General features: G+C 63.1%; 2 protein-coding genes across 6 annotated transcripts; both read right to left on the bottom strand.

Moving 5' to 3' along the window:
- Positions 1-8,998: 8,998 nt before the first annotated feature.
- Positions 8,999-22,108, bottom strand: CATIP (ciliogenesis associated TTC17 interacting protein). Of its 2 annotated transcripts, XM_075932985.2 has the most exons (10): positions 21,970-22,108; positions 21,431-21,584; positions 17,300-17,500; positions 16,179-16,234; positions 15,513-15,599; positions 14,810-14,980; positions 13,353-13,477; positions 11,559-11,635; positions 9,607-9,695; positions 8,999-9,252 (listed from the first exon to the last, which is right to left on the bottom strand). In XM_075932985.2, exons 2-10 carry the CDS (start codon positions 21,510-21,512, stop codon positions 9,016-9,018), a joined length of 1,125 nt encoding a protein of 374 aa, XP_075789100.2. In that variant the 5' UTR covers positions 21,513-21,584; positions 21,970-22,108; the 3' UTR covers positions 8,999-9,015. The 2 variants fall into 2 exon arrangements, with proteins under 2 accessions (XP_075789100.2, XP_075789101.2); XM_075932986.2 differs by lacking the exons at positions 8,999-9,252; positions 9,607-9,695 and adding an exon at positions 11,274-11,462.
- A 2,777-nt stretch (positions 22,109-24,885) lies between these two features.
- Positions 24,886-50,134, bottom strand: LOC102453562 (PNKD metallo-beta-lactamase domain containing). 4 transcript variants are annotated; one of them, XM_089779623.1, is made up of 10 exons: positions 49,644-50,134; positions 36,236-36,351; positions 35,692-35,804; positions 30,934-30,992; positions 30,357-30,449; positions 29,873-30,036; positions 29,154-29,240; positions 28,628-28,743; positions 27,592-27,729; positions 24,886-25,093 (listed from the first exon to the last, which is right to left on the bottom strand). In XM_089779623.1, the coding sequence occupies exons 1-10, from the start codon at positions 50,117-50,119 to the stop codon at positions 25,067-25,069; spliced, it is 1,389 nt and encodes a 462-aa protein (XP_089635749.1). In that variant the 5' UTR covers positions 50,120-50,134; the 3' UTR covers positions 24,886-25,066. The 4 variants fall into 4 exon arrangements, with proteins under 4 accessions (XP_089635749.1, XP_089635750.1, XP_089635747.1 ...); XM_089779624.1 differs by lacking the exon at positions 29,873-30,036; XM_089779622.1 differs by lacking the exon at positions 24,886-25,093 and having other exon boundaries at positions 27,508-27,729.
- Positions 50,135-59,515: the final 9,381 nt, after the last annotated feature.

The following is a 59,515-nucleotide window of genomic DNA, read 5'->3' on the forward strand; positions in this document are numbered from 1 at the left end:
TTTAAAACCTGCTGCCGGGGAATTTCATCGGGTGACCCCTGCTTTGTGTGGGGTGTGTCAGGCTACGAGTCTGTGTCCGTAGTGGACTGGTCATGGGCAGTAAATTCACAGACGCTGGTGTCTGTGGCTTGTACTACAATTAAGTGACAAAATGGGGTGGAGGACCCAGCACCCAGCACTGCTGTGACTCCAGGGTCCCCCAGGCACCCGGGAGCTGTGCCCCTCCCCCTCCCAGCAGTTGGGAATTGTGGGTCCCTCGGGGCAGAGATGGAGGGAATCTGAGTGCTGGGTCTGTGCAGGGTAAAAACTCCCCACGGGGCAGGATTTCACAGACCTCCACTCTCGCCCCCACCCCCTGCCTCTGTTCTAAGCAGGAGTCCCAGACTTGCCCATCTCCCCCATAGAGAACCTGTCCTGCCCCCTTGGCTGCCCTTCTCTGCACCCCCCCAGTTCCCATCCTAGGCCAGACTCCGTGGCTGCTTCGGGGCTGGAGCACCCGTGGGGAAATCACCCACTGGCCCCCAAGCATTTCCCTTTGCCCCCCTGCACCTCCCCCCCACTGATTGCCCCTGCCACCCAGTATGTCCCGCCCTTCACAAACAGCTGTTTTCCAGTGTGCAGGATGCTGGGGGGTACAGGGAGGAGCAGAAGGGGGCAGGGTGGGGGGCTTGGGGAAAGAGGTGGAGTGGGGGGAGTGGAGGTTGGGGAAGGGGTGGGGGTGGGGAATTGGGAGGCAGTGGAGGTTGGGGAAGGGGTGGGGGCGGGGAATTGGGAGGCAGTGGAGGGTGGGGAAGGGGTGGGGGCGGGGAATTGGGAGGCAGTGGAGGGTGGGGAAGGGGTGGGGGCGGGGAATTGGGAGGCAGTGGAGGTTGGGGGAGGGGTGGGGGCGGGGAATTGGGAGGCAGTGGAGGTTGGGGGGAGGGGTGGGGGCGGGGAATTGGGAGGCAGTGGAGGTTGGGGGGAGGGGTGGGGGCGGGGAATTGGGAGGCAGTGGAGGTTGGGGAAGGGGTGGGGGTGGGGAATTGGGAGGCAGTGGAGGGTGGGGGTGGGGAAGGGGGTGGGGGTGGGGAATTGGGAGGCAGTGGAGGTTGGGGAAGGGGTGGGGGCGGGGAATTGGGAGGCAGTGGAGGGTGGGGAAGGGGCGGGGGCGGGGAATTGGGAGGCAGTGGAGGGTGGGGAAGGGGTGGGGGCGGGGAATTGGGAGGCAGTGGAGGGTGGGGGTGGGGAAGGGGTGGGGGCAGGGAATTGGGAGGCAGTGGAGGGTGGGGAAGGGGTGGGGGCGGGGAATTGGGAGGCAGTGGAAGTTGGGGAAGGGGTGGGGGTGGGGGGAATTGGGAGGCAGTGGAGGTTGGGGGGAGGGGTGGGGGCGGGGAATTGGGAGGCAGTGGAGGGTGGGGGAGGGGTGGGGGCGGGGAATTGGGAGGCAGTGGAGGTTGGGGAAGGGGTGGGGGCGGGGAATTGGGAGGCAGTGGAGGGTGGGGGAGGGGTGGGGGCGGGGAATTGGGAGGCAGTGGAGGTTGGGGAAGGGGTGGGGGCAGGGAATTGGGAGGCAGTGGAGGTTGGGGGGAGGGGTGGGGGCGGGGAATTGGGAGGCAGTGGAGGTTGGGGAAGGGGTGGGGGCGGGGGTGGGGAGACAGTGGAGGTTGGGGAAGGGGTGGGGGCGGGGAATTGGGAGGCAGTGGAGGTTGGGGAAGGGGTGGGGGCGGGGAATTGGGAGGCAGTGGAGGTTGGGGAAGGGGTGGGGGCGGGGAATTGGGAGGCAGTGGAGGTTGGGGAAGGGGTGGGGGCGGGGAATTGGGAGGCAGTGGAGGGTGGGGAAGGGGTGGGGGGGAATTGGGAGGCAGTGGAGGTTGGGGAAGGGGTGGGGGCGGGGAATTGGGAGGCAGTGGAGGTTGGGGAAGGGGTGGGGGCGGGGAATTGGGAGGCAGTGGAGGGTGGGGAAGGGGTGGGGGGGAATTGGGAGGCAGTGGAGGTTGGGGAAGGGGTGGGGGCGGGGAATTGGGAGGCAGTGGAGGTTGGGGGAGGGGGGTGGGGGCGGGGAAGGGGTGGGGGCGGGGAATTGGGAGGCAGTGGAGGTTGGGGAAGGGGTGGGGGGGGAATTGGGAGGCAGTGGAGGTTGGGGAAGGGGTGGGGGTGGGGAATTGGGAGGCAGTGGAGGTTGGGGGAGGGGTGGGGGCGGGGAATTGGGAGGCAGTGGAGGGTGGGGAAGGGGTGGGGGGAATTGGGAGGCAGTGGAGGGTGGGGAAGGGGTGGGGGCGGGGAATTGGGAGGCAGTGGAGGTTGGGGGAGGGGTGGGGGCGGGGAATTGGGAGGCAGTGGAGGGTGGGGAAGGGGTGGGGGTGGGGAATTGGGAGGCAGTGGAGGGTGGGGAAGGGGTGGGGTGGGGGCAGGGAATTGGGAGGCAGTGGAGGGTGGGGAAGGGGTGGGGGCGGGGAATTGGGAGGCAGTGGAGGTTGGGGGAGGGGGGGGCGGGGAATTGGGAGGCAGTGGAGGTTGGGGAAGGGGTGGGGGCAGGGAATTGGGAGGCAGTGGAGGGTGGGGAAGGGGTGGGGGTGGGGAATTGGGAGGCAGTGGAGGTTGGGGGAAGGGGTGGGGCGGGGGTGGGGAATTGGGAGGCAGTGGAGGGTGGGGGAGGGGTGGGGGCGGGGAATTGGGAGGCAGTGGAGGTTGGGGGGAGGGGTGCGGTGTAAATGTGACCCACACACCAGCTGGCGGTGGGGCACTGCCCCATGGGGTAGCACTGCGCCCCACTTACGCATTCTCCAGTCCCTGCTACAACCAGCGTTCCCAGCCAGCTGGCTTTTAGTCCTGCCATCGAGCAGAGGGGGGGAACCTAAGGGCCAGATCCTGCCCCTGAGGCTCCCGGCTCCCCCCAGCATTGGGGAGCCCATGACAGTGCCCCATCCCCCCCCCACCCGTGGGGCTGGAGCACACAAAATCTACTAGCCTGGTCCCCCCCAGGCCCTGGGGTGGGAGGGGAATGTGGGGAGGCCTTTCTCTGTCTCAGTCGAGGGCTGTGGGGGGGCTGCGTGTCCCTTGGGCGCGGCCCCCGATGGATTGTTCTGGGGGTCGGTGGCCCCCCCGCGGGAGCGGCTCGTGCAGTCAGCTGCAGTGGGCGCAGGTTCGGTTCTGCGGGGGTCCATCCCCGTGACATCAAGTCTGGATCGGGATGAACTCTGAGCCAGCTAACCCCCCCCCCCAGCAGCCCTTGCTCCCCCCCCCCCGCCACCGACCCTGCATGCTGGCCCTGGAGAGTATGGGGGGGCTGAGTCCAGAGCCCATTTCGGGGCTGGGCTGCGTCCCGGCGTTGGTGCAAAGGGAGGGGCAGGCGGGGGCGGGCGCCGCGTGGGGTGTCTGGTTGCGGCGTGAGACCCGACACCCGAGCGGCCGAAGGAGACGCTGGGGCTGGCGGTGAGGGGAGGAGGCAGCGGTGGCGTGTGGCCAGCCAGGGCTGCTGGAGCAGGAGAGCCAGGGAGATGCCGAAAGCCGCCAGGCCAAGGGCCTTGTGGCCAAGCCCGAAGCCGACCAGGGGCAGTTTCAGGGCAGGAGAGCGGCAGGCCAGCCTCGCCCGGCTGTCTACACGCCACCAGCGTCAAGGCACCATACAGCCTACGCTGTCATTAAAGCAGGGTTCACGGGTGCCCCGCATGCCGTCTGTCAGCAGGGTGAGGCCTCCCCCGGAGCGCTTCCCCTCACTGGTGTGGGGCAGTGATCATCCCGGATCTGCAGATGGGGAAACTGAGGCACGTGGGCGGCTCGCCCGCTGTGCGCCCTGCATCAGGACAGCCCCAGGGCAGGGGGGGCCCTCCAGAGATCAAAGGCAGAGTCCAGTCAGCAGCCGTGCCTGGCTCTGAGACATGCCGACGCCCGGGGACACTGGGCACCTTTCCGCTCTGTGGGGGCACGGGGTGCTTGTGCAGACCGGTGGCTGCATGGTTGAGGCAGGGGACTGGGAGGCAGAAGATGAGGGGGCTGCTCCCAACTCTGTTGCGGACGCGCCGTGTGACCCCTGAGCGAGCGACAGCCCTGCCCTGTGCCTCAGTTTCCCCACCGGTAGGTCAGGCTAATCCCTCCGACCCGTGTGACTGGCGCAGAGCGGTTGGAGCCAGGCAGCCACCCCCAGCGCTGTCCCGTGACACCGACTTTTGCAGCCGCTCCTAGACCAGCCAGCGCAAGCAGGGGACCAGCTGTGCTGGGTTTCCTCTTGGCGGCTGGGAAGGGAACCCTGGTTCTGCTTTCCCAGGGGCAGCAAAAGGCTTTGGCTCCTCTGGCTCCCTTGCCCCTGGTTGGGGGGACCTGCCCTTTACACTGAAATCGGCTGGATCCCCTGGCAGCCAGGAGCAAAAAGTGCCGGGATTTGCCCAGGCAGAAACGCACGACCAGGCTGGGGCAAGACGATTTGGAGGCTCCTGGCCCCCCGACCCGCACCAGGCGGGGGCCGCAGGCCAGAGCCCTGAGGGCGCCAGGGAACGGGGAGCTCTGACCCCGTCGTGGGCCTGCCGGGGGCAGAGGAAGATAGCACAGACCGGTATGGGCGTTAGCCAGACCAGCTCTCCAGGCTGCCGCAGGCTGGTGGATGGGGATCCTGGTGCCGGGTGCGCCAGGCTGAGGGGGCAGGGGGTGGCGTATGCAGCAATGGGACAGGCCGACCTGGGGTTAGGGCTGGCATGATGCGCACCAGCTCCTGCCCCCATCACCGCGCCCTGGGGCGAGGCAGGGGACCCAGGGGCCGACATCCCCCCTCCCTCCCAGCCTCTCACAGCTCCAAATGGGGACAGGCCTAGAAAGGGGGTGCACCCCCCGCCCCGCGAGTACCTAGGCCCAGGAGGGTGTGACATGCTCGGGGGCTGTACACGCTAGTGGCCCTAGGCCCGCTCTATTGGGCATTCCTGGGGGGGGTCGCCCCTGGGGGCCTCATGTCAGGTAGATCATGGCCCCACCGGTTCTCACCTGGCCTGGGGGAGGGGTTTAGATGCAGGAAGGGGGGGAGGGGTGTTCCGTGGTTTGGGAGCTCTTGGCTGGGCAATCACAAAGAAAAGAGACTGAGCTGAGCACTGGGGGTTCAGGGCCGGTGGACCCCTCCCCCAAGGGGGCTGAGGCTGCCTGGCCCCTCACTTCGGTGCCCACGCGAACCCGGGCCGGGCTGGACCTCGCACAAGCGATAACCCGTCTCTGTTCTACTGGCTGGGGAGTCTCGTCTTGCTGCTACAGGGGTGCAGGGACGGGGGGTCCCCCATGTGCCGGCACAGAGGGTCAGTCAGGATATGCTGGGGGAGGGGATTCCCTTAGCTAGGGGCCCTCCTGGGCTCCCTCTGCGGGGTCAGGCTGTGGGGGGGGGGTGCTGGAGTAGGGGCTACTGTCCATGGCAGCTGGGCTGAAGTCAGAGCCCCTTAAGCAGGGTTTGGGGGGCTCTCTGGGAGGCGGGGCCCATGACTAGCTGGGGGGTGGGGATTGGTGTCCCATGGCCGATCGCGGGACGGTCAGACTGATGGATTTAGGGCCAGATTTTGGCTGCCTCTACGCAGGGACAGAACTGGGGGGGTGGATTGTAGAGACGCCCTCCCCCAGCGGCTGCCTGGTGCAGTGTCCCTCCCCACACGTCACCTGGCAGCATCTCCCCCCTCTCCCCCCACGAGGGCAGGGATCTGGGACGCCAGGCCTGGGCTAATCCTGCAGGGGCATTGGAAAGGCCTTGCCCGGAGCAAGCGCTCACGGGGGAGGGGGGTGGATCTCCTGCTGGGAGTCACCGGCCCAGCCCGACCCCAGCCACGTCAGCGCTGCCGAAAAGTCTGGGATTGCGACATTTTGCAGGCACTGGAAGGGGGCCATGTGCCCGGCCCTTCTGAGTCACCCTCTGAAAGCCAGGGCCAGGCCGGGCCAGTGGGACTGCAGCCCCTCCTAGGCTAGCAGGCACGATGCTCTGTCCTCCCAGCGCCAGCCCCCCCAACCCCACTCGTGCAGGGGCCTCCTGCCTTTCTAAGCACAAGATCACTTTTTGAATGTCAGTGCAAGCCAGGATCCACCTCAAACCCAAACCCCCTGGCCCCGCCTCCTTCCCCAAGGCCCCGCCCCTGCTCGCGCCATCCTCCCTCACTGCTATAGGCTGGGGCAGAGGGTTGGGGTGCAGGGGACGAGGACTCTGCTCTTGGGCTCAGGGATGTGGGTGCAGGAGGGGCTCTGAGCTGAGCCTGGGGCGGGAGTTGGGCTAGGACAGGGGTGTGGGGGGCAGGAGGGGATCAGGGTGCAGGCTCTGGGAGGGGGTTTGGGTGCAGGGGGACTCAGGGCTAGGACAGGGGTTTGGGGGGCAGGAGGAGATCAGGGTGCAGGCTCTGGGAGGGAGTTTGGGTGCAGGGGGACTCAGGGCTAGGACAGGGGTTTGGGGGGCAGGAGGAGATCAGGGTGCAGGCTCTGGGAGGGAGTTTGGGTGCAGGGGGACTCAGGGCTAGGACAGGGGTTTGGGGGGCAGGAGGAGATCAGGGTGCAGGGTCTGGGAGGGGGTTTGGGTGCAGGGGGACTCAGGGCTAGGACAGGGGTTTGGGGGGCAGGAGGGGATCAGGGTGCAGGTCCTGGGAGGGGGTTTGGGTGCAGGGGGACTCAGGGCTAGGACACGGGTGTGGGGGGCAGGAGGAGATCAGGGTGCAGGTCCTGGGAGGGGGTTTGGGTGCAGGGGGACTCAGGACTAGGACGGGGTTTGGGGGACAGGAGGGGATCAGGGCACAGGTCCTGGGAGGGAGTTTGGGTGCAGGGGGACTCAGGGCTAGGACGGGGTTTGGGGGCAGGAGGGGATCAGGGTGCAGGTCCTGGGAGGGGGTTTGGGTGCAGGGGGACTCAGGGCTAGGACAGGGTTTGGGGTGCAGGAGGAGATCAGGGTGCAGGTTCTGGGAGGGAGTTTGGGTGCGGGGGGACTCAGGGCTAGGACAGGGTTTGGGGGGCAGGAGGGGATCAGGGCACAGGTCCTGGCAGGGAGTTTGGGTGCAGGGGGACTCAGGGCTAGGACAGGGTTTGGGGGGCAGGAGGGGATCAGGGTGCAGGCTCTGGGAGGGAGTTTGGGTGCAGGGGGACTCAGGGCTAGGACAGGGGTTTGGGGGGCAGGAGGGGATCAGGGTGCAGGCTCTGGGAGGGAGTTTGGGTGCAGGGGGACTCAGGGCTAGGACAGGGGTTTGGGGGGCAGGAGGGGATCAGGGTGCAGGCTCTGGGAGGGAGTTTGGGTGCAGGGGGACTCAGGGCTAGGACAGGGTTTGGGGTGCAGGAGGGGATCAGGGTGCAGGCTCTGGGAGGGAGTTTGGGTGCAGGGGGACTCAGGGCTAGGACAGGGGTTTGGGGGGCAGGAGGGGATCAGGGTGCAGGCTCTGGGAGGGAGTTTGGGTGCAGGGGGACTCAGGGCTAGGACAGGGTTTGGGGTGCAGGAGGGGATCAGGGTGCAGGCTCTGGGAGGGAGTTTGGGTGCAGGGGGATTCAGGGCTAGGACAGGGGTTTGGGGGGCAGGAGGGGATCAGGGTGCAGGCTCTGGGAGGGAGTTTGGGTGCAGGGGGACTCAGGGCTAGGACAGGGTTTGGGGTGCAGGAGGGGATCAGGGTGCAGGCTCTGGGAGGGAGTTTGGGTGCAGGGGGACTCAGGGCTAGGACAGCGGTTTGGGGGGCAGGAGGGGTTCGGAATGCAGGCTCCAGCTGGGCACCACTTACCACAGGTGGCTCCTGGGTGGTGGCGCAGGGGACTCAGGCAGGCTCCCCCCTACCCTGGCCCTGCACCACTCCCCAAAGCAGCCAGCAAACTCTCCATCCCTGTCCCGTCCCCCCCAGCTCTGTAGAGACAGGGTAGAAGGTGGGGGGAGGGGCACCCTGACATCAGCACCCCGGCGTTGGGGGGGGGCAGCTCCGAGGCGGAGGGCAGGAGCAGCGCGGCAGTGCTGAGAGGGGCAGATAAAGTGCTGGCCCTTGACAGCCTCCTGGCCAAACCTGCCAGGATCCCCCGTCAAAGGCTCCAAGATCCCCTTCTACTGGTTGGTGACCACTGGCCTAGTGGTCAGAGCAGAGGGCTCTGTGCCTAGCTCTGCAGGGGTGGGGTGTGGGAGTCACGCTGCCTGGGTTCTATTGCACCCTCCGCTGCAGACATGCAGGGTGACCTGGGGCAGGTCAGAGCCAGGCTGTGCCTCAGTTTCCCCCATGCCACAGGGAGACTAAAGCTTACCCCCACTCCAGGGGCTTGAGAGCTGGGCTGGAAGGGATGGACATCATGGGAACGGCTCTTGGCTTCCATCGGATTGGCCAGGGGTGGGGGTGAGAGCAGGGGACGGACACAACCTCGCAGCCCCCTTGCCCTCCTATCTCAAGCCATTCTCTGCTGTGGGTAGGGAGGGGAGTTGGGGACCGGCCCAGGGAGACCCTGCGCCCTGCGAAGCCCCTGGGGGCAGAGGGCTGGGAGGCCCGAGACCACACCAAGGAGGCAGCCGCTTTTGCATGGAGAGCAAAGGTCAATTTCCGGGCCCTTCTGGGCTGAGTGGGCACCGTTCTCCTGCCACGCCCACGCCGCCAGGGCCCTCCAGCTGACGGGCGGCCGGCCAAGCCATCTGCTCCCGCCTCAAGCCATAACTGACGCGTGGTCTTCCCTCCCGGCCCGCCCGGGGGTTGAGAGGGGCAGGCTGATCTCAGTGCCCGTCGGGGGCCAAGGCCCGGGCACCGGACGCAGCCGCCGGGCGTTTCATGGCACCCACGCTTGGACCCGGGACCTAAATCGCCTCCTTCGGCCAGCTCGCAGCCTGGGCTGAGCACTGCCCGGTGGGCCCGGCCCCGAGAGTCCGGGGGCGGCTGCCCACCCGCGAGGCATCGGTGCTGCAGTGAACGGTGCCCCGGTTGCATTACGCTCCGTGGGCTTCTGCCGGCCAAGGGGCCAGGCGGGAGCGCTCCCCAACGCGGCAGCTTGACCCCAGCCCCACTGGGAGTGACCCCCCCAGACCTGCTGCCTCCTTTTCCGCCGGGGGAAATGAAGAGACCCCGCCGGGCGCTGCTCCCTGCCGGTTTAATGGCCAGAGGCGGCCGGCCCCTCAGACCGGCTGCGGAAGGGGCTGGGCTTGCCGGAGGCCTGGAAGGTGCGGCCTGGCGGGCGCTGGACGGCGAAGGGGGCGAAGAACTGGGCGGCGAAGGTGACCGGGTCGCCCGGCTTGTGCAGCAGCAGGAGCTGCAGGAAGTCGGCCAGCAGGGCGCTCAGCTCCGGGTGGCGCCGGGCGTAGGAGGCGTGGCTGGCCTGGAGCTCCTCCTGCAACGGGAAACAGGCCCCGCCTCCGTCAGCCCCATGGGGTGTCGCACTGGGGGGAGGGGGGAACCACACTCTCTGGGCCCCTGCTCCAGAGCGGGGAGACCGCCCCCCACGCCGTGAGCCAATGGTAGGGCCAAGGGAGACGGACGATCCAGCCTCCCGGAGTCCCTCCATGGCACCCAGCGGCCGCCCCATCCCGGTTCGGCTTGGCCCCCTGCTGAGTCCCGCTCTGGGCATGGGGCTCTCAGGTCCCACCGCGCCGCACGTCCGCCTGAGCCACGGACAGCCCCTCGCCTGCCCCACGTGCCGGGAGCCGCAGCCTGGGCGTGGCGGCTCGGAGCGCCCCGGACCCACCTTCCTGTCCAAGAACTGGGAATACAGCTGCACGTCTTCCTCCCAGTCCAGGGGCTTCTTCTGGAAGACGGGCCGCGGCTCCACCTCCTCTGCAGAGCACAGGCGGGATGGGGGGTGAGTGGGCCTCACGGGTGGAGGGAGGGGGGCCTGCACATCTCTCTTGCCCCACAGCATCTGGCAGGGCTAGGCCAGTTCTCCTCGTTGTGCCAATCCCCTGCCCCCCCAGCTTTGCCATTATTCCCCATGCCCCCCCATCATTTCAGGGCGGCACGGGGGAGAGACGCGGCCCCACGGTCCCGGTGATATTTAGGTGCCTAACTCCCATTGGAATCAGTGGGAGTAAGCAGCCAATCTGCCTCTGAGAGTCTGGGCCTCAGCCCCTCCGGCTCCACGGTGTGAGCACAGAGAGTCCCCACTAGCTGTTAGCAGTACGGGGCCTCTGACACACAACAGGGTGGCTCCAATTCCAGCCCACACGGGGCAGTGGGAACACACACTGGCCAGCTCTCTGAGGTTAACTTAATTCAAAATAGTTAATTTGAATTAAGCTAATTCGAATTAACGCATCTACACACAAAACCTATTTCGAAATAGCACAGTCACACTGGTGGACCCTGAACCGAAGTTCAGGCTGGCCGGAACCAGTGCTGGCAGGGCATCAGGTTAGGACTTAGTGCGGGGGGCTGCTGCCTGAGGCTAACTGAGCTCCGTGCTTAAAGGGACCCGACCCCCACCCCGGACAGACAGTTCTCAGGGTTTCCCACTTGCTTGTCTACCTCGATGAGGGACAGCAAAGCAGTCCTGTCTTGGAGTGCCCTGAGCGCCCCCACTTGGGACACCACAGCACTCAGCCCCATGGAGCCAGAGCTGCCCCTGGGCAGGCCGGTGCGTCTCGTGGGGTCGTTGCCATCAGCCCGGCTGCACTTGCCGCAGGCTGCCATCCGGGGGGTCCATCGAGGGGCTGTCAGGATCCAGGAGGCCCTGCAGGAGAGCGTCCACCCCGAGGAGCCCTCAGAGCCTCCCTGGTCCACCCCACCGGGGGCTTGTGCCCCATTCCTCCCTCATGTCCTTCCTGTTACCCCTCCCTAGCCCCCCTTCCTGATGTCAAATAAAACTGGGGGGGGGGAATGAACCTCTGGGGAGACTGGGAAAAGGAGGTGGGAGAGGGGAAGAGAGAGGGTGGGAGAGGGGAGGGGGAAACCTGGGAGGAGGGAGCTGGAAGGGGGAAGCCAGGGGAAAAAGGGGGAGGGGAAGCTCAGGGCTCAGGGTCGGGGGTCTCGCTGGACCAACTTGATTTTCATGCAAACCTGCTCCTGGGTTCGCATGTGGCCTTCGGTGGCCAGGCTGGCAGCTACCCTGCCATAGACGGCCGCATTCCTGTGCCTAGTGCGGAGGTCATGGACGTTGGGGGCTTCCCCCCCAAACCTGAATAAGGTCCATGATCGCCCCTGGACCAGGAAGGCGCCCGCCTTCTCCAGGCCCTGGCAGGCTCCGGGGAGCTGGCAGGCTGCTCCTGGGGAGCGCTGGCTGCCAGTGGCTTGCTGGCTCCTGTTTTGGGGCCACTGGGTCGGGGCAGTGACTGCTGGCTCTGGGCTGGCAGGCTAGGAGCTGGCCCAGGCCCTGTGGCCAGGGTCTACCCTTTAATGGCTCCGGGGCTGGGGGAGAGGAGAGGAAGTTTTCCTGGTTGTGCCCAGAGTGGCCCCCAGGGCTCCCTGGGAAGGGCGGGGGGCCCCGTTTCGAACGAAGCGTCTACACGGCACTAAACTCGAAACAGCTCTTTGGATTTGGCGCGACTCCTCGTGGAGTGAGGGCTCCCGTCGGAAGGCGGCGCTCCGCTATTCGGACCAGCGCTCTGCCTGCGGAGGGAATTCGGAGTAAGGGCTGTTCTATCGACGTCCCTTGGCAGCGCAGCCCTGCCCTCGGCGCCCACGACTCCTCCGCAGGCTCCTTACCTGGCTCCACGAGAACAGGCATCTGCCGCAGCAGCACAGTGGCCGGGGACCCCACCTGGACACGACGGGCCAAATGTCTGGGTGATGGAGAGGAGGGGTGAAGGGCCAGGTCACCCACCGTTACTGGCGACCTCCCTATGCCTGGCGCTGGGGCCCAGGCAGCCCCCACGCCGGGCACAGAAGTGGTGCAGCGGGTTCGTCATCCCCCCGTTCGTACAGGGGGCGGGCAGGGCCGGATAATGAAAGGGGCTTTAGAGGCAGCAGCCCAAGACTCCGGGCTCAGGGCCCCGCCTTGGAGGGACACAGGCAGCTGTCCCCAGGCGCAGGGTGGGCAGAGGCTGCCAACGGAGAGCGAAGGAGGGGCCGGGGGTGTGGGAGCCAGGGCGGGCGGGGGTGGGCGGAGGCTGCCAGCGGAGAGCGAAGGAGGGGCCGGGGGTGCGGCAGCCGGGGGCGGGCGGAGGTTGGCAGCGGAGAGAGAAGGAGGGGCCGGGGACACGGGGGCGGGCGGAGGCTGGCAGCGGAGAGCGAAGGAGGGGCCGGGGGCGCGGCAGCCGGGGGTGGGAGGAGGCTGGCAACAGAGAGAGAAGGAGGGGCCAGGGGTGCGGGAGCCGGGGCGAGCGGGAGCGGGCGGAGGCTGGCAGTGGAGAGCAAAGGAGGGGCCGGGGACACAGGGGCGGGCGGAGGCTGGCAGCGGAGAGGGAAGGAGGGGCCGGGGGCGCGGGAGCTAGGGCGGGCGGGGGGGGGGCGGGGGCTGGCAGCGGAGAGCGAAGGAGGGGCCGGGGGCATGGGAGCCAAGGTTGGCGGGGGTGGGCGGAAGCTGGCAGCGGAGAGCGAAGGAGGGGCCGGGGGCGCGGGAGCCAGGGCGGGAGCCAGGGCGGGTGGGGGCGGGCGGAGGCCAGCAGCGGAGAGGGAAGGAGGGGCCGGGGGTGCGGGAGCCGGTGCGGGAGCCAGGGCGGGTGGGGGTGGGCGGAGGCCGGCAGCGGAGAGCGAAGGAGGGGCCGGGGGCGGGAGCCAGGGCGGGGGGGGGGGCGGAGGCCGGCAGCGGAGAGCGAAGGAGGGGCCGGGGGTGCGGGAGCCGGGGCGGGTGGGGGCGGGCGGAGGCCGGCAGCGGAGAGCGAAGGAGGGGCCGGGGGTGCGGGAGCCGGGGCGGGTGGGGGCGGGCGGAGGCCGGCAGCGGAGAGCGAAGGAGGGGCCGGGGGTGCGGGAGCCGGGGCGGGTGGGGGCGGGCGGAGGCCGGCAGCGGAGAGCGAAGGAGGGGCCGGGGGGGTGGAGGCCGGCAGCGGAGAGCGCAGGAGGGGCCAGGGCGCGGGAGGGGGCGGGTGGGGGCGGGCGGAGGCCGGCAGCGGAGAGCGAAGGAGGGGCCGGGGGTGTGGGAGCCAGGGCGGGCAGGGGTGGGTGGAGGCCGGCAGCAGAGAGCAAAGGAGGGGCCGGGGGTGTGGGAGCCAGGGCGGGCGGGGGCGGGCGGAGGCCGGCAGCGGAGAGCGAAGGAGGGGCCGGGGGTGCGGGAGCCGGGGCGGGTGGGGGCGGGCGGAGGCTGGCAGCGGAGAGCGAAGGAGGGGCCGGGGGTGCGGGAGCCGGGGTGGGCGGGGGCGGGCGGAGGCCGGCAGCGGAGAGCGCAGGAGGGGCAGGGCGCGGGAGCCGGGGTGGGCGGGGGCGGGCGGAGGCCGGCAGCGGAGAGCGAAGGAGGGGCCAGGGCGCGGAAGCCGGTGCGGGAGCCGGGGTGGGCCGGGGCGGGTGGAGGCCGGCAGCGGAGAGCGCAGGAGGGGCCAGGGCGCGGGAGCCGGGTTCTCCTACCCGTCGGAGAGGAAGTAGAACTGCCAGCTCATGGGGAGCCCCTCGTCCGGCCACACGACCCTCTCGATCACAAACACCTCCGCCTCCGTGGAGCCCACCAGCTGCCTCTGGAAGCCCAGGGCGGTCTGCAGAGCAAGAGCCGGGTGGGCGAGAGAAGCGGGTGCAGGGCGAGCCCTCGGGCAGGGCCCCGGCTGCCACAGGCCATTGGGAGTGTGGCACGGGGGAGGGCAGGTTCATAGATCCCCAGCTACGTGATCGGGACCTAGGCAGGGGAACGCAGGGTCATGCCCCCCCCCAGTCGGGTGCCAGGGCAGAACACAGGGGCAAGAGGAGCCCGCGGGGGGCACAGGAAGTGCCCCTCCGAAAGCAGCCCCCCGTTTATCCCGGGCCATGCCCCGACGGTCCGGGCGGAGAATCCCTGCCGCGCGGGGACAGACTCCCGGCCGTAGGCGCGCTTGCTCTCCAGCGGCGCGTCTCTGGCGCCAAACGCCAGGCACCGGACACGCTGGGCCTGTCTGTGCTAGCCCGAAATGCACACGCCTGAGTGCAGCGCGCCCCGCGTCGACGCTCACGCTACGTCGCTCCTCGGCCGGGCACAAGGCCGGAAAGTCACGTGCATTTCTTACAGGTACTGTCCCATCCCCGGGGGGGGGGGGGGGGTGAGTGTGATACCACAGTACCTGTGTTGGGGGGGCCCTCTGGGCAAGAGGCTGGGAAGTGTGGGGGGTACAGAAGTCAGGGCTGGGAGTGGGGGAGCTCAGGGTAAGGGGTGGAGATTTGGGGTGCAGGTGTCAGGACAAGGTGGGGGGAAGATCAGGGCAGGGGTAGGGATGTGGGGGGGCAGGGGTCAGGTCAGGAGGTTGTGGGGGGGCTCAGGTCAGTGGATTTGAATGTCTGAGGGATTAAGGCAGGGAGATGGGGGTGCGTGAGAGGGTGGGGGAGCTCTGAGTGCAGCTGCAGCATTGTCCGGGCCCCCAGGGCTGTGGGTACTGGCTCGGGCCCACCCTGGGGAGTGGGTGCTGGTGGTTTAGCTCCTGTGGGGAGGAGGGGAGGAGAGGGGTGGGCCGCCCATGCCAGCATGGGGCCTTGCTCACGTCCAGGGCCCACCAGCACCTAGACCCCCCGGCTGGTCTCACCCTTCCCGGGGCGCCCGACTTCCATCCTCCTCTAACCCTTCCCGGAGCCCCCTTTCCCTGCTCCCTCCCCGGCTGTGGCACAGGAGGGGCGCAGGGTCCCGGCACCGGGACCAGACACAGAGGTACAATAGCGCCCCCGTCCCACCCCTCCTTGTGCTTCCTGCCTCCACGGCCCAGCACCTCCTAGCCTCTTTGGGCCCAGCGCCACACTGGGAGCGGAGCTCCATCACCCCCCTCGCGTTCTCCTCCCACCGCCCGGCACCCCGCTCCCCCGGAGCCCCTCAGCCCCTGCCCGCCGGGCGGGCGGCGCCAGCCACTCACGTAGGTGGAGGTGCAGACGCAGGCCTCCGTGTCGAAGGCCAGGAAGACGGCGCCTTGGGGCACGGCCCTGCGCCTGGCCAGCACCCGCAGCACCAGCAAGTTGGCAGCCTCCGAGACGAGGCCGGGCAGGGAGGCGCAGTGGTAGGAGAAGCTCTGGGTCTGGGGCTCTTGCTGCAGAGAGATGCCGGGGGGCGGGGGGGTGACCCAGCCTGCCACGTGGGATCCTCAGGTCCCAGCACCCCAGCTGGCTCTGCCACCCTCGCCCCCGCAAGGACAGGAGGGAGGAAGCAATTCACTTGGCTGAGCCATGGCTGGGAGGTGGGGGCCCCCTTCTAGGGGACTCTGGGCAGGGAGCCCCAAGATAGTCGGGGCCCTGTGCTTGGAGGTTTGTCCCCCCCCCCAAAAAAACCTGCACCCTAAGTGAGACTGGCCAGCTCCGCTCCGAGGCTGGGGCCCATGAACCTGGCCCCGGCGGCTGACTCAGAGCCCCCCATCCCCCAAGCCTGCCTCTTTAGGGCAGCCGGACCTGCCCCCCATCTCTGCCCCAGCAATGGGAGCCAAGGCTCCAGCCAGGCCAAGGCGCCCCCTGCTGCTTGGCCACGGGACAGCCGCAGGCCGGCAAGGGGAGGGAAGCCCCACCTGGAGTCCCAAACACTAGTGGGGGGGGCAGGCTTGCAGATCCCCGCGGACGCCACCCCCTCACCTCTCCTTCCACGATGACTTTCTTGACAAGCAGCCGCCCGCCGCGCTTGGCCACGTGGGTCTTTCTGTCCAGGGGGTGGGCTCGGAACTGCGAGAGGCGAGCAGAGCAAAGCGATGGGCACAGGGCGGGGGCGTCTGGGGGGCGCCCCCTCTGGGGACCGCCCCGCCCGGGGGCTCGTGGCATGGGCTCTGTGACATCCGGCTCCAGAGCTGCTCCCCTGCCCGTTCCCCACTCACACCAGAGGGGGACCCAGCGTCAGGCTTCAGGGCCGCAGGGGTCAGGAGGGAGGTTTCCAGGGGCAGGACCGGCCGGGTGCATCGTGGGAGGTTCCACCTTCCGAAGCCGCAGGAGCCAGGCCATGAAGACCAGGGGTCCGATCCTGCAGGTTGCTGGCAGGTGCGGGGTGTCCGGGGGCAGGATGGGCCAGCAGGGGCCGGGATGCCCGAGGCCATGGAGCAGGGAGACAAACACACCTGCCCACAGTGCTGCCCACAAACAGGAGGCGGCTGTGCTGTGCAGTGGTTGGAGCAGGGAGGACGGGGTTCTAATCCCAGCTCCTTCCAGCCCAGAGCGGACAGCGGAGGGGCCAGGGAAGCGCCTCTTCCCCGCGACGGAGCCAGCTCCTGGCCGGGATGCCTGGCCCTCTGCCAGCGCCGCCGGAGTTACCTTCACGTATTCATGCTGGTGCTGCTCCAGGGTTTCCAGGCGCTTCGAGATGTACGCTGATGGGGAGGAAAGCCCCGTCCTCAGCCACAGCTCCGGGCAGGCCAGCTCGGCTCGCCAGAGTTCCCCTCCGGCCCCCACTCCAGGCACCTCGGTCAGGGTCTCGCTGGCCCGGCTGCCCAGCCCCTGTGCCCTAGGGCAGGGCAGCACCTGGCAGGTGTAGGCTGCTGGGGCGTTTGGGGAGGGCGGGTCCCCTCCTGGCCTGGGGACTCGTGTCATTTGCTCAGTGACGTCCGGCTCCAGAGCCTGCTTGTTCCCCACTCAGACCCTGGCCAGAGGGGGACCCGGCCTCAGGCTGCAGGGGTCAGGAGGGAGGCGCTCCAGGGCCCGTCCCTGCTAGAGTAACAGGATCGCCTGGAGGGACTGTGTCCATGCGCTGCAACTGGCGGGGAACCCCCGGGACCTGTTGGTGCCGTCTCCCCACGCCGGACTGTCCCATTTTCACTGCTGGCGTTGGGTGGACACGCCCCGGCAGCGCTGCTCAATGGCCAGTGCAGAGAGCTGCCAGGGGTCATGGGGGCTGCATGACCCTGGGGTGTCTCTGTACCAGAGGGGATGGGCTCCAGTGTCCCCTCTAAGCCGAGTATTGGACGGCCACCCAGGAGAGATTCAAATGCCTCCTGGCTGATTAGCACAGCCGGCAGCGTGTGTTTTTCCTGGTGGTGCCCATTCGCACATGCCTTGGTGCACAAAACAAAATTTATTCCACACAAGGATGGACAAAATTAGAGGGAACATTGGTGGGCTCCCGGTCCCAGGCAGGGGCTGGTATCATCTTGCTTGGGAGGGGCAGCTGCCGCGGGGTCTCTAGCCATACCTTCCCCCCGAGGCAATACGGCCACTCTGCCTCTTGCCTGAGGCACATCACAGGCCATGGGCTACCACCGACCCCACTGCAGGCGCCTGGGCTAAGAGGATGGGACGGATCAAGTTAAGGAGGGACCACACGAGAGAAAGGGGATGGGGGGAGAAAGCGGGGCTCGTCTGGCAGCTCCTTAGCACGTGTCTTCCTGCCCTGCCACCTCCCCCACCGACGCCAGCCCCACGGCCCCTGGGCGGCCTACCTGTGATGGAGGAGCTGCAGGGCACGTCGCTGACGGTGCCCTGGCTGGTGGCGCAGACCAGGTAGCAATCCTCTTCCTGCCCGCCCGGCTCCTCGTAGCAGGCTGGCTGCACCGAGACGGAGAACTGCCCCAGCGGCTGCCCGTGCTCCGAGACCATGACCAGCGACTCCGCGAAGAGGCAGGGGCGCAGCTCCTCCGCACCTGGGAGCCCAGGTCACCATCACTGCCACGCCCACACCTACTGGGGGCTCCTGCCATTCCCCCCAGAGCCCCAGGACTGCCGGGCAACCCCTTCCAGACACGTAACTCAGCTCCGCTCCTCCCTCGTGCTGCCTGACCATGGGTCTCAAACAGCCAGAGACCCACAGGGCAGGGGCAGTGCTACCGGCCCATGCAACACATGGGGAAACTGAGGCACGGCAGGAGGCAGAAACTTGCCACAAAGTCTCACAAGAAGGCTGCAGTAGAGCAGAGAGTCTGAATCCCAGGAGCTGCTCTGACCACTAGACCCTGCTCCCGTGGAGAACCAGGGCTCCTGACTCCCAATCCCATCCTTTGGCCACAAGGCAGCCTGTCTCCTCAGTACACCCGAGATGGAAATCTTCCCGGTGCACCACAGGGAACACACTGTGGGTATGTCTAGACTACATGCCTCCGGCGACACAGGCATGGAGATTAGGCTACCTGGCATAGGAAAATGAAGCAGTGATTTAAATAATCACCGCTTCATTTAAATTAAAATGGCTGCCACGCTGCGCCGATCAGCTGTTTGTCGGCTCAGCGCGCTAGTCTGGACGCTCTGCGGTCGACATCGAAGGCATTTGTCGACTGCCCCGGTAAACCTCCTCACACGAGGCATAACGGGGCGGTCGACAAGTGCCTTCGATGTCGACCGCGGAGCGTCCAGACTAGCGCGCTGAGCCGACAAACAGCTGATCGGCGCAGTAGCCATTTTAATTTAAATGAAGCGGCGATTATTTAAATCGCTGCTTCGTTTTCCTATGCCAGGTAGCCTAATCTCCATGCCTCTGTCGCCACAGGCATGTAGTCTAGACACACCGGCTGTGTCTACATTGGCACCCCTTTCCGGAAAAGGGATGCTAATGTAGACTTTGGAATAGGCAAATCCGCGGGGGATTTAAATATCCCCCGCAGCATTTGCATTAACATGGCTGCCGCTTTTTTCCGGCTTGGGGAAATGCCGGAGAAAAGCGCCAGTCTAGACGTGATTCTCCGGAAAATAAAGCCTTTTCCGGAGGATTTCTTATTCCTACTTTCAAGTAGGAATAAGAAATCCTCCGGAAAAGGCTTTATTTTCCGGAGAATAACGGAGATTTGCCTATTCCAATGTGCTACATTAGCATCCCTTTTCCGGAAGGGATGCCAGTGTAGACGTAGCCACCCTGTGTGGCAGGCTCCTCTGTGAACACATGGAAGGGAGGTCAGAGAAGAGTAAGGAGGCTAAATCTGTCTTGCTGGGCCAAGGAGTTGTAGGGAGGGGCTGGCAAATGTCTCAGGGGTGTAAACGCCAAGGAGGGGGAAGGATCTTCTGAAGACATTACCCCATGCGAGAGTAAGGATGGTAAGTATCCACTGACTGACGATGCATTTTGCATTGACTATTCAATTAGTCGACAGGGGTCCTCGGTCTTTGGAGCCCTAGGGTTCAGTATCAGCGGGGTAGCCGTGTTAGTCTGCATCCGCAAAAGCCCTAGGGTTGTCGCTACACTTCAAAGGTGAAAGCCTCATGTGGAGCCTGGGATCAGCTGACCCTGGGCTCCGTGTGGCGCTGCCACTTTGAAACTCCACATGCAGCCTGGGGACACCCCAGCTGACCTTGGGCTCCGCGCGGCATTTCAAAGCGGCAGCACCACACGGAGCCCGGCATCTGGCCCCAGGCTTCAAGAAGTGCTGTCGCTTTGAAATACCCCCTCTTCTCCCCCCCCCCCCCCGCTGCCTCTGTCTGGTAGTGGCAGCAAGGGGGGGAAGTGACTAGTTGATTATCCTGTCGACTAGTCCTTCACATCCCTAGTGGTTAGATATGGCTGGATGTTTGGTGCGTGTGTGTTCCCTCTGTGTGCCACCGCAGCCTTGCCCTGACAGCTGGCACAGCAGACCTCGAGCGAGCTGCCCAGTGACCACAAGATCCATTAAGGGACAAAGGCAGCCAGGCAGAGCATCCTGCAGACTCTACCAGGCCACTAATACGTGCATCCTGTAACAATGGACCAACTCAGAGAACGCAGGACTTCCTGTCCCTCCCTAGGCCAAAGACACTGCCTCTGAGATATGTCCTTAGACCCTGATTCATACAGGTTAGTACTGCCCCCAGCGTGGCTAGTTATCACCCAAAGCTTGTACGTGTAGGTTCAATTAAAGCATCTCTACTACGTACTGTCGCCCTGACCTCTTTTCGGAGGTGCTGGTGTGTTCCTGGGGGATGATTTTGTACCATGCAGCAAGATGCTGTGGTACCCCTTGACATCAGGATGTGTTTGTGCGAGCGCTCTGGGACTAGCAGCTCCACCTAGGCTGTATTTCCCTACGTTGTTTATGAGAAGGCCAGGTGAGACAGTACCAAAAGGCCTACTAAAGTCAGGGGTATACCACATCTACCGCTTCCCAGCATCTACAGGGCTTCTTACGGGGTCAAAGAACACTGGTAGATTGACTTAAAAAACAACAAATAGACTAGTAGCACTTTAAAGACTAACCACACATGTGGATAGGTTTATGAGCTTTCCTGGTTTGATTTGTTCTTGACAAATCCATGCTGATAGTTCCTGAACACCTTGTTATCTTCAAGGTGGCTGTGAATTGATTGGGATGGGGTGGGGCAAAGGGACAGGTAGGCCTGCAGAAACGATTTGCTAACAGGGAGGTGTTTCTGAAGGCCAATTCTGCCCTGACCTCCGGGGGTGGTCCCCACCCAGCCTGTGCCTATCTTTGATGGCTACCAAACACGCAGGTAAACGTGGGCATCCCTCGCTGCCACCGGAGGGAAGTCGGCAGCTAGCGAAAGCCACAACACATGTGCCCTTGAAACCAAAACCACAGCATCCTCAAGAGCTGGGGTATCCGCCACAACAGGAGGTGTGAAACCAGAAGACTGAACGGTGGGATGCAGAACCATGGGATGGTGAGGTGGGGGGCGGGGGGCTCGGAGAGCTAGGAGTCCTGGGATCTGTTCTCACTTCTACCACGGTCTTGCCATCTGACCCTTCGCTGCCTCAGTTTACCCCGCCATAAAACAGGATGACAGTCTCTTATTGCTAACAGAATAGCAATAAAATAATAATCGGAGTTTACGCAGCAGCTCCCATGCAAGGATCCCAGACAGGACATGGCTGAGCCGCACAGCTAGGGCAAGTTGGATTTTTTTCCACGGAAACCGACAGGTCAGCATTCGACTTTTCAAGGTCTCTGTCAAAAACCTGAATTCCTGAGACCTGAAATCCTTCCTTTCCTGCAGTGCCGCCTGGGAGTTGTCGTTTGGGAACCTCCGGCCCCCGTTTCTCTCGGTGGGTCTAGCTCCCAGCGGAACGTCATCTCGTCTGGTGCACCCGGCCCAGAGAAAGGAGACTCTGGTGCATCATGGGAGATGTAGTTTGACCAGAGAGCTGAGCCAAAGGAGACTGGGAGTGCAGGAAACCTGAACTACAACTCCCAGGAGGCTCCGGCAAAGTGCAAAGTTGTAATTCTGCAGAGCATGGTGAGAGGAGCCCCAGGGAGTCGGGGAGCCCAGTACAGGTCCCGTACGGCACGTTACATGTAACCCACACGCCCGCTGGGAGGGGGGTGTCACTGGCCCGTGGAGTGGCACCGAGACCCCTTACAGAGAGAATGAGCTTGCTCTGCAGCCATCGCTGGGAGCCAGCTGGCCTTTTGCTCATGCTCATGGACTAAGCTCCACAGGCCCCAGGTTTGAGCCCATCTGTGGGTGCCTTACGCACCCGCCTGCACCCAGTGACGAGGGGCTCCCTGGGGCAGGGCATGCTGCTCCCTCCTGCACACCAGCCCTGCCAGGGAACACCAGCCGCTGGAAACGCAGCGCCCTGGCTGCCCTTCACACGCCCCCTCCCTCTGGGGGGCTGAGCAGGGAACCCCCAACGGAAAGTGGGCGGCACCCACCGAGGAGCGAGAGGAATTCTGTGGCCCCCTCGCTGGCTGCTGGGACCCTCTGCACCGGTGCTGGCGGGCCCCCCTCGTCCATCCCGGGCCGAACGAGGAGGCGAGGCGTTCAGTCACGCAGGAGGGTCGGAGGCCGCGCACCTGGAGATCCTGCCTGGGAGACCCAGAGCCCAGAGCAAGGCAGCCAGGAATCGCCCCCCCCACCCCTGTGCACGGTCCAGGGGGGCCATACAGGTCTCCACCCCCAGCCCTGCAAACCCCGGATCGGGCCCTTCCCCCAACCGCCCAGCCCCCCACGGAGCCGCCCCCCTCCCCCGTGCACGGTCCAGGGGGGCCATACAGGTCTCCACCCCCAGCCCTGCAAACCCCGGATCGGGCCCTTCCCCCAACCGCCCAGCCCCCCACGGAGCCGCCCCCCCCCGTGCACGGTCCAGGGGGGCCATACAGGTCTCCACCCCCAGCCCTGCAAACCCCGGATCGGGCCCTTCCCCCAACCGCCCTGCCCCCCACCCCCCCCCCCCATGCACGGCGCCACCCACCTCAGCCCTGCGATCGGGGCTCGCCGGGAGCGACCCCGAGCCGCCGGCCAAGGGGGAGCCCCACGTGGCTTTAGGGGCTCGCGGCGCACCCCGCAATGTATCCAACCGTCCCCGCGGTAACCGGGCTCGCCCCGCCCCTTAAAGGGACAGGACGCCGGGAGCGGGCGGAGCAGCCTGGAGGGGGGGGGACAGTCCGAGGTCACGGTCCCCCCCCCCGGTCTTCGCGGGCTGGGGTGGGAGGGGGCTCCGCAGTGGGGGGAGGGGGCAGCGGTTTGCAGGGCCGGGGGGGCAGAGGGGCTCAGGTCCCCCCGGGGGCTGAGGCTGCGGTGAGGGGCGCTGCCGAGAGCCGGGGGGGGGGGGGCAGAACCTGCCCGGCCCCAGGATCGACCCCCGCGGCTACCGGGTCCCCTGGCCAGCAGCAGCCCCCCCCCCCCCGGCGGGGCAGGGGCTTAGCCCGGCGGCACGGGCCGGAGCGGCGGGGAAAGTCCTGGCCCGGTCCGGCCTGAGCCCCCGGGAGAGGGGCCGCGCCCACGGGCGGTCCTGCGAGCTGCCCGGCCCAAGCGGCTGCAGCGAGAGGGACGCGTCGGCAGGGGGAAGCCGCCGCCCGGGAACCGCACGGAGCCCCCCCGCGGGATCCCGGAGCCCGGCCCGGCTGCCAAACCCGGAGCGAACCCCTCGCCGCTCGTGCAGCCGGGGCCGCGTTGCACCAGGACCCCCCCCCCGCCTTTTTCACCAGGACAGACCCCCCCCCCAGGACTGGCCCGCAGCCCCCCCCCCCCGCTTTGTTCCACTGTCCCCTGGGCTAGCTGCTTCGGCCCCCTTATGCCCCGCAGGCTCTAGGGGCCCGCAAGGGGCTTCCCCTTTGGGGGTCTCCACCCTGAGACCCAGCCTGCAGCCCGGCCCTCGGGACAAGGCCCCTCCCTGCAAGAGAGATCCCAGTGGGAGGGGAGGGGGGGGGCTGGAAATCAGATGGGGGGGGCTTAACACAGGGCAGTTGCTTCTTCAGCCCCCTTCAGTACAAAGCCACATTGCTCCCCTCCCGCCTCTGCTCTGCCCACCCCGAGTCCCCCCCCCCCCCCGTCCTCTAACACCGCCCACCTCCCACGCCGCCCCGTGCCTGGCACGAGCCTCCGGCCGCCCGTCAGCCCGTCAGGGCCTTCTCTGCCCTGAGCCTCGCCCCGCCACGGTCCCCCAGCGCCTCGGCAGTGGCAGGGCAAGGCGGGGAACCGGGGGTCTCCGCGTGCCAGTCTATTGCCCCCTGGCCACACCCCACTTCCTCATTTGCTTCCCCCCAATTCATGGGCAGCCAGTGTTGCAGGCAAGGGAAAGCGCAGCCTTCCCACATCTGCCCACACACCCGCCACCAGGGCAGGCTGGGGCCATGGTGCAGCAGCCTGGCTCCCCCGGCATCTGGGGACAGGGCAGGCTGGGGTGGGCAGCGCTTGGCTCCAGGGGTGGGGCTTGGTCTTGCCTTCCCCAGCTGCCTGCGCCCCCCTCTTCTCAGCTGGCAGGTTGCTGTGTGGCAGGTCTCTCACCCCCCGAAGGCTGGATCCCCCATGCCTGGCTAGCCAGGAGAGGCAGCCTCCCTGCGGGGGGCCAGACCGCTGGGATCGACCCCCCCACACACACCTGGGGGTGGAGGTTCACGCACTACAGCGCGTGCAGGCAGCTACAGGACAAAGGGCAGGCCAGAGAGCATGCCTGGGTGTGAAGGGGCCGATAGCTCCCCACCCCCACCCCGGGCCACTGGGCAGCCTGGGAGGGAGGCCGCTGACCCAGCTGAGTGTCCCTGGACCTGGGGGGGGGGGGGGGCACAGCACAGATCCAGCAAGGGTGGCAGCAGGTCTGCCCGGCTCAGGCTGGGCCTGGCTCTCTCCCCCACATTGAGCCAAGCCCCCGCGGCCCAGCTCCCAACCCCCCCCCCCCCACTTCTGCCAACAGGCCCTGCAGTTACTCACCCCCCCCCAGGGGCACAGGTCACAGGGACCAGTGGGAGCTCCCCTCCCCCAACACCTTCCAGGCCCCCAAACCACTTCCCCCCCCCCCCTCCCCCAGCTGCCTTCTTTCTGCCCTGCAGGTACCTGGCCTAGCCGGGGGCTCCCCTCGGCTTTGTATCCTACCCCCCTTTGCTCTGCCCGCTGGAGGCCCGGCTCCCCCCCCGGCGTGGGACAGCTCCCCTGGCCTGGGGGGAGAACCCAAAGCCGCTTGCTGGGCAGTAGGGGGGCAGTCTGGCCTACTCCTGCACAGCACCCCTCACTCCGCCTGCTGCAGGGAAAGGCCCTTGGACCGGACCTCCCTCTCCCAGGCCATGCGCTGTACCCCTAAACCAGCCCCTCCCAAGGGCCAGGCATGGCCAAGCCGGTTCAGGGCCAGGCAAGGAGGGCAGGGGACAGCAGCCTTGGGCCTGTGGAAAGATACAGCCACACCCCGTTACAGGACCAGGGGCCTGGCGAAAGGCCCAGCCTCCTGCTCTCTCTCTCCAATCCACCAAGGCGTCTGGCACAGGAGGAGGGAGGAGGGCAGCCCGTGAAGGGTTAAACTCCCCTTTCCCCAGGGATCCATCCTGCTCCAAGGCCCAAGCGCAGCAAAGTTGCTGGTCTCCGCCCGGGCTTACGGGGAAACGTGCTGGGATTCAAGAGGGGGCGAGACGTTCCCAGGCTGGGGCAGTAACCTAGAAAGGGGGGATCCCCTCTCTCCAGTCCGATGGGATCCCCAACTGTGCCTATCCCCCCCCGTACCCTCGCCAGCTCCGTCTGATGGCACCTCCTGGCCGCAGAGAATAATGGGGTGCCCCCCGTCAGGGCTGCAAACAGCGCTGGGATGCATTGGCACGGGGAGGGTCCCAGTTCACGCCCACTCTGCACCCGCACCACTGCCCCCCTGCACGAGCGCAAAGGCCACTCGCACCAACACCGCTAAAACGAAGGGTTGATTTATTGGCATTTAAAATCCAAGGACAACACGGGACAGTGGCTACAGGAGGCTGCGTGCTCCCAGCCCAACTCCCAGCGCCGGGAACGAACACGGACAGCGGAAGCCTGCCTCCTGCCCCTCTCCACACCCACTGCCTCCAGTGCTGCCTGGCTCAGCTAAAGCCTCACAGTGCGAAATCGCTAGTAGTGATCTATTTCCAAGGGCAAGAGAAAGGGAAGGGGGGGGGGAAACAGACATGGAGTAAATCCTAACCTAACGTATCATCTCTAACGCTGCGTTCTGCCGCACTGCCCAGCCAGCAGCTTCCAGCCGCTTTACAGACCCCAGGGAGCCCCCCCAGCCGCTTTCAGGGCAGGTATGGGCCCTAGTTCACAGATAGGGAAACTGAGGCACAGAGCAGTGACACGACCTGTCCCAGGTCACCCAGCAGGAGCTGGGAATGGAACGCCCGTGTCCTGTACTCTCTGTTTTCCTCCCCCCAGGTTGCTGCATTTTTAAATCAAGGGAGTTTTGGTAACAATTTAAACCTGGAGAGCTCAGCTAGTCACCAGAAGCCCTCCCAAACCCAGCTCCGCTCCATAATGCTTTTACGTCTCCAGAGCCCTTCCCCCAGTGGCCCTCACTCACGACCTCCATGGGAGACTGGGAAGGAATATTGCTATTTCAGAATTGGGGAAACTGAGGTAGCAGTCTCTCCCAGGGGTTGTGTGTGGCTATACAGATTTTGCACACACACACCCCATTACACACACATACACACACACACCCCTTTTCCCCCTCCCACCACTCCCAGGAGCGTGGACATAGGAGCAGCTCCGCAAAGTAACCAGATCACTTCACCCCCCTACACCCACTTTTCCAGCCCCTCTCTAGAGAAACACCCCCCGCAACCACCCAACCTCTGCCCTACGCTGCACTCTGAAAAGTCCATGTCTCCAGTTAGCCTCTTCTGCAGCATTCACTGGGACAAAGATGCCTAACCAGGGCTCAGGCCTGGCTGTCCGGGGTATGCTCCTTGTTCCCTGGATGATGGGTGAATTCACAATCCCCCCTCCCCATTTGTTGACTCTCACTTTTCCCCCCACTACAGATCCCTTGTGCATCTGTGTACGTTGTGTTCACCGACTGCGAAGGGCAACAAACGTAGCCCAGTGCATGGTGACAGAGGATTCCCTTTGATTGCTGTAGCCGGTGGAACTCATTGCCACAAGAGAGCAGCGAGCCCAAGAGCTGAGTAGGACCCAACACAGGGTCAGACATTTATACTGCTAAGATTAGGGGTGGAGAAGATGCGGGTCAGCTTCGGCCCACGTCACTGGATCGGGCCTGCGGCTGACTCATCAGGACCCTCAGGCACAAAGCAGCTCACACCCCTCAAAACAGCTGGCTGCTTTCTGCTCTGGACGCTGGGGGAGGCTTCATGTGCTGCCCCCGCCCAGCGCAATCTCTCCACTCCCATTGGCCAGTTTCTGTGCTCTCACACCTGGTGCCGTAAGGGGAGGAAGCGGGCTGGGGGGGCCGACCAGAACCGGACCACAGTGCAAACCCCTCGGCGCCACAGCTGGTCCAAGCGGAAAGCCCCTCGGGCCCCCGCCACCTGGCCCCACTCTGGGTTCCCAGCAATCTGGCCCCGAGCTGGGGCTGCGCAGGAAGCAGGGGGCTCAGAGGCAGGGGGCTGCGTGGCTCTGAAGCGCCCCCCGCAGGCTCTGAAGAGAGCAGCAAGTCTCCCAGCCCCCAGCGCAAAGGGAGGGGCGTAGAACGGCCGCCGGGCTGGGGGTCTGCGATAGAAACGCCCGGGGACCGTGCGCTCGGAGCAGGGACCTGAAAACACACCCGGCCCCCCCCAAACACACCCCCAGTCAATGGAGCAGCTCTCACTTCAGGCAGGGAATTCCATCACCAAAGTTAACACGGCCCCTGGAGAGAAGCCCCCAGCCCGGCAGGGAGCAGCCCCACGGCCCGGTCCCATCCTTGCTCCCTGCTAGGGCTGCGCCTGCCTCCGTGGGCCAGGGAGGACGGGGCTGGCAGGAGCGCTCAGCGCCAGGTGGGTTTTTCCGTCCACTCCCCGAGCTGAGTCTGTGCAGCGGTGCCCCCCGCTGGAACATCTGGCCCAGCCCTGTCTCTCCCCGCCAGCAGCAGGCTGGGCAGGCACTCCCGCAGCAGGCAGCGGCTCTTCCCCACAGGGCGGCTGGGGCAGGATGCAGAGGAAGCGGCCGACAGACCAGTGGCCATGCCCCTCCCCACATGCTGGGGCGCCCTGGGGCCCGGCTTCCACGGGCCAGCCCCACAGAAAGAGGCACAGCCTGCTCCCCGGAAAAGCCTTTCCAGGCCCCCCCCGCCAGCACCCCAGCTGGGGGTGTTAACTCATCCCCCGTCGCAGTCAAAGGGCAGCTGGCACACGTCCAATCAGACTCCTCCTGGGGGGGTGTCAGCCTGGAGTTTGCCCCCCCTTCTTCTTTCCACTGGGGGGGGGGGGAGATGCCTGCTGAACCCGACTATCCACAGGGCCGAGGTGGGGGCGTTTCTGCTCACTAATCCGGCCCAGCATCACATGGGGGGGATCCTTTCCAAGCCAGCTGCTCCCCACCCCACGGGGAAGCTCCCTCTCCTTGGGGAGGCCAGCAGCAGGCCCCGCGCGGCCCCGCCGGGGGGCTAGTTGGCTCTGTAGACGTCCTTGCGCTGCCGCACCTCCTTCAGCACCCGCGCCCGGAAGCTCTCCCAGTCCTCGTCGCTCAGCGGCTGCAGGCCCAGGGCCCGGTGCAGCTCCCGGCAGTGGGTCCGCAGGAACGGGTTGTACTCCTTCTCCTCCCCGATGGTGGAGGGGCACTGGGGCAGGGAGAGAGGGGGGTGGGTCAGCCCAGAGCCATGTGCCCTGCACAGAGCTGCAGGCCCTGGAGACTACCCATCCCAGCATGCAATGCACGATCTACAGCAGAGAGGGGCGTGCTGGGATGGGTAGCCCCTAGGGGCTGCTCTGTGCTGAAGGCAGCAGGGCGCACTCCACGCTGTGCTCCCCAGGAGCGGCACCGCGGCCGCCCGTTTGCACCCAAGCTCCATGACGCCGCCACAATTTGCATGGCTCCTCCCGCTGCTTGTACCCAGAGACCGGCTCCTCTGCTCCCGTTTCAAAGCCATTTCCCTCACACCCGCATGCGCCACTGTAGAGCTACTGAAATGCAGCTGCCTCTGGGGAGGGGCGTGGCAGCCATACATAACAGCAGGCTGCTCCAACACGCCGAACAAGTCCCGCTTGAAACCCAGCGAGGTGAGTTTCGGGAGGAGGAATGGAATTACCCAGGCACCCACTGCCGACAGTGGGGGCCGAGACACCTTTGCGGGGTGCAGTGACACTGTTGGGGGGTGCAGGGGGAGCTAGCAGTGCTGTGGCATGTGTGGGAGGGATCGACACCTGCTTGCCGAACCCAGCCCTTGCAATGCCGGGGCTCCCAGCCTGCCGGCCACGTGGCGAGGGGTTAACACTGCAGCACACGGCTGACCCCAGATGGCCGCTCCCTGGCCTTGCCCGATGCCCTGGGTTCCGGTTCCGGCGGGCGGGCGGGGATTCAAACCACCCTGCTGCCGGGCAAGGAAGCAGCTGGATCCAAGCAGCAGCGGAAGCAGCATGTGCATCTGGCCAGGTGTTTCCCAGCCCTGGTGCAGGGAGAGGGGCAAGAGCCAGGAAGACGGGCCCCAGGCCCCGGGGCCGGTCGCCCCCGCTGCTCACCGTGCTCCTCTTCTCCAGCCGCTGCTGCGTCACCCACTGCAGCTTCTGCTCCAGCACCGGGTTCTCCGGCTCCAGCAGGCTGGCGAACATCAGGCACTCCTGGGCGTACTCGTGTCCTGGGGAGCAGGGGGCAGCAACCGGGGGAGAGGGGCTGGGGTGAGCTGAGCGCCCCTCGGAGCCCGCCCAGGGACATTCCCGACTCTCTGGGGACCTCGCACCAGCCTTCGGCCCCTTGGGTCCCCTGCAGCCAGCTGGGAAGTTTAGCTCTCAGGAGCCACGGCACCAGCGCTGGGGACGCCCCTCAATCCCAACCAGCCCCCCCCAGCCCAGCTGAGCTCCTGGCCTGCCCGGCAGGGACGCCATCTGGTGCAGGGACCCCCCTGTTTCCATGCGGGGCAGAGAGCCCCCCAAACTCATAGCACTGAAATCCAGGCTGGCTCCTGCCCCCGCAGCTCAGTGTGGCTGGGGAGAGCCCCCTGCCTCTGTACCCCCCCACCCCCAGCCAGCCACCCAGCCGGGCACTCACCTGGCCAGAGCAACGTGTCCTCTGCCAGCTCGGCAGCCGTGTCCAGCGAGGCCAGCATGGTTTCCGGTGTCCCCTCGAATATCCGCCCTGCAAGGCCGGGGGAGTGGGGGGGGCATAACTCAGAGGAAGGGATCGTGGTCCCCATGTGCCACAGACCACCAGGAACAGCATCCTGGGGTCTCAGCACCTAGGGCCTCTGGCATCACTGGGCCAGCAGGCAAAGGGCCCCCCAGCCGCACCTCACCTGGGGTGCGAGGGGGTGGTTCTGACCTGTGTGGGGTCTCGTGGCCCCCATTCATCCCCCACCAGCAGTGTCCAGACCGCCACAGGCCGCACAGGGCACCCATGAGCGGCCCCAACCCTGGAGGATAATGGACACGCTACTGCCGCCAAGGGGGGGGAGCGCCCCCGGGACAGAGAGGAGCCTCTGGAGCTGGAGGATCCGAGTTCTGACCGGATGCTGCCCACCGGGCGCAGACCCCGCCATCCCCAGAGTGGGGTGGGCCAGAGGGGCATCAGAGAAGGGACCCGAGGACACTCGGGGGCCTCTTGCTCACCGACAAACACCACGCCCCAGCCGCTCCCCCCCCCCCAGCGCTAAAATGCAGCCACCTCTGGGGAGGAACAGGGCAGCCTAGGGAAGCCCAGACACGTGGCAGAGTGAAGGGAGGGAGCAGGGGGGCCTGAGTCCCCCGACAGAGCCGAAGGGCCCAGCTCACCGCAGCCCGAGAGGAAGAGGAGGTCTCCAGAGAAGAGGCAGGCCGGCCCCGCGAAGGGCTTCCCGTCCAACACGTAGACCATGTGCCCCACGGTGTGGCCGGGGGTGAAGAGCGCCTTGAAGCACAGCTGTCCCACGGAGACGACCTCCTTATCCAAGAGGGGGCTGCGAGAGCGAAGGGGGGAGGCTCTTAGGGGGCGGGACGGCCACCGAGCCGTGGGCTGGGGGGCGGGGTCAGGCAGCGTGTCCCGGCCCCCTTGGGAACAGGCAAAGGCCGGCCCAGCAGTGACCATCCAAGCGGCTGCTGATTGGCCCACACGTGGCATGAGCGTGGCAGGGCTCAGCCCAGCTCCATCCGCACCCCTGGGGCAGGTGCAGCAGAGACGGGGGCCACAGAGCAGGGCTGCCCGCTCGTCCCGGAGGGCAGGAGGCCCAGCCCCTGCGGGCACATGACCCCCCCCCACCCCCGCCCCCGCCCCACTTACTTGGTGAGCTCAGAGATGGAGTCATAGGCGCTGCCGTACACCTTGCAGGAGCTGTGACGCCGCCGCAGCGCCGTGTTCCCCCCGCTGTGATCCCTGCACGAGAGACGCCGTCAGCCCCCCCGCCAGGCGCCCCCCGCGCCAGAGATGCCGTCAGCCCCCCGCCAGGCGCCCCCCGTGCCAGAGACGCCGTCAGCCCCCCCGCCAGGGAGCCCCTCCCAGTGGCTAGGACGGGGGGGGCAGATTTTAAGGGTACTGAGAGGAGAATCCAGGGGGATACCCCCAAGGAAGGGTGGGGCCTCGGCTGGAGACACCATCTCACGGGGGCTCCGGGGCTGCGTCCGTTCCTAAGGGGGCGAGGGCCGGCCCAGGGCCCCCCAGCAGTCACAGCCCAGGGCCTGGGCCAGGGAAGCAGAGCGAGGTCTGGAGTCCCCCTCCCCTGCTCACAAGGGGCTTGCACGACGGGCTCCCCTCAGCTCCACCAACCCCCCAGGTCTCCCTCTGCTCCGGCACCGCCCATCGCTTCCACACGCCAGCGCCGGGCCCTGCCCTTCCCCCACTCCCCACTCCCAGCCCTTACCAGTGTTTGTGGGTGCACAGGATGGCCTCCAGCGTCACCCCCTCCTGCTCGATGGCAGCCTGGGAGAGGAGAGAGCGTAACAGCAGCAGCCCCGCCACCCGCGGGCTCTGCCCCCAGCCTGGGGCAAGCTCCGCCCCCCCCCCAGCTAACGCACAGGCGGGGGGTGTTGGGAGCGACTGCATCAATGAACGGGGAGGCCCCTGGGTTCATTCCGTGCGAAGAAATGGCTCCCAGACCCCCCCACCGCTCCCCGTGGTTCATTCCGTGCGATGGAACGGCCCCCAGAACCCCCCACCGCTCCCCGTGGTTCATTTTGTGCGAAGGAACAGCCCCAGAGCCCGGCGCCCCCCAGGCCCCCCCCGCTGCCCACCGTGGTACACTCCGTGTGAAGGAATGGCCCCCAGAGCCCCCCACCGCTCCCCGTGGTTCATTCCGTGCGATGGAACGGCCCCCAGAACCCCCCACCGCTCCCCGTGGTTCATTTTGTGCGAAGGAACAGCCCCAGAGCCCGGCGCCCCCCAGGCCCCCGCCGCTGCCCACCGTGGTACACTCCGTGTGAAGGAACGGCCCCCAGAGCCCCCCACCGCTCCCCGTGGTTCATTCCGTGCGATGGAACAGCCCCCAGAGCCCGCCATGGTTCGCGCCGTGTAAACACCCCCTAGAGCCCGCTCCTGCCCCCAGAGATGATGGGGGAGGCTTGCCCCCCCCCCCCCAGGAGTGCCACAGGGCAGGCAGGAGCAGAACGCAAACCCAGGGCCCCCCACGCAGCACAGGGCCCTGGGGGGTCTGGACTCTCCTGGGGGCCCTGCCGGCCCCACCTCGCTGCTGGGGACCCCCAGGGCGGCTCTGGCTCTGCTGGGGCCGAGCAATGGGCCAGCTAACCCGGATCCTGCCTGACCACGGCGGTGCCAGGTGCTGCGGACGCAGAGAACGGACCAGGGCAAGGAGCAAGTGGCCCTCCCTTGGGGTGCATGGGCCAGGACCCTGCCCTCCCCCCTGCTGCCGGCACCAGGCCTCCTGATAACCCCACCGGCCACCCCGAGCCCCCCGAAGCGCAGAGTCCTGCACCAGGGCCCCAAGCCGTCCTACTGACAGGACAGCTCTGCGCTGGCTGGTCCCAGCCCCTGACAGCATGGCTAACAGGCACTGAGGGACCTGCCCTCCAGGAACTTCCCTAGGTCCTTTGGGAACCTAGGTCCCCAGCATCCCCTGGCAGGGAGTTCCACAGGTTGACTGCGTGCAGGAAAAACTCTTTTCAGTTTGTTTTAAACCTGCTGCCTGATACTTTCATCGGGAGACCCTGGGTCCTGCCTTGAGAGAAGAGGGATTAACACTTCCCTAGTCACGTCCGCCACCCCCTCTCTCGCATCCCCTTAATCACCTCTCCCCGAACCAGAGCGGCCCCAGACTTCACTCCCTGGACCGAAGCTATGTCCTGCCCCCTACCCAAGCATTTCCCTTGTCCTTCCCTGATCTCCTCCTCATGCTACTCACTCTCTTTTGGAGACGCGGGGCCCAGAGCTCCACGTGGCGTTCAAGGCAGGGGTGGGCAATAATTTTTGCCCAGGGCCACTTCAAAAATGTTTGAAGTAGCCCCGGGCCAGCCCGGAAGGGGCGGATTGGCCTGGGGGTGGGGGAGCCTCCTTGCCCCCCCTTCCCACTAGGCACCCATGCCCTGGAAGAGGCTTGGCACGCTCCCCCACCCCCAGGCCAATCAGGGCCTGTGGGCGAGCGAGTACGAGAAGCCTCCTCCCGCCCTGCCAGGAACACGTGGCACTTTGAAGTGCCGCATGCTCCTTGCAGGCCAGGGCTGGGCGAAGGAAGCTTCACGCAGCTCCCCCACCCCCAGGCCCTGACTGGCCTAGGCAGGGAAGCAGCAGGGCCTCCGGGCAGGATCCCACCTGCGGAGGCCCGTTAGCCCATCCCTGGTTCAAGGCGAAGGCATCACTGGCATGACGAGATCTTCTCTTATCCAGCCCTCTCCTCGTCGCTCCCAACACGCCGTGCGCCTTCCTGACGGCTGCGCACGCCAAGGGGCTTTCCGGGAGCCCTCCACGGGGCCGGCTGGTCTCTCTCCAGCGGGAACGGCTAGTTCCCACCCCGAGCTGGGGGAGTCAACCCCGCCCCGCCCCCATCGGCACTGCATTGCATCTGCCCGTGCACCGCTCGGCTCGCGAGCTCCCTTGGGCCTGCCCCCGCCGGCTCCTGGCTCCACTCGCTCCAGCCACTGTGTGTCCTCTGCAAATGTTGCTGCCTCACTTTCATCTGCAGCTCAGACAAGCCATTTCCTGCCCCGGGAGCTTTGTACTTCGCAAGCTGTTTAACCAGCAGCACAGAGCTTGGGAGCCCGCCAGGCAACCTCCCGGCCCGCTAGGCAACTTGGGGCCGCGAAGGAGGGGAGGCTGCTCCCACGCCTCCACGGCTGGCCGCGCGAGAGGTGCAGAGCCCGCCGCCGCCCCCCGTGGTTGGCGCCATGCGAAGGAACGGCGCCCAGAGCCCCCTGCCATCCCTCGTGGTTCGCTCCGTGCGAAGGCACAGCCCCCAGAGCCCCCTGCCATCCCTCGTGGTTCGCTCCGTGCGAAGGCACAGCCCCCAGAGCCCCCTGCCATCCCTCGTGGTTCGCTCCGTGCGAAGGCACAGCCCCCAGAGCCCCCTGCCATCCCTTGTGGTTCGCTCCGTGCGAAGGCACAGCCCCCAGAGCCCCCTGCCATCCCTTGTGGTTCGCTCCGTGCGAAGGCACAGCCCCCAGAGCCCCCTGCCATCCCTCGTGGTTCGCTCCGTGCGAAGGCACAGCCCCCAGAGCCCCCTGCCATCCCTTGTGGTTCGCTCCGTGCGAAGGCACAGCCCCCAGAGCCCCCTGCCATCCCTTGTGGTTCGCTCCGTGCGAAGGCACAGCCCCCAGAGCCCCCTGCCATCCCTCGTGGTTCGCTCCGTGCGAAGGCACAGCCCCCAGAGCCCCCTGCCATCCCTTGTGGTTCGCTCCGTGCGAAGGAACTGCCCCCAGAGCCCCCTGCCATCTCTCGTGGTTCGCTCCGTGCGAAGGAACAGCCCCCAGAGCCCGCCGGTGCCCCCCAGGGACGATGGAGGAGGCTCGCCCCCCCCAGGAGTGCCACAGGGAAGGCAGAGAGCAGAACGCAAACCCAGGGCCCCCCACGCAGCACAGGGCCCTGGGGGGGGTCTGGACTCTCCCGGGGGCCCGGCCGGCCCCACCTCGCTGCTGGGGACCCCCAGGGTGGCTCTGGCTCTGAGCGACGGGCCAGCTAACACAGATCCTGCCTGACCGTAGCTGGTGCTGCAGAAGCCCCCGGGCTGCTGTGCCAGACCCACTCTTCTCTTCATCGGGGGCCCCTCGTGCGAGCTCCGCGGGGGGCTCGGAGCCCCCCAGCTGTTCCCTAAGGCCCATGGCCCTGCCTGCTGCTTCCGCAGGGGTCCCGGGGGGCAAGGGAGGGTCTGTGAGAGTCAGCCCTGTCCTGCTGGGGACCGCCAGGAAAACTCCGCCCTGGGCAGCGGCTGCGTCTCTCCGGATCGGTTTGCGGGGACGTGCCAGTCCGGGATTCACGGGAGGCCCAGGCGCCGAGGGGTTAAACAGCAGCAGCGCCAGCGCAGTAGCACTTGGCATGCACTCGGGCTGGCCCGTCACTCAGCAAGCTGGGACAAGGCTCCAGAGAAGTCAGCCCAGGCCACGTGGGGCAGGGAGCCTGGCACGGCCTGGCCACGTACACGGGGCACCACAGTCACACTCGCCCGGGCACCAGAGCGGAGCTAGCGGCAGGTTTGGATCGACCCCCCCCCCGTGCGCCATCTTGCCGTGCCAGAGGCGCCAAGGAGCAGACACAGCTGCTGGCACTTTCTCCCGCCACTTGGCCTGGCCACGGCAGGGATACAACAGGCAGCCAAGCTCTCGGTCGAGCAGCAAGGCAGTGCATGGCCCCGTTGCCCTCTGCTGCTCCCCTGTGTCATGGCCCCTATACTGCTAAGACTCAAAGGGGATTCGCCTTTGTGCTGTGCAGCTGTCGGAGCAGAACCCAGCCCAGCTGTTATGACATGCAGCTCGGACACAAGCCCGGAGCCTGGGTCCTGCCCCGGCTCTGTGGCCCCCCGCTTCCTGCCTCCCCGCGAGCAGGGGGGTGCCAGAGGGGGTATTTCCCACCCCCAAGAAGGGACGGCTGCATTTCCTTTCTGCGCCCTCCCCGGCAGCCCTGCCTGGCTCCCTGTTCATCCTCCCCTCCCCCTTCCACAGTCCGCTCGCTCTCAGGGGTTCAGCCTTCCCCGTCACCATGGCATCTGGGCTCCTACCCTGCCAGATCAATAGCAGCTGCCCAGTCCCTGGGGGCTCCGTGGAGTCTCTGGCACCCCCGGACGCGGAACAAACAGGCGGCCGAACAAAGGGCTTGTGGCCTCCGGCAGCAGGAAGAGGGGGCTGGGCGGGTGGCCGTAGGAGCCTTTGAAGTGCGGGCGGAGGGGGGGGGCTGATCTTTGATGCCTGCCGGGGAGGGAGGGGCAGGCAGGGATTGGAGCTACTGGCAAAGGCATGCCCAGGCGGAAGTGAGCAACCCCCCCCCTCAGCCCCACAGCCACTCTAAAGTGTGGCCATCACATGGGGGTCCCCTCCCCCTACCCTGCTGCATCTCCCCCTGCACCAGGCTGTCTCAGGGCACGGCTCCTGGTCAGTTTCTCAGGCTGGCAGGTGCCGTTGGGGTGGCAGAGCGCCCCCGCCAGGGCAGGAGAGGAGCTGCCCCGGGGGGTGGGGGCTCTCACCTGGACGGCCAGCGGGTCGGAGGGGTCGACGGCGGCGGCAGCGTTGGAGCAGGTGTCGATGACCAGGTAGCTGTAGTTGTTGGATAACACTGGGATGGGCAGGATCTTGACCCCTGGGGGACCAGGGCAGACGGACAAGCAGCTGAGAGGGGGAATCTGAGCCGGAGCCCCCCGGGTCCGGGCCCAACCAGCTCAGAACGGGGGAGTCTGAGCAGACGAGGCCCCGGTTACGGCTGGAGCCGCTCAGGCGATTCGGGGGCTGCCAGGGAGACCCCCCCCAGTTGGCACCTGGAGCCACGTGTCAGCACGATGGAGCTCGGCGCCGCCAGCTCTCCAGCCCGGGGCTCTACTCCTGGAGCTAAGGGAGCAGCTCCCCTCGTGGGGAGCAGTAGTAGGCTCTTATCCTCTTGTGCACCAGCTGCTGGAGATGGCTAGCGACCCGCCCCCCCGCAGGGCGAGACCTTGGCACCCCGGCCTCATGGGGATGCCCGAGGACAGACGCCGGGAGTGGGGGAGGGGGCTGCCCCAGCAGTTCAGGACTCACCGCTGAACACCACGGGCTGGGGGATGGAGTGGCCATGCGGGAACCGGTCCCGGGCTCTCTTCATCTGGCGCTTGTAGAACAGGTAGCCCAGCTTGGTGCGGGTGTACAGGCTGTACCTGGGGAGACAAGCGAGGGTGAGACACACAGGGCCCGTCTCCCTCCTCCCCCACCCCCGCGGGGCCCTGTCATTCAGTCCCTCTGCCTGCCCCCTCGATGATGGGGGCGGATTGGCGGCAGGATCTGTGGGGCCCGCCCAGAGTGCAGGCAGGAAGGCCCCAGGGTCTGGATTTCCCCCCTTTCCAGGAGCGGGCAGCAAAAGCTTTTGGAGCAAACACTCCCAGCTGCCCCAGGTAGCCCGGGGCAGTGGCCAGGGGACAATGGGAGCCCAAGGAGCAGGGAGCCAGGACGCCTGGGGTCCACCACAGAGGGACGCCAGACACCCCTGCCAGCAGCCCCGCAAGGAGGGGGCTTTGGGGAGCCCTTGCCGGCCCCTCGCGGGGATCTCGCCCGACACACGCCAGTTCAGTCGCTGCCCCCGCGCCCGATAAGCCAGCAAAGCGCCCTGGTGCCTCACCACGAGCAGGGGTCACTGGCCCCCGCCTGTGCCCAGGGCACCCCCCTCCGCGGCCTGGGCCACACTTCCGAGGGGGTGCAGATCAGCATAGCCCCCTTGGCGTCAATGGGGCTCCGGCCATTCGCACCAGCTGGGACCCTGGCTCCAGGCCGCCAGCCCCGTGTTGCAGCGCAGGAAACGGGATCGAACACAGCTTCACGCACCCCTGCCTCTGCCCCCGGGGAGCCCGGCTCTGCCCCCAGCCCTCCAGCACCCGGGACTGGCACCGCCTGTCTGCCCAGCCCCCTCGCACCCGGGGAGCCCAGCTCTGCCCCCAGCCCTCCAGCGCCCGGGACTGGCACCGCCTGTCTGCCCAGCCCCCTCGCACCCGGGGAGCCCGGCTCTGCCCCCAGCCCTCCAGCGCCCGGGACTGGCACCGCCTGTCTGCCCAGCCCCCCTGCCCCCGGGGAGCCCAGCTCTGCCCCCAGCCCTCCAGCGCCTGGGACTGGCACCGCCTGTCTGCCCAGCCCTCCTGCTCCCGGGGAGCCCGGCTCTGCCCCCAGCCCTCCAGCGCCCGGGACTGGCACCGCCTGTCTGCCCAGCCCCCCTGCCCCCGGGGAGCCCGGCTCTGCCCCCAGCCCTCCAGCGCCCGGGACTGGCACCGCCTGTCTGCCCAGCCCCCCTGCTCCCGGGGAGCCTGGCTCTGCCCCCAGCCCTCCAGCGCCCAGGACTGGCACCGCCTGTCTGCCCAGCCCCCCTGCTCCCGGGGAGCCTGGCTCTGCCCCCAGCCCTCCAGCGCCTGGGACTGGCACCGCCTGTCTGCCCAGCCCCCTCGCACCCGGGGAGCCCGGCTCTGCCCCCAGCCCTCCAGCGCCTGGGACTGGCACCGCCTGTCTGTCCAGCCCCCTCGCACCCGGGGAGCACAGCTCTGCCCCCAGCCCTCCAGCGCCCGGGACTGGCACCGCCTGTCTGCCCAGCCCCCTCGCACCCGGGGAGCCTGGCTCTGCCCCCAGCCCTCCAGCGCCTGGGACTGGCACCGCCTGTCTGCCCAGCCCCCTCGCACCCGGGGAGCCCAGCTCTGCCCCCAGCCCTCCAGCGTCCAGGACTGGCACCGCCCATCTGCCCAGCCCCCTCGCACCTGGGGAGCCCGGCTCTGCCCCCAGCCCTCCAGCGCCCAGGACTGGCACCGCCTGTCTGCCCAGCCCCCCTGCTCCCGGGAAGCCCAGCTCTGCCCCCAGCCCTCCAGCGCCCGGGACTGGCACCGCCTGTCTGTCCACCTCTCCTGCCCCCGGGGAGCCCGGCTCTGCCCCCAGCCCTCCAGCACCTGGGACTGGCACCACCTGTCTGCCCAGCCCCCTCGCACCCGGGAAGCCCAGCTCTGCCCCTAGCCCTCCAGCGCCCGGGACTGGCACCGCCTGTCTGCCCACCTCCCCTGCCCCTGGGGAGCCTGGCTCTGCCCCCAGCCCTCCAGGACTGGCACAGTGGCCAAGCGCCATGCTGGCAGGATCTCCCCACAGGGCCAGCTCCCCCAGAGATGCACCGGGGCAGGGCCCGGGCCACACTCTGGCGGCTCTCCAAGTCAATGCAACCGCCAGAAGCAGGCAAACCCGGGAGCAAGCCACTGCCAGCTGGCGCCGGAGAGGGGCGGGGGTTACCAGGTGGCAGCGGGCGGGCAGGCCAGGCACGAGCAGGGGAGCCGAGGCAGGCTGGGGGTCACTGAACGCCTGGGCCCCCTGCAACGCGGGGAGGGAGCTGTGGGTCGGCCCGAGGGGCGCGGGAAGAGAGCACAGCGCCCAGCTGCCCGCAGCCAGCCTCAGGAGGGGGTTCCCAGGCGGCAGCCGACCACGCTGCGGGTCGCCATCCCAAAGCGGCCCTCTGGGCACGAGCCGCGGGCAGCCCCTGCACGGACCAAGGCTGGGCCCGGGGGCAGGCGGGCCAGGCTTGAGAGAGGCCCTTTGCCCTTCCCCCCACCCACAGTCAGCCTCCAGCTTATCAGGCGGCTCTGGAATCCCCCGGGCAGCAGGAAGTCCGGGCACCCCCGCGGGCCCAGCTGGGCTCGGAGCGAGGGCACAGCCCAGGGAGCCGCTGTCAGCCGGCCCCCCCAGCAGAGGGGTTGGGGGGGGGGGGGATCTGGCAGCTTGCCAAGGAGTCCACCCAGGAGACAACACGCGCGGGAAGCCAGGTGGGTGCCCCAGGGCGGTGGGTTTGGCTGGGGGGCCCCCCCTCCTCTGCGTGGATCCTAGGGCAGGAGGGTCCCAAGCCAGCTGCCTTGGGAAACGGGCCTGTTGGGAATTCGGGGCCTTGTGGGGCTGGGGGGCCAGTGAGCGGCTGCCTGGAGAAGGAAGGCAGCGGGGGGAGGGGGCGCCATTTCTATTGGTGTCTCTAGAAAGGGGCATGAGCAAGTCCCCACCCTCCAGCCAGAGGGGGGTCTGGAGGGGCCAGCGGGTCCGGACTCCTGGGTTCCCCCCCGAACTCGCCCGCCCTTGTGCCACAGACCAAGAGGCAAGGCCAGCAGCAGGGTGGTGCCAACCCCCAGCCGGGAGCTGGGCATCTGGCGGGGCTGTGTGCAGGCCGGGGGAGCTGGCAGCGCGTGAACCGAGGCTGCCAGTAATTTTCCAGCGGGCTTCCCCGCCCCCAGTTCCCTCCGCCAACGGCTCCGGCCAGCCCTGGGATCACACAGCCGCCCGGCCCCCAGCCCTGCGGTTTCTGAAAGGGGGAACTAGGCAGCAGCAGCCTCAACGGCTTCTCTTGGTTTTTGCTTAGCTCCGTCTGGCTGTCCCGGGCGGGAGGGGGAAGGCTCAAACCGTCCCACGAGGTCAAGTGCCCCCAGGCCTCCGCTCATTTCTCCGGTGCCTCCCCCGCTGCGGGTTAGGAAACTGAGGCACGGGGCAGCGACGCGACCCCGCAGGGCTGCATCCTGTTACCTACCAGCTCTGCGTTCTAGGGGAACAGGGAGCGACGCTCACGGGAAACCCCCTCCCCCCAGGCCTCAGCTTGAATCACAGACAAAGCAATGAAAAGGCGGGGGGAGACCCCCCCCCCCGGTCCCCTCCCGACCAGGGCGCTAGGGTTCAGGGAACGCCCCAGCCCCGTCTGCATTGACAGCCCAGAGACATCGCCACGAGCACGTCGCACGGACACCAGCCCTTGCACGCTGGACTCTGGGACACCGAACGCAGAGACGCACGGCCTGATGGGAAGTCTCTGCTCCAGAGGCTAATGACCCCAGGCCTGATCACCCCCAAGTTAGTCCTCATCACACCAATTCTAGGATGGAGCCTATTGATATCCAAATGCTGACACCGCCTCGTTGCATTGTGAGCTCCTTCAGGGAGCATCCCCCATAGCCAGGAGCGACCAGTCTGTTCCACCTGTTTACCCATGAACAAATCCAGGGTCCTCCTCGAACTACTGTCCTGTCCCTACAAAAACTCCTACCCTTGCCCCACGAAAACCTGTTCTGATCCCTGGATTTAAACGAGCAGTTCCATTGAGACGACTTCATCTCCTGCTGGGGGCGCTGCTCGTCTCCTGCCCTCTGGACCCCCAGCACCCCCTCACCATCTGAGAACCCCAGTGCAAGCTCCACAGAGTAGTGAGGTAGGTAGGTAGGTGCGTGGGTCTCTCCCCCTCTCTCCTATGTAAACTGTTGTACGGTTTGCTAGCCCTAATCTTGGGAATCAGTTTCAATTTAGATTTAATATTGTAACTGTTGTGTGTGTTTGGCTCCCTCACGCCTCTCTATAGTCACTACCCAGAAATAACTAACTTTCACTGTTAAGCTGGTTGCTTCTCTCTTTGCCTTTCTCTTTTGCTCACTGTTTCTCAAGAATAGTGATCGAGATGCAGCCGTGTTAGTCTGGGGTAGCTGAAACAAAAACCAGGACTATGTAGCACTTGAAAGACTAACAAGATGGTTTAGTAGGTGATGAGCTTTCGTGGGCTGGACCCACTTCCTCAGATTAACCATCTTGTTAGTCTTTCAAGTGCTACATAGTCCTGCATTTTGCTTCAACTACATAGTCCTGGTTTTTGTTCCTCCCGCGGTGTTGTTTCAGCTCTGCAACAACACTCACGCGGTGTCACTCTGCAACAACGCTCCTTGTACCCAAGCGACAGATCCCTGTAGCGCCCCAAAATCCGGTGGGGTTGGTTCATCGAGTGGTTTACCAGCGGACGATTGTGGGGTGAGAGTAGGGAAAGGGTAGGGTTGCCAGAGGGTTTCAGCAAAGATACCGGCCACACTTGGCATGACTTCACAATCTACATTCCCTCCTAGTTCTATTTTCCCATTTCTGTTCTCTCAATTTTTCCTGAACAGAAAGCGCCAATACTGGACTGTCTGGTTCAAAACCGGACACCTGGCGACCCTAGGATAGGGGGTGCTGAACCTGGGGCCATGAGGATGGCAGCTGAAAGGGCTGTTTAATCAAGGCCAAAGGCACATGAGGGTGCAGTGTGGCACAGCTGTTGACCCAGCCTGCTGAGGCCAGAGACATAGAGGGGGTCAGTGTGTGAGTGCTGATTCCCCACTCCTCTCGGACGTGCACTGGTAGCGGGTGAGTGTGTGTGGGGCGAAGGTGGGCGAACCCCATCCTGAGGTACCTAGTTCCTGCAGGAGAACTCCAGTGGGAGGGGGAACTGGCAGCAGAGAGCATCAGCTCCATAGGAGAGCACAAGCAGCACACGGATAGAAATGCACCTCCCCCTGCCCCATAAGAGTAACCTATTAAACGAGCATGCCGCAGAGTATTGGACAAATCTGGTAACACCACAGAAGGCCTGGCAGGGGCTGAGACCCGGAGTCCTGACTTAGGGCCCTGTGCTCTAACCAGTAGTCACCGTGCCCTCTGAAAGGAGATCCAGGGCAGCAGCTTCCTTGCCCCCATCTCCCTGAGCAGTGCGCCCTCCCCCCCACACTCAGCACAACCCTCCAGGGGTTTCCAGTTCAACAGGGCAGTCACAGAGGAGGGCTCCTGGGTGCCACCCCCTTGCTCTGGGAAGGAGGGGGTGGGGTCTAGTGGTTAGAGCAGGGACTAGACTCAGGACTCCTGGGTTCCACTGCTCTACCATGGGTCTTTGGGCAAATCCCCTCCTCCGACCCCGTGTCCCTCCATACCACAGGGGAACCGCAGCGACTGCCCGGGTGGGCATGTGGCTTCTGGGAGCGCTGGAGATGGGACCCTACGAGGCCAGAGAGAAGAGAAATCCCAGAAGACGCTGGGCCACGGGGAACCCCACTGGTCTGACCCCCCCCTTCAAAGGAGGCAGCAAGACCCACCCGAGGCCCCTCCACTAAAGCTGAACCGCGGCCACGCCCCCCGTTCCCAGCCCCTTGCTATGGGGGCAGAGACCAGCAGCGGTTCCAAGGCTGCGGGGAGGGCTGGGACCAGCTGACGCGCACATGGTGGCCACACGGGCAGCCCGCGGCGAGCACGGCAAGGCCGAGAGGGATGCACAGTTCCGTCTCTGCCGGCAGAGATCGGCTCCGAGCCCAGCTCCTCTCACTAGGGATCTCGTCCCGAGGGCAAAACATTCTGTAGGGAGCAGCTCAGCCCCACGCCGGACAATTATGGAGCAGGCTGATTAGCAACATGTGCTGAGCCCTGGAGCAGCTACTGGCCGGCGCGCACGCAAGAGCACCAGAGTTTGACCCCGCTCCCCTCGCGGCGGATGCACCGATTATCTGCCGACACAGCAGTTCCAAAAAGGGTCTGATGGGAGCCCGCGAATGCCGCAGCAGTTACGTGGGTTCGCTGCAGCGCGGGTTCAGAAACAGCTTTCGCTGAGTTGATGGGGGGGCGCATTTTTCCAGCCGCGCCAAACCGCTGCCCCAGCGGAAACGCCACCGTGGAACGCTACCACCACACACTCACTTGGGGGTTTCAAGCTTGCCCCGAGACTTCCAAACTCCTCCCCCCGCCCCCTCCCCATGCCGCAAGAGGGAACTGCCGCTTTTCAAGCCAAGAAACATGCTTCCAGGAGCAAGTCATGCCTGGAGAACAAGGAAACGAAACAGACCTCACGGGCTACCACTGGCCGAGTGAGAGAACGAGCAATCGGTCAAACGGCCTCAAATCTGCAGCAGATCTTAAAAACCCCAAACTCTTCAGCTCTAGTTACAGATGGTGCTGACGTTTCTAATATAGGGCTAGTCACAATGTTTCCTTACAGACCCAGACTGTTAGAGAGAGAGTGTGTGTGTGTGTGTGTGTGAAACCGGATTCTGGGTAAACGGGTCGGTCAATAACTACTTCAAAAGCAAGCTATTCCCGCACCAACATTAGTGGTTGTAGAACGTTTTCCTGTTCTTGACACCTCACTTTTCTCTCTCTCTCCTTCCCTTCCCCCACCCCGCTGCTGTCTGAAAGACCCGCAGCAAACTGTTACCAAAGTCAACAGATGACACAGCTAGATGCGCTACCCAGCGGCACACACAAAGTAAACAAACCACAGGGACAGGGGAATGTAAAGCCTTGACTATAGGAATTCCAGATCCTTTCAGCTCAGCTCGCGCTCCAGCACAGCTGCACGAGAGAACAGTACCAAAGCCCCGTAGTGAACAATTATGAACTATTTTTGCTGGACAAAGTCAGACTAGAAAGAAGCTACAACATGGAGGGTAATTAAGCCTTGGAACAATTAACCGAGGGTTGTGAGTGGATTCGCCCATTGCTGGGAATGGTTAATCAAGAAGGGATGTTTCTCTAAGGGTGTGTCTAGACTACATGCCTCCGTCGACGGAGGCATGTAGATTAGACAGACCGGCAGAGGGAAATGAAGCCGCGATTAAAATAATCGCGGCTTCATTTAAATTTAAATGGCTGCCCCGCTCTGCCGATCAGCTGTTTGTCGGCAGATCGGGGCAGTCTGGACGCGCCGCGTCGACAAAGAAGCCTTTCTTGATCGGCACAGGTAAACCTGGTTCCACAGATTCGCACGTTCTAGTGTAGAACAGCGGCGAAGCGCTTTCAGAGAGAGGTGTGATTTGAGCGGACACGGTCCCACAGCACGGCCTCTCCTACAGAAACGAGGCCAAACCACCTTCCCCACGCGGGCGCCGAGACTTGGCCTCTGTGAAAGCGCCTCGCCGTACAAGCACACGTCTCTCCGAGCCTCACAGGCCATAAAGGGCGTGCGCGGCGCAACCTGCTCTGAACATGCCTGAATTCTCAGCCATGTTAGTGCTGCATTAACCGGGGGGCAGGGCACCGGAAAACGAAGGCAAGGCATCCGACCACCTCTTCCTTAAGACTCCCCAGCTGCCTGAGGCTCAGTTCCTGCCGCTGACGTCAGCAGGAGAGACTGTGATGGGCCTGGTAGATAGTGAAACCACAAGCAGCATCTCCGAGGGCCATGTTGGATGAAGCTTACGAATCATGCCAGGCCAGGCACTGTGTACGAATCATGCCAGGCCAGGCACTGTGTACGAATCATGCCAGGCCAGGCACTGTGTACGAATCATGCCAGGAACCATGCACAGTGCATGTCCGGGGGGAGTATTAAGGAAAAGCACTCAGGCTGCCCAACCTCCGTCCAGAGAGATACCAGCCTCCGGGGAGGTTTCCACATCCTGGCATAAATAGGTGGCATTCGCACAGCCTTGGGGCCTTCTTTCTGGCCCAGCGACCGGCCCGCCGACAGGGCCCATGGGATCTTCCGTAAGCCTGGAGGAGCTCCCTCTGTGTTGCCCCATGTTGGCCCGGGAGGCTTTTACCTTATGAATGAAAGTGCTGGCTTTGCAAGCAGGGGCGGCGACGTGTCTCTGGCCCCGGACCCTCGGAGAGCAGGCCAAGCGCCGGGACCAGCCAGCCAGCTCGCTGGGGGGCCATGCGGGGGATACAAGTGCAGTCCCCTGGAACATCAGATTCAGCGTTGCCTGGCAAAGCCCAACCATTTACTTCCTGCAGCCAGCGACAGCAGTGCAAGAGACCAAAGCTACACGCCGCCACGGCAGCCCCCACTCGCAAGCCCCAGCCGGCAGAGAACGGACGCATTGCATCGCAGGTTCATTCTTACCCCTCGGGAATACATCCCATTGTGCTTTCGCGAAAGGCAAGAGCTGACAGTCTCCGCCGCTTGGCTCTGGTATGGTTTCCAAACACGGCCCATTAACGACGCTTGGCGTTTGCCCAGCCGTTCACACAGCCAAAGCATTGTCTGAACACGGAGCTGCCGAGGGAGGGTTCAATTCCTTCTCCCGGTGACTTCACCGGCAGGATGAGATTGGGGGAATAAAGCCATTCCCGCCGATAATCCCAGGCTCCCTTGAGCCAGTGGCACACAATTCTTCCCGGCTAGTTATTTGTCGGAGACATTTGGGCATTTGCAGTGACCCGAGAGAGGCAAGTCCCAGAGGGGTCACCATGAGAGTCTGTGGGTAAAAAACACTTTATCCAACAGAAGAAAACGGGAGTACCGTATATTCCGGCGTACAAGACGACTTTTGATGTTAAAAAACATCCCCCAAAAATCGGGGGTCGTCTTGTACGCCGGGTATGGGGCGCGCCTGGGATGCCCCGCCGCCGGCTTCCCCTGAGGCTTTGCAAAGCTGCTGCGGCTTTGCTCCTGGTGCCTCTGGTCTGCTGGGGACCGTCTCCAGCAGACCAGGGACACTGGGAGCAAAGGAGGCGGAGGGGCGCTGGGGTATAAGATGAAACCCTATCTTTTAATTAAAAAATTAGGGGGTCGTCTTATACGCCCAGTCGCCCCTATATGCTGGAAAATACGGTATGACAAGGGAAGGCTGAGCTTGTGACCTGCGACCCCGCAGAGTGAGGGTCAATTGGCCCCCCGGTGCACACAGCTAACTCACTTCATCTCTCCGAGCCTGGCCAAACCGGAACAAGGAGTTGCAACTCACCAAGACTCCAGGCCTAGAAGAATTGGTCGTCTTGAAGGTGCCACCGGACTGACTGGTTTTGCTGAAACAGACTAACCCAGCGGCTCTCCAAGGAAAAGGTGTTTTGAGTCAGTTTCCACCTTTCCCACACTAGATGCAGCAGCTGGCTTGGGCAGCATTTCTGCTTGGTGAGTTTTATAAAATGCCCTGGAGGCAAGAGTTAAGGCTTGGGTCTAAAGCCAGTCACCAACAGCTCTTCCAACCCCTGGACAACTCCCGCCTAGGAAGGAGGACTCTTGCCCAGACTAGATGAAGAACTCAGCTAGGGGCAGGGTTGTTTGATGTCCCTCAGTCAGTATGCTAGGGGCGAGCCATCTGCAAGCCCTTGCCCCAGTACAGACGCTCCTTCCTGCCTGTTAGCGCCATTATTTCAGGGATGCATTCGGCTCTCCCTTGGATTCTCATCCATCCAGCTGAGCTGTGAAGGCAGCAGGCATGCCGGCAGTTGAGCCTCGGGGCTACTGGGCACTGCTGTTGCATTGGGTGGGTGGGAAGCCTGGTGCCTTCTCTCTCACTGCTCTCCCAGCTACACCAGAGCTCAGGTGAGGACAGAGCATTTTTCTGCATCGGCCTGGTGGCTCAGCACAGTTCATTGCCCACTTCCCTGCCACGTTCCGAGTTCCGACGAGGAGATCCGCTTTCCCAGGGGTCGAGTCCCAAGGCAAGACACCACTAGGCCAGACTCTTTTCAAAGGGGCTCAGCCTTTGATGGCCGAAGATCTGCCTCCTGGTGCACCCCAGCTCTCCACACAGGAAGGAAAATCCAGGTGAATACACACAGGCCAGGTCTATGCTAGTGCGAGAAAAGGGCATGCACGTTCCCACGTGTTAACCAGCGTGTTCAAAGGCTAGTGCAGACAGGACAGCCGTGGGTTCATGTGCATTGGCTGGTCCTGGCAAACCCCGTCACACTCCCCTTTACCAGTTCACATGAGTGACAACTACCAACTTGAACCACGTGCCCCAGGATTAACACAGTAGGTACCACAGGCCTTTCTTCTAGAGAAGAGAAGGTCACAGAGCTGAACAGGCCACCTGGCTAATCGGGCTGTGTCTGTGTGCCTGGCTACTCGACACACACAGCGCCGCTCCCGCTGAGACAGATGCTACAGGTTAGGGATGTGAACAACTGGCCTGTCGCCTATCCAAGAAGCAAATGTGCTAGCCCCCAGGAGGAGAACACACCCCACCTCTCTACCATCAGCGCGCTCCTTATCCAGCCTTCCTGATGGGGCAGCTGGTGCCAGCTATGGTGATGCTCCATGGGGGAAGAGGTTGAAGCTTGAACCCATGACCCTAGGGTTGCCAGGCCAATGCCCTAACCCCTAGGCCACTCCAGAACACATCCCACTAATCCACCTTCAGGGAGTCCCTTATCAGGCTTTCCTGAGGGGGCAGCTGATGCCGGCTGTGGCTGGAGTGTCAACTAGTCCCTTCCCCCCCCCTTGCTGCCTCTACCAGAAGGAGGCAGCAAGGGGGAGGGGAGAGGAGGGAGTGCTTAAAAGAGGCAGCACCGCAGGGACCCTAGGGCCAGACCCCGGGCTCCTTGCAGCGCTGCCACTTTGAAATGCTGCGTGCAGCCCGGGTCCAACTGGGAGTCCACAGCTGGCCCCGGGCTCCCCATGGGGCTGTTGCTACATTTCAAAGGCGGAGGTGCCCTTATCGACTAATAGTCAACTTATCGACTAACGGAAGAGTCAACTAATTGAATATCAATTAACTGATAAGGGTGGAGGTGCCCTTATCGACTAATCAATTAACTGAAATTGCATCAACTATTTGATTAGCCAATTCATCGACATTTTATATCTACTTGGGGTTGAACCTCCCTAGTCCGGCACTCTCTGGTCCGGCAACATCTGTGGTCCGGCATGATTTCAGTTAGCTTGATGCCCACTGATCGTGCATGTGGCCAAATGTCTTGTGGTCCCATAATGTTTGTTTACAGTCACCCATCCTGGCTCTCAGGGTTCTGTGCTGTTATTTAGCTCCGATTTACCCCTAAGTGTCTTCTAAGCGCCCAGCAAGCAGGGGAAGTGCTGGTAATGCCGCTAGACAGCATTGACTTCTCACGGTTCAGCAAATTCTCTGGCTTGGCACCGCGTCCTGAGGGTGCCGGGTTAGAGAGGTTCTGCCTGTTCTATAAAGCGCCCTGACCATCAAGCAGCAGAAATCAAAGCTAAAATCGACCTCCCAGCTCTGAGCCTTGAGCAGAAAGTTCTTCCCAAGGGCCCTGAATGTAAACTGGTACAACTCTGCTTTCCTGAGCCTGCCCACAGCTTCCCCCCTCCCGCCCCCCGCAGCAGCTTCCCCGGGCTGCAATGACCGAATGCGCGTGGCCAGTTTTCAAGGTACTTGTTCAGATCCTGTGAGCTCCAGCCAAAGTGTCGCGCGTCAGGTCAATGTCCTGCTGCTGTGCAGGAGTTACTCCCCAGGCAGGAGGGCCCGACAGAGGCGGAAGCGAGGGGAGAAGAAAAGCAGACGACCCCCCTCCTGGATTGGAGCCGGAGGTCTCGGGAGGGATCACAGATGGCAGGAAGCGCATTCGCCTCATGCAGCAGCTGGGAGAGACTGGAACGTTGAATTTACCAGACGCCTCCTACCTAGATGCTGACCATGACAGATGATGGCTCTGCAGCCCCCGATAAGCCAGGGAGCCCAGCACCCACCAGGCATGTCACAGAACACGCTGTGCACCGCAGTGCCTGCCCCGAGGCAGCCACAGCCAGTTCCAGACATGAGATAAGGGAGAGATGGGGCGAGGGAGGATCAAGGCTCAACAAGAACAGGCAGCTGCACGCACCCGACAGCTCACGGGGCTTCTACTGTTCGTGTTTACTGGCTTGCGGCTTGCACCCTGGGAAAGGGGTGCGGGCAGAGGGAGCTGGGCATATTGCCAGGGGGCTGACCCGCTCCTCCATCGCTGCGTAGCTACAAGGCACCCGGAAAGCATGTCAAGCCGAATGCACAGTGCGGCACGTACCCACACATCAGCCAGGCAGGCCGGGCTATGCCAGGGTCCTTTAACACTCACTTGGCACATGACCCGTCTCTTACCGTGCAAACAAAGGGACTTGCCCCTCGACCTCCGGCTGCCGGAGCCCTCTCCTCCCCGCTGCTGAAGCCCCCTCCCTGTTTCGGCAGCCGCAACACCACGCAAACCTGGCCCATCGGCCTCTCCTCTCCCCGGCCTGTTACTTTGACTCTCCTGGCTTTTGCATGGACCAATTTCAGCCCATCTGCCACAATGCACACCCCGCACTGCTGCGTCTGGTGACATGCCTGCCCTGCACTGCCCAACGCCCGAAAGGGACGGGCTGCAGCACGCAGGAAGGATGCTCGAACCTGCGCCAGCGGCGTGTCACAATGCCTGACGGACAATAAGCTAGTCAGGCAGAGGCTAGGCACCCAGCTGGGCCCAGAGGCGCAGATGCCAGATGAAGCTGCTGCCGTCGCCGCACCCCTGGGTCTGGGGATCTGGGTCACGAGGGGGAGGGATGCTGCCAGGCTTTGTGTGGGATTTGAAAGCAGCCTTTTCTCCCTCTCGCCCCACACAGCTGGAGCGTTCAGGAGACGCCGGCGGAGGGGTGCGCTCGCTGCGGCGCCGAGCCCAGGGCAGCAAGGGACGCCTCGCTCCCCGGCACAGCACAGAGCGCCAGCCGGGCCCCTCTGCGCCCCAGGGGCCACGTGCATCACAGCCACCCCCCCGTGGCACAGGCACCCCCCCGTGGCACAGGCACCCCCCCAGTGGCTTGGGCTGGTACCTCAACATCCAGGGCTGGCCAAGCCTTTTGGGGTCCCCTGGGGGAGGGGCGGCAGCTGTGACACAAACCCAGGCAGGGACCCACCCGGCTCAGCCCCTGAGCGACCCCCGCGGGCTCCCTCTCCCCGCAGCCGAGCCCCCCGGATCCCTGCAGCCCGCCCGGCAGCTCGCCCAGCTCCCCCTGGCTCACCCCGACGCCCCCCGCGGGAGCCGGCGAGGGTCCCGGCGCCACCGACTCACCCGATGCGGAACACCAAGGGCCCGGCCAGGGCCATGAGCGCCTTGGCGAGGCCGTGGCGGAGCCGGCGCGCCGGCCGGCAGCGGGCGAGGGAGGCGGCCCCCAGCCCGCAGCAGGCGACCAAGGCGGCCGCCAGCACCTGCAGCCGGGCGAGGCAGCCCGGCCACGCCATGCTCCAGGGCGCTCCGCCCCCCGGCCGGCCACGCCTCCGCCGCCAGGGCGACCAGCGAACGCCCAGGCCCCCAGCCTTCGAACCACGCCCACTTCGAACGCGATGTAGCCAGCGCTAGGCGCCCGGCTCCGCCCACAGCACGCCCGCGTCCAATGGCAGCCCGCGGGACTCGCCGGGACGGGGCCGCAGCGCCACCTGGCGGGCATCGGCTGCCGCTGGCCTGCTCCGGAGTAATTGCGGATTGGCGGGTTGCCATGGTAAATGATTAACATAAGACCATAAGAACGGCCGTACTGGGTCAGACCAAAGGTCCTTCTAGCCCAGTATCCTGTCTGCCCACAGTGGCCAGCACCAGGTGCCCCAGAGAGGGTGGACCGAAGACAATGATCAAGCGATTTGTCTCCTGCCATCCCGCTCCAGCCTCTGACACACAGAGTCCAGGGACACCATTTCTAATAGCCTTTTATGGCCCTAACCTCCATGAAATTATCTAGCTTCTCTTTAAACTCTGTTCTAGTCCTAGCCTTCACAGCCTCCTCTGGCAAGGAGTTCCACAGGTTGACTACACGCTGTGTGAAGAAGAACTTTCTTTTATTCGTTTTAAACCTGCTACCCATTAATTTCATTTGGTGTCCTCTAGTTCTTCTATTATGGGAACTAATAAATAACTTTTCTTTATTGGCCCTCTCCACACCACTCATGATTTTATAGACCTCTATGATATCCCCCCTCAGTCTCCTCTTTTCTAAACTGAAAAGTCCCAGTCATTTTTAACCTCTCTTCATATGGGACCCGTTCCAAACCCCTAATCATTTTAGATGCCCTTTTCTGAACCCTTTCCAAGACCAAAATATCTTTTTTGAGGTGAGGAGACCACATCTGTACACAGTATTCAAGATGTGGGCGTACCATAGTTTTATACAGGGGCAGTAAGATATTCTGGGTCTTATTTTCTATCCCTTTCCTATTAATTCCTAGCATCCTATTTGCCTTTTTGACCGCCGCTGCACACTGTGTGGAAGTTTTCAGAGAACTGTCCACAATAACTCCAAGATCTCTTTGCTGATTTGTCATAGCCAAATTAGCCCCCATCATACTGTACGTATAGTTGGGGTTATTTTTCCCAATGTGCATTACTTTACACTTATCCACATTAAATTTCATTTGCCATTTTGTTGCCCAATCGCTCAGTTTGGTGAGATCTTTTTGGAGTCCCTCACAGTCTGCTTCTGTCTTGACTATCCTGAACAGTTTGGTATCATCCGCAAGCTTTACCACCTCACTACTTACCCACTGATTATCACAGTTCATTCACCTTCCTCTTTTTCCTGGCCACTTCCTCCTCCCGGGTCAGCAGACAGGCCCTGTCACTATGATTAGTCTGACTTCATGGCTGAAATGCCAGCTGCTCGATGTTACAACAGCACCAGCCCTCGGCCCATGGCGCTATGCGCTGTCCAAAGCAGCAGGAACAGACTTTTCCCATGTTCGGCCCTTTCCTATGTACTTGTCTCTTATGTGACCTGCTGTCCCTACATCTCTGATCCTCCCTCCAGCGCTGCCAGCTGCAATGCCCCACGTCTGCCACCACTATCTGCGCTTTTCTCCCCCTTCCCCTCGATGCACTGGCCTTCTTCCCTACCTGCCTGCCACCCGAGCCTGCAAACACCCAGGCATATTAGTAAAGTCAGGGGGAGTCTACGTGGGCACCAGGGTTGCGCTGCATGGATCTGATTATGGGGCTGAAGGTTAACTTGCATTTTCAACTCGTTCTGCGCTCCCAGCCTGGTCACTCTAGAACAGGGCTGGGCCAGATCCGGCCCAGGGGCCAGATCCAGCCCACCTAACACTTTGAGCCAGCCTGCAGATGACATCTGGCCACTTTCTATTTACATCCTGCTGTCTGTGCCACCCAGTTTCCAGTTGGTAGCTCAGGCAGTAGGATCCTATTTAAATAGCTCAAGGTTCCCCATTGTGGCACTGCCCCGGCAGGTCTGGAGCTGGGAGCCCCTTCAACAGTGGTAGCAGCCCTGGGCAGCTGCCAGGCAACACAGTTGCAAAGATACGACCCCTTTGCTGTGTTTTTATTTCAAAGCCTCCAGACCACAGTGGGGGAGGCTAGCCCCCAGCCCCAACTCTTCCGACCCTTCCGGGGGTGGAGCCGACCTATGACCACATACCAAAATTCATTAAGTGACCCTCCCCCCCTCAGCAAAAGTTATTGCCCACCCCTGCTCAGAATCATCTTTAACTCAGGACTGTAATCCCTTCCTCCTGGACTGGCCTTGTCAGTTTCACCAGAGACAGAGAGATTATAGAGCACGTGAGCCTCATCACGAGAATGCAGATCCTCAACTCAAGCATTAAAGTCGTTTATGAAACACTGCCAAACCCTCAGGCTGGGTTCTCTGCACAGGGCGAGTTTCACCCCTTGTTTGTAAAAACTGACACTCCACAGAAGGCTGTCCTTATAACCCACTGCTCCGCATCGAGGCAGATATGAAATTAATTGGAATGGCCACTGGTAAGTGGGAGTGATAGGTCCAGATGTTAGAAAGTCAGAACAGTGCCCTTGGAAACTATATGTATTTTAAGGGACCATCCTTCAGTTTATTTATTTGTTCCTTTGACCTCCCGCTCCTTATGTTAGGGGACTTCCCTTGACCATTTTCCACTGTACAATGCAGCTGATGAAATCTCAAAGGAGGGAGCTGTGTTAATCCGTAACTTTAAAAACAAGCAGTCCTGTGGCACTTCAGTGACTAAGACAAATATCTAGAACAGTGAGTTTTCATGGGCACACCCCTCTTCCGCAGGTGAGTTGGGGTGGAAATAACAGAAACCAAGATTATATAACAGCAGAAGAAGTACCTGTCAATTGTAGAACCGTGTTAATGAGCCAGATAAAGTGGACTGGATGTGTGTCATAGGTGTGGATGTGGAAATGCATCTTATGCTAGTTGTGCTGTGTAGAGCTAAACCAGGGGAGGATTAACAATCAGCAAGGGAGGTGACCTGTAAGCAACCTTTAAGGACATAACAAAAGGGTTTGGGCAGGGTCCATAGGCCCATTCCTAGCAGGAAGTTAGCAAAGCCACTTTTAAGTAGAATTCACTTATTAACCTGTTTGCCCGCATTGTTAGCTAGGTAGATAGTACTGGTCTGGGTTTACCTGTAACTTGTTAGAAGTTTAAAAACGGAACCACATTCCCTTGGAGATGCTAAAGACCTTTCAGTGGCTTACATCACGGCTACTCAACACGCGGCCGGTGGGCCGCATGCAGCCCACGGCCTGTTTGTTTGCGACCTGCGGTGCAGTTCGGGTTTACACAGGGCTCAACACACAGCCCACGGGTGGGACCCTTTAAACGTGGTCTCCACTGGGAACACGCTCCATAATGGCGAGTCAATAGAATGGTCTTCTGTTAAGATGCGTATTAGTCATTACATTCCTGGACTGTCATTGCTCATTACAAGTGCTGTCCTATGGGTGGAAATTGGGTAAATATTGCATGTTAATATCAGCAGAACTGACTTAAATGGGACCTGTGTGTTGTGTAGTCTTGCCTTAAACTTTGTATTCATGCCCATCAGTGTAAAATAAGCTATTTGCATATATTTGTATATCTATTTGCATGTATATGCAACCACACTTAAGTTGTGGCCTTTGCCATGTGCTGTGAGTATCATTGTAGCCCCCGGGGCTTCCAAAGTTGAGTAGCCCTGCCTTACATTAAGCATCCATGTGGCTCCCTCAGTGACCTTAAAGATCAAAGATGTGAGATATTGTAGGAAACTAACAGGATTATTTACATTGACTCCAGCTTAACTAGCTCTGCTCTATGAAATACCTGCTAATGGCCTTACGTTAATGAATGTAACTAGCTTACCTGTGTCTTCTGGGGAAGCAGGTTAATTGCAAAGCAGCAATTCACAGACAATATGCACGCTTAGGCTACATCTACACTGGGGCGCTATTTCGGGATAGCTATCCCGCATCTTCACGGTAAGCCCCTTATTTTGAAATATCCCGGGCTCGCTATTCTGATGTCCCAGTAAACCTCAGTCCACAAGGAGTAAGGGAGGTTTCGGAATCACGGGTTATTTCAAAATTTGGCGCTGCATAGACAAGATAAACTATTTTGAAATAAGAGCCGCAATTTGTGTAGCTCAAATTGTATATCTTATTTCAAACTACAGTAGACTTCCGATAATCTGGAACCTATGGGACGTAGGCGCCGGATTATCAGATATGCCGGACTATCAGGAGGTACTATAAACTGGTTATATATATACTGTATACATTATATACTGTATATAAAGTGTTCTTAACCCTTTTTATTGTACGTACTATATACAGTATACTGTCATGTTTTAGGTTTTTAAAGCCTTTTTTACCCTTTTTGCTCAGTTCAGCTGCTGCCGCTGTTACCTTGTGATTCATTTTTTGCCGAGGCTCACTCACTAGGGTGCTAAGGGAAGTGGTGTTTCCCTGAATTGTCCCTTCACATAAAGCCGTATCCCTTACTTTCCCTGGGATTGTCACTGATCTCCAGCTGGCAACGGTGGAAGCCGAAGGATGGGACAAGCTGAGTTAAGAGGAAGGGGGTTTACGGAGGAGCGAGCTAGGGCGGTACAAATGTAGACTGGAAGGTTACCAGTTGTCACTGTGCAGTACTGGTGTCGTGGGTTTCTCTATGGAGAGGGGCGTGTTTCTTTTGCCTGGACTAGAAGTACGGGTGGTATGAGATAGGGGAAGAGAGTTTCTGGAGGAAGAAATTGGCCCTATTGAGATTAAACTAAATGATGTTTGATGGCGTATTGCCAGAGAAAATTAACTAGAGGAAACCAGCTGCTGGAGAGGGGGGACGATCCCAGAGACACAGAACCAGGGTGGGACAGAATGTATCTAAATACTTCCTCCACTGATTGGTGTCATGGATCAATAGGCAGTGAGAGAAAGCCCAGCTGGGGAAGGCAAGCCCAAGCCCCGCCCCTTCTGCCCAAAGCCACACCCCTTTCCCAAGGCCACGCCTCTTCAACAATCGCTTCCCCTAAGGCAGGCTCCACCCAATCCCAACCCTCAAGCCTGATCCTTCTGGCCACCTGGCTGCTGGGCAGTGTAGGCAGTTTTGGAAAGGCAATGCCTTCCCTTGCCTACCTCACGCACCACTCATGCCTGGATCAGACAGTGATGAGGAAACAACCATGGCTGAGCCTGGGGGAAGGAGGGAGAGCTCAGTGGTTTGAGCATTAGCCTGCTAAACCTAGGGTTGTGAGTTCAATCCTTGTGGCGGTTGTTTGGGGCAAAAGTTTGTTAAGGATGATACTTGGTCCTGCTGTGAAGGCAGGGGACCAGACTTGAAGACCTTTCAAGGTCTGTTCTAGGAAATAGGCAATTAATTTATTTAAGGAGAGAGCCAGCACCACACGGGAAAGCCACCAGGTCAGGAATGGGAACTGTTAGCCGAGGGGCACTGGAGCTTAACCCCCATGAAGCGTGTAACGCCCTCCTGTGTGGTTCTTAGCTGGCTCACGTAGGAGAGGTGGGGTCTGTCTCTTTTCACGCCTCTGCAGTGGCTAGGTCCTGGGACAACGACGCTTGTGACGATGTGTGGACAGAGTTGGCGCAGGGGTGGGCTCCCGGGGTATGTTTGAGATGTGATTCTGGACAGTCTCCGTGACAAAGGGTTAATGGACGCACAGCAGATCTTCAAAATGCGACCACACAGAAACCTGCTGGGGAACGTTTGAATGGATCGAAAGGCGGCTATTCTCATCCAAAGCAGCTTCAGGAATCTGCCAGAGAGAGACTCTGCAGAACCGGCCTTCATATGCCAATCGGATCCTCTCTCACACGGCTGGAGCAAAGACATGAACTGGAGGAGCCATTATTCCACACCCAAATGCATCCCGAGCTGAGTATCGGGTACCTACAGCCCACTCTACTAGCCTAATTGAGCAGGGGCACTTTAATTGACAGTTCTTTTCCCCTCCCCCTCGCCCCTCTTTCTCTGCTGTATAATTCAACCTCTGTGCCTCTTGCTCTGCATGTCATCTGAGGAAGTGGGTTGTGCCCACAAAGGCTCATGCTCCGATGTATATATATTTTGGGGTTAGCCCCAAGATGCTATAGGACCACAGTTGGGGGTCTTTTAAAGTTTTTTTTAGTTACAGACTCACATGGCTGCCCCTCTAAGGCCCTAATGGGAACACCCTGCAACACTGCAAATCCGGCTAGCTGCACGGGCCGAAGGAGGGGACAGCAGCAAAGCTCTCTGGAGCGATCGGTAACTAGCCCTTTGGGCTGTGCACCAGCTATAGAAACACAGTTTCTTCCCCAGCATCCTGTCCATGGTGTTCTCTCTTGGTGACCACAGAGGCCTGGTTCTTAGTCACATGCTGCCCCGTCCCCTGGCTCTGGCCAGCCCTGCGGAGAAGGGGCGGGGGGAAAGCTGGCACAGGTGCAGCCCCCTTAAAGGGCTCCCCGAGGGACATGCTCCTTCGTGCGGTGCACAGACCAGCCTGGCGAGCTGGTGCGATTTATGGCTGCGAGAGAGGCCGTGGCCCCATTTCGATTCGACCCCCTCCCCATCGCCATTTCCTCTCCCATTTTGATTCTTTTGTTTAATTAACCCCCCCCCCGCCTTTCCCCAGGGGCAACCCCAGCGTTACTATGGCAACGATGCTGTCAGAGGGGTGGGGACATTTCGGCAACCTCCACAGGGGGCAGAGAGAAAGAAACGCGCACGTCACACAGTGGCCGAAACGGCCCGAGGTAAGGACATGCTGAAGCTCGTGCCGGTGTCCCCGAGATGCAGAGGGTCCAGATACCATGGTGATGGGCTGGGGGCAGACCGACCGACCTGCCCCGTTGGGGACCCCAACAGGTGAGCAGCGTCCCGGCACCACAGTAACAGGAAAAACGACGAGTGGTCCCGTGGCACCTTAGAAACGAACAAAAATACGTATCTAGCCCCACGCGCTTTCGTGGGCACGGCCCACTTCCTCAGATGAGAGCGGAGAAAAAAGGGGGAACCCCCCACTATAGAGCAGAAAAAAAGGGTGAGAAAAACATGCCTGTCACTTGCTGTGCTGGTGCTAACGAGGCTAATTGAGCGGGCTGGAACTATCCCGTCCTTAGCTTTGGATGTCAGCTGGGTGTGGGGGATCTTTGTTCAGGCCATGACAGATGGGGTCACATTTGCATGTGAAGGCCAGCTCCCCAGTTTCTCTGTGTCGCTGGCTTTTGAAATGCCTTTGTAGAAGAACGGCTACTTTTCACTCCCTGACCAAGTGCCCAGGCAGGTTACAATGGTCCCCGCCTGGTTTCTGTGTGTTACCATTCCTGGTATCCGACTGGTGTCCATTGAACACTGTACTATACAATATATATTATATGTACATTCTATTATATATACTATATATATCATTGTACAGTATTAGGAAATATACATAGGCTCAGATATTTAACGGCTGATCTTTGACTCCATTGTCCACATGACAATAAGAGCAGCCAGACTGGGTCAGATCAAAGGTCTATCCAGCCCAGTGTCCCGTCTGCGGATAGTGGCCAATGCCCCAGAGGGAGGGAACCGAACAGGGAATCCTCATGTGATCCCTCTCCTGGCATCCATTCCCAGACAAACAGAGGCCAGGGCTACCATTCCTACCCAGCCTGGCTAATAGCCATTGATGGACCTACCCTCTGTGAATCTATCTAGCTCTTTTTTGAACCCTGTTAAAGATCAAGTCTTCACAACATCCTCTGGCGAGGAGTTCCACAGGTTGACTGCGCTGAGACAAATATCTCTAGTCTTGAGCCCGATGCTGAGGCTGAGATAGGCTCTCCAGGGGAGCAGTGGCAAGTGGATTCAAGCCATTTCTTCACCGTAGACCCAAGCTGCCCTTCCCTAGAGCCGCAATTTGTCTCGGGGTCATTAATGACAGGGGCCGGCCAGACAGGTGAGACCTACAGTGAGGCATGGGGGAAACAGCCCCTTGCAAAGCTGTGGAAAGGAAGAGCAGGGGGCAGCGGGCTCTCGGACAGTAAAATGTCTCCCCCGTGGCACTGTGGATGTGTCCGTGAGGGCAGGACTGGTCTGCAGAGGCGTGTCTCTAGTGGTGACACGTGACCAGCTGTGAGCCGGGCGGTCTCTCCCACCGGGCGAAGGTTGCAGGCTGTTGGCTAGGAATAAACCCCCCTCTCCTTTCCTTAGACGCTGCGCACATTGAACCTGGCTTCCTTGGGACCCAGTCTACATGGAGCCTGACGCTGGGGTATTTATGCCGGGACAGGGCATCGCAGAAGGCTTCCCTTCTCATCCCCCACCCCCGAGGCCCCTTCCTCAGCCCTGCAGACCTGTCCCAGCTGCTGTCTTCTCCTGCCCCCTGCTCCGGGCTGCCTGCAGCTTGGGCCTCTGGCTGAGCCACGTCACAGTTCAGCCCCCGCTGCTGGGGTCGCCCAGTCCACGCTGACACGCACCAAAGGTCCTTCAACCCTCCTGGCCGCCTCTGATTTCCGAGCGCCGGCGCCCCGGCTTTTCCCCATTGTGAGTCCAGCTACCGCCCCCGCGAGGCCACCACCTCCTCCTGGGGGAGCGCCCCTTCGCCAGCTGTTTGCCTTTCGGGAGTGGCCAGCTCGGGGCAGGCCCTGGTTCTGGTTCTCCAGCTGGACTCCTCCAGCTCTTCCCAGAGACGAGATCCCCTCGTTTTCCTCGTTAGGGCCTTCCCGTCATCAGCTCTGCTGTGGGAATCCTCTCCCGGCCTCCCCACCACAGCGGGGGGCTACTTGCTCATTAAGCACCCGGCAGGGGTCGCTAATTAGCGCTTAGCTCATGGGGGAGGCTGAGGGATGGCGGCTAAGTCCTGGGTAAGGTTATGCCCAGAGGTGACACCAATAGGGCCAACCTGGCACAAACCTTTTCGAGTTTCTACTGGACAATTCTCCTCTCGCCCCCCTGGTGGGAGCCGTGTAGACACTTGGGTCGTACCAGGCTCCTGGGGCTCTCAGGCCCAGCTGCTGCGGTTGTGTTGACCAGGAGAACATGTCTCCAGGCACAATCGGGGAGATCTGAAAAGTGCACTAAGAAGTGCAGAAGCCCTGGCCGTAACAGGCCGGTAAGGACAGTGGTTTTCAACATGCGGGTCCCCACCAGCGTTCCCTGTAAGCTGAGCGCTGGGGCAGCCACCCAGGAAAGGTTCAGCTAGCACCCAGATGATTAGAAGAGCACCCACAACATGTGTGTCTATGGGTGGTGCACACCCACACTTGCCTTGGTGCACATGACAAAATTGATTCCACACACGGGTGGAAAAACTTAGAGGGAACATTGGTCTCAACCCAGTTCTGGGTCTCAGAACATCAGGCACCAGGTTGTCTTGCTGGAGAGGGTCTAGCGAGGGTCTTTAGGCAGCTTCCTGCCAGCGTGGTCCATGCTACAGTCCAGAAAGGGTGGGCAGGAAGTTTGGCTCCGGGGGGGGGGGGTGCCCACGGGGCTCCGAGCACAGCCCCCTTCTGCACTCCCATTGGCTCTCTTCTTACATGCCCTTCCTGGAAGCTGCGTGGAGCACAGGCCAGTCCAACGCAGCCCTGCGGGTTACGTGGGCAAGGCCCCAGCTCTGATAACAGCCCATTGGCCATCGGACTTGG

The sequence above is a fragment of the Pelodiscus sinensis genome, chromosome 7 (genome assembly GCF_052426305.1).
Source record: "Pelodiscus sinensis isolate ZL-2025 chromosome 7, ASM5242630v1, whole genome shotgun sequence".
NCBI lineage: Eukaryota > Metazoa > Chordata > Testudines > Trionychidae > Pelodiscus > Pelodiscus sinensis.

Excerpts from the sequence above, each read along its gene's own strand:
- CATIP (XM_075932985.2), bottom strand. The coding sequence starts at position 21,512 with ATGGACGAGGGGGGCCCGCCAGCACCGGTGCAGAGGGTCCCAGCAGCC. Across the intron at positions 17,501-21,430 it reads AGAATTCCTCTCGCTCCTCG|GTGCGGAGGAGCTGCGCCCC; the intron begins GTGGGTGCCGCC and ends CTGGGCTCCCAG. Across the intron at positions 9,696-11,558 it reads GCCTGTTCTCGTGGAGCCAG|AGGAGGTGGAGCCGCGGCCC; the intron begins GTAAGGAGCCTG and ends TGTGCTCTGCAG.
- LOC102453562 (XM_089779621.1), bottom strand. The coding sequence starts at position 50,119 with ATGGCAACCCGCCAATCCGCAATTACTCCGGAGCAGGCCAGCGGCAGC. Across the intron at positions 30,993-35,691 it reads CCGACCCGCTGGCCGTCCAG|GCTGCCATCGAGCAGGAGGG; the intron begins GTGAGAGCCCCC and ends CTCCTCTCCCAG. Across the intron at positions 30,450-30,933 it reads CTGTGCACCCACAAACACTG|GGATCACAGCGGGGGGAACA; the intron begins GTAAGGGCTGGG and ends TCTCTCGTGCAG.